The sequence below is a fragment of the Pleurodeles waltl genome, chromosome 2_2 (genome assembly GCF_031143425.1).
Source record: "Pleurodeles waltl isolate 20211129_DDA chromosome 2_2, aPleWal1.hap1.20221129, whole genome shotgun sequence".
Lineage (NCBI taxonomy): Eukaryota > Metazoa > Chordata > Amphibia > Caudata > Salamandridae > Pleurodeles > Pleurodeles waltl.
This window is the reverse complement of record NC_090439.1, coordinates 375445717-375517805: the sequence shown is the minus strand read 5'-3', so window position 1 is coordinate 375517805 and position 72089 is coordinate 375445717.

Genomic DNA, 72089 nt, shown 5'->3' with positions numbered 1-72089 from the left:
ACAAATTTCCTTCCACCCAGCGTTCCCCCAAGCCTCCCGATAAAAATGATACCTCACTTGTGTGGGTAGGCCTAGCGCCCGCGACAGGAAACGCCCCAAAGCGCAACGTGGACACATCCAAGTTTTTGAAAGAAAACAGAGGTGTTTTTTGCAACGTGCCTACCTGTTGATTTTGGCCTCTAGCTCAGCCGGCACCTCGTGAAACCTACCAAACCTGTACATTTCTGAAAACTAGAGACCTAGGGGAATCCAAGATGGGGTGACTTGTGTGGCTCGGACCAGGTTCTGTTACCCAGAATCCTTTGCAAACCTCAGAATTTGGCTAAAAAAACACATGTTCCTCACATTTCTGTGGCAGAAAGTTCTGGAATCTGAGAGGAGCCACCAATTTCCTTCCACCCAGCGTTCCCCCAAGTCTCTCGATAAAAATGATACCTCACTTGTGTGGGTAGGCCTACCGCCCGCTACAGGAAACGCCCCAAAGCGCAACGTGGACACATCCAAATTTTTGAATGAAAACAGAGGTGTTTTTTACAAAGTGCCTACCTGTAGATTTTGGCCTCTAGCTCAGCCGGCACCTAGAGAAACCTACCAAACCTGTGCATTACTGAAATCTAGAGACCTAGGGGAATCCAAGATGGGGTGACTTGTGTGGCTCGGACCAGGTTCTGTTACCCAGAATCCTTTGCAAACCTCAAATTTTGGCTAAAAAAACACATGTTCCTCACATTTCTGTGGCAGAAAGTTCTGGAATCTGAGAGGAGCCACAAATTTCCTTCCACTCAGCGTTCCCCCAAGTCTCCCGATAAAAATTATACCTCACTTGTGTGGGTAGGCCTACCGCCCGCGACAGGAAACGCCCCAAAGCGCAACGTGGACACATCCACATTTTTGAAAGAAAACAGAGGTGTTTTTTGCAAAGTGCCTACCTGTAGATTTTGGCCTCTAGCTCAGCCGGCACCTAGGGAAACCTACCAAACCTGTGCATTCCTGAAAACTAGAGACCTAGGGGAATCCAAGATGGGGTGACTTGTGTGGCTCGGACCAGGTTCTGTTACCCAGAATCCTTTTCAAACCTCAAAATTTGGCTAAAAAAACACATGTTCCTCACATTTCTGTGGCAGAAAGTTCAGGAATCTGAGAGGAGCCACCAATTTCCTTCCACCCAGCGTTCCCCCAAGTCTCCCGATAAAAATTATACCTCACTTGTGTGGGTAGGCCTAGCGCCCGCGACAGGAAACACCCCAAAGCGCAACGTGGACACATCCAAATTTTTGAAAGAAAACAGAGGTGTTTTTTGCAAAGTGCCTACCTGTAGATTTTGGCCTCTAGCTCAGCCGGCACCTCAGGAAACCTACCAAACCTGTGCATTTCTGAAAACTAGAGACCTAGGGGAATCCAAGATAGGGTGACTTGTGTGGCTCGGACCAGGTTCTGTTACCCAGAATCCTTTGCAAACCTCAAAATTTGGCAAAAAAAACACATGTTCCTCACATTTCTGTGGCAGAAAGTTCTGGAATCTGAGAGGAGCCTCAAATTTCCTTCCACCCAGCGTTCCCCCAAGTCTCCCGATAAAAATTATACATCACTTGTGTGGGTAGGCCTAGCGCCCGCAACAGGAAACGCCCCAAAGCGCAACGTGGACACATCCAAATTTTTGAATGAAAACAGAGGTGTTTTTTGCAAAGTGCCTACCTGTAGATTTTGGCCTCTAGCTCAGCCGGCACCTAGGGAAACCTACCAAACCTGTGCCTTTCTGAAAACTAGAGACCTAGGGGAATCCAAGATGGGGTGACTTGTGTGGCTCGGACCAGGTTCTGTTACCCAGAATCCTTTGCAAACCTCAAAATTTGGCTAAAAAAACACATGTTCCTCACATTTCTGTGGCAGAAAGTTCTGGAATCTGAGAGGAGCCACAAATTTCCTTCCACCCAGCGTTCCCCCAAGTCTCCCGATAAAAATGATACCTCACTTGTGTGGGTAGGCCTAGCGCCCGCTACAGGAACCGCCCCAAAGCGCAACGTGGACACATCCAACTATTTTAAAGAAAACAGAGGTGTTTTTTGCAAATTGCCTACCTGTAGATTTTGGCCTCTAGCTCAGCCGGCACCTAGGGAAACCTACCACACCTGTGCATTCCTGAAAACTAGAGACCTAGGGGAATCCAAGATGGGGTGACTTGTGTTGCTCGGAACAGGTTCTGTTACCCAGAATCCTTTGCAAACCTCAAAATTTGGCTACAAAAACACATGTTCCTCACATTTCTGTGGCAGAAAGTTCTGGAATCTGAGAGGAACCACAAATTTCCTTCCACCCAGCGTTCCCCCAAGTCTCCCGATAAAAATTATACCTCACTTGTGTGGGTAGGCCTAGCGCCCGCGTCAGGAAACGCCCCAAAGCGCAACGTGGACACATCCAAATTTTTGAATGAAAACAGAGGCTTTTTTTGCAAAGGGCCTACCTGTAGATTTTGCCTCTAGCTCAGCCGGCACCTAGGGAAACCTACCACACCTGTGCATTTCTGAAAACTAGAGACCTAGGGGAATCCAAGATGGGGTGACTTGTGTGGCTCAGACCAGGTTCTGTTACCCAGAATCCTTTGCAAACCTCAAAATTTCGCTAAAAAAACACATGTTCCTCACATTTCTGTGGCAGAAAGTTCTGGAATCTGAGAGGAGCCACAAATTTCCTTCCACCCAGCGTTCCCCCAAGTCTCCCGATAAAAATGATACCTCACTTGTGTGGGTAGGCCTAGCGCTCGCGACAGGAAACGCCCCAAAGCGCAACGTGGACACATCCAAATTTTTGAAAGAAAACAGAGGTGTTTTTTGCAAAGTGCCTACCTGTAGATTTTGGCCTCTAGCTCAGCCGGCACCTCGGGAAACCTACCAAACCTGTGCATTTCTGAAAACTAGAGACCTAGGGGAATCCAAGATGGGGTGACTTGTGTGGCTCGGACCAGGTTCTGTTACCCAGAATCCTTTGCAAACCTCAAAATTTGGCTAAAAAAACACATGTTCCTCACATTTCTGTGGCAGAAAGTTCTGGAATCTGAGAGGAGCCACCAATTTCCTTCCACCCAGCGTTCCCCCAAGTCTCCCGATAAAAATGATACCTCACTTGTGTGGGTAGGCCTAGCCCCCGCGACAGGAAACGCCCCAAAGCGCAACGTGGACACATCCAAATTTTTGAATGAAAACAGAGGTGTTTTTTGCAAAGTGCCTACCTGTAGATTTTGGCCTCTAGCTCAGCCGGCACCTAGGGAAACCTACCAAACCTGTGCATTCCTGAAAACTACAGACCTAGGGGAATCCAAGATGGGGGGACTTGTGTGGCTCGGACCAGGTTCTGTTACCCAGAATCCTTTGCAAACTTCAAAATTTGGCTATAAAAACACATGTTCCTCACATTTCTGTGGCAGAAAGTTCTGGAATCTGAGAGGAGCCACGAATTTCCTTCCACCCAGCGTTCCCCCAAGTCTCCCAATAAAAATGATACCTCACTTGTGTGGGTAGGCCTAGCGCCTGCGACAGGAAACACCCCAAAGCGCAACGTGGACACATCCAAATTTTTGAAAGAAAAAAGAGGTGTTTTTTGCAAATTGCCTACCTGTAGATTTTGGCCTCTAGCTCAGCCGGCACCTGGGAAACCTACCACACCTGTGCATTCCTGAAAACTAGAGACCTAGGGGAATCCAAGATGGGGTGACTTGTGTGGCTCGGACCAGTTTCTGTTACCTAGAATCCTTTGCAAACCTCAAAATTTGGCTAAAAAAACACATGTTCCTCACATTTCTGTGGCAGAAAGTTCTGGAATCTGAGAGGAGCCACAAATTTCCTTCCACCCAGCGTTCCCCCAAGTCTCCCGATAAAAATGATACCTCACTTGTGTGGGTAGGCCTAGCGCCCGCCACAGGAAACGCCCCAAAGCGCAACGTGGACACATCCAAATTTTTGAAAGAAAACAGAGGTGTTTTTTGCAAAGTGCCTACCTGTAGATTTTGGCCTCTAGCTCAGCCGGCACCTAGGGAAACCTACCAAACCTGTGCATTTCTGAAAACTAGAGACCTGGGGGAATCCAAGATGGGGTGACTTGTGTGGCTCGGACCAGGTTCTGTTACCCAGAATCCTTTGCAAACCTCAAATTTTGGCTAAAAAAACACATGTTCCTCACATTTCTGTGGCAGAAAGTTCTGGAATCTGAGAGGAGCCACAAATTTCCTTCCACTCAGCGTTCCCCCAAGTCTCCCGATAAAAATTATACCTCACTTGTGTGGGTAGGCCTACCGCCCGCGACAGGAAACGCCCCAAAGCGCAACGTGGACACATCCACATTTTTGAAAGAAAACAGAGGTGTTTTTTGCAAAGTGCCTACCTGTAGATTTTGGCCTCTAGCTCAGCCGGCACCTAGGGAAACCTACCAAACCTGTGCATTCCTGAAAACTAGAGACCTAGGGGAATCCAAGATGGGGTGACTTGTGTGGCTCGGACCAGGTTCTGTTACCCAGAATCCTTTTCAAACCTCAAAATTTGGCTAAAAAAACACATGTTCCTCACATTTCTGTGGCAGAAAGTTCAGGAATCTGAGAGGAGCCACCAATTTCCTTCCACCCAGCGTTCCCCCAAGTCTCCCGATAAAAATTATACCTCACTTGTGTGGGTAGGCCTAGCGCCCGCGACAGGAAACACCCCAAAGCGCAACGTGGACACATCCAAGTTTTTGAAAGAAAACAGAGGTGTTTTTTGCAACGTGCCTACCTGTAGATTTTGGCCTCTAGCTCAGCCGGCACCTCAGGAAACCTACCAAACCTGTGCATTTCTGAAAACTAGAGACCTAGGGGAATCCAAGATGGGGTGACTTGTGTGGCTCGGACCAGGTTCTGTTACCCAGAATCCTTTGCAAACCTCAAAATTTGGCTAAAAAACACATGTTCCTCACATTTCTGTGGCAGAAAGTTCTGGAATCTGAGAGGAGCCACAAATTTCCTTCCACCCAGCGTTCCCCCAAGTCTCCCGGTAAAAATGATACCTCACTTGTGTGGGTAGGCCTAGCGCCCGCGACAGGAAACGCCCCAAAGCGCAACGTGGACACATCCAAATTTTTGAAAGAAAACAGAGGTGTTTTTTGCAAAGTGCCTACCTGTAGATTTTGGCCTCTAGCTCAGCCGGCACCTCAGGAAACCTACCAAACCTGTGCATTTCTGAAAACTAGAGACCTAGGGGAATCCAAGATAGGGTGACTTGTGTGGCTCGGACCAGGTTCTGTTACCCAGAATCCTTTGCAAACCTCAAAATTTGGCAAAAAAAACACATGTTCCTCACATTTCTGTGGCAGAAAGTTCTGGAATCTGAGAGGAGCCTCAAATTTCCTTCCACCCAGCGTTCCCCCAAGTCTCCCGATAAAAATTATACATCACTTGTGTGGGTAGGCCTAGCGCCCGCAACAGGAAACGCCCCAAAGCGCAACGTGGACACATCCAAATTTTTGAATGAAAACAGAGGTGTTTTTTGCAAAGTGCCTACCTGTAGATTTTGGCCTCTAGCTCAGCCGGCACCTAGGGAAACCTACCAAACCTGTGCCTTTCTGAAAACTAGAGACCTAGGGGAATCCAAGATGGGGTGACTTGTGTGGCTCGGACCAGGTTCTGTTACCCAGAATCCTTTGCAAACCTCAAAATTTGGCTAAAAAAACACATGTTCCTCACATTTCTGTGGCAGAAAGTTCTGGAATCTGAGAGGAGCCACAAATTTCCTTCCACCCAGCGTTCCCCCAAGTCTCCCGATAAAAATGATACCTCACTTGTGTGGGTAGGCCTAGCGCCCGCTACAGGAACCGCCCCAAAGCGCAACGTGGACACATCCAACTATTTTAAAGAAAACAGAGGTGTTTTTTGCAAATTGCCTACCTGTAGATTTTGGCCTCTAGCTCAGCCGGCACCTAGGGAAACCTACCACACCTGTGCATTCCTGAAAACTAGAGACCTAGGGGAATCCAAGATGGGGTGACTTGTGTTGCTCGGAACAGGTTCTGTTACCCAGAATCCTTTGCAAACCTCAAAATTTGGCTAAAAAAACACATGTTCCTCACATTTCTGTGGCAGAAAGTTCTGGAATCTGAGAGGAACCACAAATTTCCTTCCACCCAGCGTTCCCCCAAGTCTCCCGATAAAAATTATACCTCACTTGTGTGGGTAGGCCTAGCGCCCGCGTCAGGAAACGCCCCAAAGCGCAACGTGGACACATCCAAATTTTTGAATGAAAACAGAGGCTTTTTTTGCAAAGGGCCTACCTGTAGATTTTGCCTCTAGCTCAGCCGGCACCTAGGGAAACCTACCACACCTGTGCATTTCTGAAAACTAGAGACCTAGGGGAATCCAAGATGGGGTGACTTGTGTGGCTCAGACCAGGTTCTGTTACCCAGAATCCTTTGCAAACCTCAAAATTTCGCTAAAAAAACACATGTTCCTCACATTTCTGTGGCAGAAAGTTCTGGAATCTGAGAGGAGCCACAAATTTCCTTCCACCCAGCGTTCCCCCAAGTCTCCCGATAAAAATGATACCTCACTTGTGTGGGTAGGCCTAGCGCTCGCGACAGGAAACGCCCCAAAGCGCAACGTGGACACATCCAAATTTTTGAAAGAAAACAGAGGTGTTTTTTGCAAAGTGCCTACCTGTAGATTTTGGCCTCTAGCTCAGCCGGCACCTCGGGAAACCTACCAAACCTGTGCATTTCTGAAAACTAGAGACCTAGGGGAATCCAAGATGGGGTGACTTGTGTGGCTCGGACCAGGTTCTGTTACCCAGAATCCTTTGCAAACCTCAAAATTTGGCTAAAAAAACACATGTTCCTCACATTTCTGTGGCAGAAAGTTCTGGAATCTGAGAGGAGCCACCAATTTCCTTCCACCCAGCGTTCCCCCAAGTCTCCCGATAAAAATGATACCTCACTTGTGTGGGTAGGCCTAGCCCCCGCGACAGGAAACGCCCCAAAGCGCAACGTGGACACATCCAAATTTTTGAATGAAAACAGAGGTGTTTTTTGCAAAGTGCCTACCTGTAGATTTTGGCCTCTAGCTCAGCCGGCACCTAGGGAAACCTACCAAACCTGTGCATTCCTGAAAACTACAGACCTAGGGGAATCCAAGATGGGGGGACTTGTGTGGCTCGGACCAGGTTCTGTTACCCAGAATCCTTTGCAAACTTCAAAATTTGGCTATAAAAACACATGTTCCTCACATTTCTGTGGCAGAAAGTTCTGGAATCTGAGAGGAGCCACGAATTTCCTTCCACCCAGCGTTCCCCCAAGTCTCCCAATAAAAATGATACCTCACTTGTGTGGGTAGGCCTAGCGCCCGCGACAGGAAACACCCCAAAGCGCAACGTGGACACATCCAAATTTTTGAAAGAAAAAAGAGGTGTTTTTTGCAAATTGCCTACCTGTAGATTTTGGCCTCTAGCTCAGCCGGCACCTGGGAAACCTACCACACCTGTGCATTCCTGAAAACTAGAGACCTAGGGGAATCCAAGATGGGGTGACTTGTGTGGCTCGGACCAGTTTCTGTTACCTAGAATCCTTTGCAAACCTCAAAATTTGGCTAAAAAAACACATGTTCCTCACATTTCTGTGGCAGAAAGTTCTGGAATCTGAGAGGAGCCACAAATTTCCTTCCACCCAGCGTTCCCCCAAGTCTCCCGATAAAAATGATACCTCACTTGTGTGGGTAGGCCTAGCGCCCGCCACAGGAAACGCCCCAAAGCGCAACGTGGACACATCCAAATTTTTGAAAGAAAACAGAGGTGTTTTTTGCAAAGTGCCTACCTGTAGATTTTGGCCTCTAGCTCAGCCGGCACCTCGGTAAACCTACCAAACCTGTGCATTTCTGAAAACTAGAGACCTGGGGGAATCCAAGATGGGGTGACTTGTGTGGCTCGGACCAGGTTCTGTTACCCAGAATCCTTTGCAAACCTCAAAATTTGGCAAAAAAAACACATGTTCCTCACATTTCTGTGGCAGAAAGTTCTGGAATCTGAGAGGAGCCACAAATTTCCTTCCACCCAGCGTTCCCCCAAGTCTCCCGATAAAAATTATACCTCACTTGTGTGGGTAGGCCTAGCGCCCGCAACAGGAAACGCCCCAAAGCGCAACGTGGACACATCCAAGTTTTTGAATGAAAACAGAGGTGTTTTTTGCAAAGTGCCTACCTGTAGATTTTGGCCTCTAGCTCAGCCGGCACCTAGGGAAACCTACCAAACCTGTGCCTTTCTGAAAACTAGAGACCTAGGGGAATCCAAGATGGGGTGACTTGTGTGGCTCGGACCAGGTTCTGTTACCCAGAATCCTTTGCAAACCTCAAAATTTGGCTAAAAAAACACATGTTCCTCACATTTCTGTGGCAGAAAGTTCTGGAATCTGAGAGGAGCCACAAATTTCCTTCCACCCAGCGTTCCCCCAAGTCTCCCGATAAAAATGATACCTCACTTGTGTGGGTAGGCCTAGCGCCCGCTACAGGAACCGCCCCAAAGCGCAACGTGGACACATCCAACTATTTTAAAGAAAACAGAGGTGTTTTTTGCAAATTGCCTACCTGTAGATTTTGGCCTCTAGCTCAGCCGGCACCTAGGGAAACCTACCACACCTGTGCATTCCTGAAAACTAGAGACCTAGGGGAATCCAAGATGGGGTGACTTGTGTGGCTCGGACCAGGTTCTGTTACCCAGAATCCTTTGCAAACCTCAAAATTTGGCTATAAAAACACATGTTCCTCACATTTCTGTGGCAGAAAGTTCTGGAATCTGAGAGGAGCCACAAATTTCCTTCCACCCAGCGTTCCCCCAAGTATCCCGATAAAAATTATACCTCACTTGTGTGGGTAGGCCTAGCGCCCGCGACAGGAAACGCCCCAAAGCGCAACGTGGACACATCCAAATTTTTGAATGAAAACAGAGGTGTTTTTTGCAAAGGGCCTACCTGTAGATTTTGCCTCTAGCTCAGCCGGCACCTAGGGAAACCTACCACACCTGTGCATTTCTGAAAACTAGAGACCTAGGGGAATCCAAGATGGGGTGACTTGTGTGGCTCAGACCAGGTTCTGTTACCCAGAATCCTTTGCAAACCTCAGAATTTGGCTAAATAAACACATGTTCCTCACATTTCTGTGGCAGAAAGTTCTGTAATCTGAGAGGAGCCACAAATTTCCTTCCACCCAGCGTTCCCCCAAGTCTCCCGATAAAAATGATACCTCACTTGTGTGGGTAGGCCTAGCGCTCGCGACAGGAAACGCCCCAAAGTGCAACGTGGACACATCCACATTTTTGAAAGAAAACAGAGGTGTTTTTTGCAAAGTGCCTACCTGTAGATTTTGGCCTCCAGCTCAGCCGGCACCTCGGGAAACCTACCAAACCTGTGCATTTCAGAAAACTAGAGACCTAGGGGAATCCAAGATGGGGTGACTTGTGTGGCTCGGACCAGGTTCTGTTACCCAGAATCCTTTGCAAACCTCAAAATTTGGCTAAAAAAACACATGTTCCTCACATTTCTGTGGCAGAAAGTTCTGGAATCTGAGAGGAGCCACCAATTTCCTTCCACCCAGCGTTCCCCCAAGTCTCCCGATAAAAATGATACCTCACTTGTGTGGGTAGGCCTAGCGCCCGCGACAGGAAACGCCCCAAAGCGCAACGTGGACACATCCACATTTTTGAATGAAAACAGAGGTGTTTTTTGCAAAGTGCCTACCTGTAGATTTTGGCCTCTAGCTCAGCCGGCACCTAGGGAAACCTACCAAACCTGTGCATTCCTGAAAACTACAGACCTAGGGAAATCCAAGATGGGGTGACTTGTGTGGCTCGGACCAGGTTCTGTTACCCAGAATCCTTTGCAAACCTCAAAATTTGGCTAAAAAAACACATGTTCCTCACATTTCTGTGGCAGAAAGTTCTGGAATCTGAGAGGAGCCACGAATTTCCTCCCACCCAGCGTTCCCCCAAGTCTCCCAATAAAAATGATACCTCACTTGTGTGGGTAGGCCTAGCGCCCGCTACAGGAAACGCCCCAAAGCGCAACGTGGACACATCCAAATTTTTGAAAGAAAACAGAGGTGTTTTTTGCAAAGTGCCTACCTGTAGATTTTGGCCTCTAGCTCAGCCGGCACCTAGGGAAACCTACCAAACCTGTGCATTCCTGAAAACTAGAGACCTAGGGGAATCCAAGATGGGGTGACTTGTGTGGCTCGGACCAGGTTCTGTTACCCAGAATCCTTTGCAAACCTCAAAATTTGGCTAAAAAAACACATGTTCCTCACATTTCTGTGGCAGAAAGTTCTGGAATCTGAGAGGAGCCACAAATTTCCTTCCACCCAGCGTTCCCCCAAGTCTCCCGATAAAAATGATACCTCACTTGTGTGGGTAGGCCTAGCGCCCGCTACAGGAAACGCCCCAAAGCGCAACGTGGACACATCCAACTATTTTAAAGAAAACAGAAGTGTTTTTTGCAAATTGCCTACCTGTAGATTTTGGCCTCTAGCTCAGCCGGCACCTAGGGAAACCTACCACACCTGTGCATTCCTGAAAACTAGAGACCTAGGGGAATCCAAGATGGGGTGACTTGTGTGGCTCGGACCAGTTTCTGTTACCTAGAATCCTTTGCAAACCTCAAAATTTGGCTAAAAAAACACATGTTCCTCACATTTCTGTGGCAGAAAGTTCTGGAATCTGAGAGGAGCCACAAATTTCCTTCCACCCAGCGTTCCCCCAAGTCTCCCGATAAAAATGATACCTCACTTGTGTGGGTAGGCCTAGCGCCCGCTACAGGAAACGCCCCAAAGCGCAACGTGGACACATCCAAATTTTTGAATGAAAACAGAGGTGTTTTTTGCAAAGTGCCTACCTGTAGATTTTGGCCTCTAGCTCAGCCGGCACCTAGGGAAACCTACCAAACCTGTGCATTCCTGAAAACTACAGACCTAGGGAAATCCAAGATGGGGTGACTTGTGTGGCTCGGACCAGGTTCTGTTACCCAGAATCCTTTGCAAACCTCAAAATTTGGCTAAAAAAACACATGTTCCTCACATTTCTGTGGCAGAAAGTTCTGGAATCTGAGAGGAGCCACGAATTTCCTTCCACCCAGCGTTCCCCCAAGTCTCCCAATAAAAATGATACCTCACTTGTGTGGGTAGGCCTAGCGCCCGCTACAGGAAACGCCCCAAAGCGCAACGTGGACACATCCAAATTTTTGAAAGAAAACAGAGGTGTTTTTTGCAAAGTGCCTACCTGTAGATTTTGGCCTCTAGCTCAGCCGGCACCTAGGGAAACCTACCAAACCTGTGCCTTCCTGAAAACTAGAGACCTAGGGGAATCCAAGATGGGGTGACTTGTGTGGCTCGGACCAGGTTCTGTTACCCAGAATCCTTTGCAAACCTCAAAATTTGGCTAAAAAAACACATGTTCCTCACATTTCTGTGGCAGAAAGTTCTGGAATCTGAGAGGAGCCACAAATTTCCTTCCACCCAGCGTTCCCCCAAGTCTCCCGATAAAAATGATACCTCACTTGTGTGGGTAGGCCTAGCGCCCGCTACAGGAAACGCCCCAAAGCGCAACGTGGACACATCCAACTATTTTAAAGAAAACAGAAGTGTTTTTTGCAAATTGCCTACCTGTAGATTTTGGCCTCTAGCTCAGCCGGCACCTAGGGAAACCTACCACACCTGTGCATTCCTGAAAACTAGAGACCTAGGGGAATCCAAGATGGGGTGACTTGTGTGGCTCGGACCAGTTTCTGTTACCTAGAATCCTTTGCAAACCTCAAAATTTGGCTAAAAAAACACATGTTCCTCACATTTCTGTGGCAGAAAGTTCTGGAATCTGAGAGGAGCCACAAATTTCCTTCCACCCAGCGTTCCCCCAAGTCTCCCGATAAAAATGATACCTCACTTGTGTGGGTAGGCCTAGCGCCCGCTACAGGAAACGCCCCAAAGCGCAACGTGGACACATCCAAATTTTTGAATGAAAACAGAGGTGTTTTTTGCAAAGTGCCTACCTGTAGATTTTGGCCTCTAGCTCAGCCGGCACCTAGGGAAACCTACCAAACCTGTGCATTCCTGAAAACTACAGACCTAGGGAAATCCAAGATGGGGTGACTTGTGTGGCTCGGACCAGGTTCTGTTACCCAGAATCCTTTGCAAACCTCAAAATTTGGCTAAAAAAACACATGTTCCTCACATTTCTGTGGCAGAAAGTTCTGGAATCTGAGAGGAGCCACGAATTTCCTTCCACCCAGCGTTCCCCCAAGTCTCCCAATAAAAATGATACCTCACTTGTGTGGGTAGGCCTAGCGCCCGCTACAGGAAACGCCCCAAAGCGCAACGTGGACACATCCAAATTTTTGAAAGAAAACAGAGGTGTTTTTTGCAAAGTGCCTACCTGTAGATTTTGGCCTCTAGCTCAGCCGGCACCTAGGGAAACCTACCAAACCTGTGCCTTCCTGAAAACTAGAGACCTAGGGGAATCCAAGATGGGGTGACTTGTGTGGCTCGGACCAGGTTCTGTTACCCAGAATCCTTTGCAAACCTCAAAATTTGGCTAAAAAAACACATGTTCCTCACATTTCTGTGGCAGAAAGTTCTGGAATCTGAGAGGAGCCACAAATTTCCTTCCACCCAGCGTTCCCCCAAGTCTCCCGATAAAAATGATACCTCACTTGTGTGGGTAGGCCTAGCGCCCGCTACAGGAAACGCCCCAAAGCGCAACGTGGACACATCCAACTATTTTAAAGAAAACAGAGGTGTTTTTTGCAAATTGCCTACCTGTAGATTTTGGCCTCTAGCTCAGCCGGCACCTAGGGAAACCTACCACACCTGTGCATTCCTGAAAAATAGAGACCTAGGGGAATCCAAGATGGGGTGACTTGTGTGGCTCGGACCAGTTTCTGTTACCTAGAATCCTTTGCAAACCTTAAAATTTGGCTAAAAAAACACATGTTCCTCACATTTCTGTGGCAGAAAGTTCTGGAATCTGAGAGGAGCCACAAATTTCCTTCCACCCAGCGTTCCCCCAAGTCTCCCGATAAAAATGATACCTCACTTGTGTGGGTAGGCCTAGCGCCCGCTACAGGAAACGCCCCAAAGCGCAACGTGGACACATCCACATTTTTGAAAGAAAACAGAGGTGTTTTTTGCAAAGTGCCTACCTGTAGATTGTGGCCTCTAGCTCAGCCGGCACCTAGGGAAACCTACCACACCTGTGCATTTCTGAAAACTAGAGACCTAGGGGAATCCAAGATGGGGTGACTTGTGTGGCTCGGACCAGGTTCTGTTACCCAGAATCCTTTGCAAACCTCAAAATTTGGCTACAAAAACACATGTTCCTCACATTTCTGTGGCAGAAAGTTCTGGAATCTGAGAGGAGCCACAAATTTCCTTCCACCCAGCGTTCCCCCAAGTCTCCCGATAAAAATGATACCTCACTTGTGTGGGTAGGCCTAGCTCCCGCGACAGGAAACGCCCCAAAGCGCAACGTGGACACATCCAAATTTTTTAAAGAAAACAGAGGTGTTTTTTGCAAAGTGCCTACCTGTAGATTTTGGCCTCTAGCTCAGCCGGCACCTCGGTAAACCTACCAAACCTGTGCATTTCTGAAAACTAGAGACCTAGGGGAATCCAAGATGGGGTGACTTGTGTGGCTCGGACCAGGTTCTGTTACCCAGAATCCTTTGCAAACCTCAAAATTTGGCAAAAAAAACACATGTTCCTCACATTTCTGTGGCAGAAAGTTCTGGAATCTGAGAGGAGCCACAAATTTCCTTCCACCCAGCGTTCCCCCAAGTCTCCCGATAAAAATTACACCTCACTTGTGTGGGTAGGCCTAGCGCCCGCAACAGGAAACGCCCCAAAGCGCAACGTGGACACATCCAAGTTTTTGAATGAAAACAGAGGTGTTTTTTGCAAAGTGCCTACCTGTAGATTTTGGCCTCTAGCTCAGCCGGCACCTAGGGAAACCTACCAAACCTGTGCCTTTCTGAAAACTAGAGACCTAGGGGAATCCAAGATGGGGTGACTTGTGTGGCTCGGACCAGGTTCTGTTACCCAGAATCCTTTGCAAACCTCAAAATTTGGCTAAAAAAACACATGTTCCTCACATTTCTGTGGCAGAAAGTTCTGGAATCTGAGAGGAGCCACAAATTTCCTTCCACCCAGCGTTCCCCCAAGTCTCCCGATAAAAATGATACCTCACTTGTGTGGGTAGGCCTAGCGCCCGCTACAGGAACCGCCCCAAAGCGCAACGTGGACACATCCAACTATTTTAAAGAAAACAGAGGTGTTTTTTGCAAATTGCCTACCTGTAGATTTTGGCCTCTAGCTCAGCCGGCACCTAGGGAAACCTACCACACCTGTGCATTCCTGAAAACTAGAGACCTAGGGGAATCCAAGATGGGGTGACTTGTGTGGCTCGGACCAGGTTCTGTTACCCAGAATCCTTTGCAAACCTCAAAATTTGGCTAAAAAAACACATGTTCCTCACATTTCTGTGGCAGAAAGTTCTGGAATCTGAGAGGAGCCCAAATTTCCTACCACCCAGCGTTCCCCCAAGTCTCCCGATAAAAATTATACCTCACTTGTGTGGGTAGGCCTAGCGCCCGCGACAGGAAACGCCCCAAAGCGCAACGTGGACACATCCAAATTTTTGAATGAAAACAGAGGTGTTTTTTGCAAAGTGCCTACCTGTAGATTTTGGCCTCTAGCTCAGCCGGCACCTAGGGAAACCTACCAAACCTGTGCCTTTCTGAAAACTAGAGACCTAGGGGAATCCAAGATGGGGTGACTTGTGTGGCTCGGACCAGGTTCTGTTACCCAGAATCCTTTGCAAACCTCAAAATTTGGCTAAAAAAACACATGTTCCTCACATTTCTGTGGCAGAAAGTACTGGAATCTGAGAGGAGCCACAAATTTCCTTCCACCCAGCGTTCCCCCAAGTCTCCCGATAAAAATTATACCTCACTTGTGTGGGTAGGCCTAGCGCCCGCGACATGAAACGCCCCAAAGCGCAACGTGGACACATCCAAATTTTTGAATGAAAACAGAGGTGTTTTTTGCAAAGTGCCTACCTGTAGATTTTGGCCTCTAGCTCAGCCGGCACCTAGGGAAACCTACCAAACCTGTGCATTTCTGAAAACTAGAGACCTAGGGGAATCCAAGATGGGGTGACTTGTGTGGCTCGGACCAGGTTCTGTTACCCAGAATCCTTTGCAAACCTCAAAATTTGGCTAAAAAAACACATGTTCCTCACATTTCTGAGGCAGAAAGTTCTGGAATCTGAGAGGAGCCACAAATTTCCTTCCACCCAGCGTTTCCCCAAGTCTCCCGATAAAAATTATACCTCACTTGTGTGGGTAGGCCTAGCGCCCGCGACAGGAAACACCCCAAAGCGCAACGTGGACACATCCAAGTTTTTGAAAGAAAACAGAGGTTTTTTTTGCAAAGTGCCTACCTGTAGATTTTGGCCTCTAGCTCAGCCGGCATCTCAGGAAACCTACCAAACCTGTGCATTTCTGAAAACTAGAGACCTAGGGGAATCCAAGATGGGGTGACTTGTGTGGCTCGGACCAGGTTCTGTTACCCAGAATCCTTTGCAAACCTCAGAATTTGGCTAAAAAAACACATGTTCCTCACATTTCTGTGGCAGAAAGTTCTGGAATCTGAGAGGAGCCACCAATTTCCTTCCACCCAGCGTTCCCCCAAGTCTCCCGATAAAAATGATACCTCACTTGTGTGGGTAGGCCTACCGCCCGCTACAGGAAATGCCCCAAAGCGCAACCTGGACACATCCAAATTTTTGAATGAAAACAGAGGTGTTTTTTACAAAGTGCCTACCTGTAGATTTTGGCCTCTAGCTCAGCCGGCACCTAGGGAAACCTACCAAACCTGTGCATTACTGAAATCTAGAGACCTAGGGGAATCCAAGATGGGGTGACTTGTGTGGTTCGGACCAGGTTCTGTTACCCAGAATCCTTTGCAAACCTCAAATTTTGGCTAAAAAATCACATGTTCCTCACATTTCTGTGGCAGAAAGTTCTGGAATCTGAGAGGAGCCACCAATTTCCTTCCACCAAGCATTCCTCCAAGTCTCCCGATAAAAATGATACCTCACTTGTGTGGGTAGGCCTAGCGCCCGCTACAGGAAACGCCCCAAAGCGCAACATAGACACATCAAAATTTTGAATGAAAACAGAGGTGTTTTTTGCAAAGTGCCTACCTGTAGATTGTGGCCTCTAGCTCAGCCGGCACCTAGGGAAACCTACCAAACCTGTGCATTCCTGAAAACTAGAGACCTAGGGGAATCCAAGATGGGTGACTTGTGTGGCTCGGACCAGGTTCTGTTACCCAGAATCCTTTGCAAACCTCAAAATTTGGCTAAAAAAACACATGTTCCTCACATTTCTGAGGCAGAAAGTTCGGGAATCTGAGAGGAGCCACAAATTTCCTTCCACCCAGCGTTCCCCCAAGTCTCCCGATAAAAATTATACCTCACTTGTGTGGGTAGGCCTAGCGCCCGCGACAGGAAACACCCCAAAGCGCAACGTGGACACATCCAAGTTTTTGAAAGAAAACAGAGGTTTTTTTTGCAAAGTGCCTACCTGTAGATTTTGGCCTCTAGCTCAGCCGGCTTCTCAGGAAACCTACCAAACCTGTGCATTTCTGAAAACTAGAGACCTAGGGGAATCCAAGATGGGGTGACTTGTGTGGCTCGGACCAGGTTCTGTTACCCAGAATCCTTTGCAAACCTCAGAATTTGGCTAAAAAAACACATGTTCCTCACATTTCTGTGGCAGAAAGTTCTGGAATCTGAGAGGAGCCACAAATTTCCTTCCACCCAGCGTTCCCCCAAGTCTCCCGATAAAAATGATACCTCACTTGTGTGGGTAGGCCTTCCGCCCGCTACAGGAAATGCCCCAAAGCGCAACGTGGACACATCCAAATTTTTGAATGAAAACAGAGGTGTTTTTTACAAAGTGCCTACCTGTAGATTTTGGCCTCTAGCTCAGCCGGCACCTAGGGAAACCTACCAAACCTGTGCATTACTGAAATCTAGAGACCTAGGGGAATCCAAGATGGGGTGACGTGTGGTTCGGACCAGGTTCTGTTACCCAGAATCCTTTGCAAACCTCAAATTTTGGCTAAAAAAACACATGTTCCTCACATTTCTGTGGCAGAAAGTTCTGGAATCTGAGAGGAGCCACAAATTTCCTTCCACCCAGCGTTCCCCCAAGTCTCCCGATAAAAATGATACCTCACTTGTGTGGGTAGGCCTAGCGCCCGCTACAGGAAACGCCCCAAAGCGCAACGTGGACACATCCAAATTTTTGAATGAAAACAGAGGTGTTTTTTGCAAAGTGCCTACCTGTAGATTTTGGCCTCTAGCTCAGCCGGCTCCTAGGGAAACCTACCAAACCTGTGCATTCCTGAAAACTAGAGACATAGGGGAATCCAAGATGGGGTGACTTGTGTGGCTCGGACCAGGTTCTGTTACCCAGAATCCTTTGCAAACCTCAAAATTTGGCTAAAAAAACACATGTTCCTCACATTTCTGTGGCAGAAAGTTCTGGAATCTGAGAGGAGCCACAAATTTCCTTCTACCCAGCGTTCCCCCAAGTCTCCCGATAAAAATGATACCTCACTTGTGTGGGTAGGCCTAGCGCCTGCTACAGGAAACGCCCCAAAGCGCAACGTGGACACATCCAAATTTTTGAAAGAAAACAGAGGTGTTTTTTGTAAAGTGCCTACCTGTAGATTTTGGCCTCTAGCTCAGCCGGCACCTAGGGAAACCTACCAAACCTGTGCATTCCTGAAAACTAGAGACCTAGGGGAATCCAAGATGGGGTGACTTGTGTGGCTCGGACCAGGTTCTGTTACCCAGAATCCTTTGCAAACCTCAAAATTTGGCTAAAAAAACACATGTTCCTCACATTTCTGAGGCAGAAAGTTCTGGAATCTGAGAGGAGCTACAAATTTCCTTCCACCCAGCGTTCCCCCAAGTCTCCCGATAAAAATTATACCTCACTTGTGTGGGTAGGCCTAGCGCCCGCGACAGGAAACACCCCAAAGCGCAACGTGGACACATCCAAGTTTTTGAAAGAAAACAGAGGTTTTTTTTGCAAAGTGCCTACCTGTAGATTTTGGCCTCTAGCTCAGCCGGCATCTCAGGAAACCTACCAAACCTGTGCATTTCTGAAAATTAGAGACCTAGGGGAATCCAAGAAGGGGTGACTTGTGTGGCTCGGACCAGGTTCTGTTACCCAGAATCCTTTGCAAACCTCAGAATTTGGCTAAAAAAACACATGTTCCTCACATTTCTGTGGCAGAAAGTTCTGGAATCTGAGAGGAGCCACAAATTTCCTTCCACCCAGCGTTCCCCCAAGTCTCCCGATAAAAATTATACCTCACTTGTGTGGGTAGGCCTAGCGCCCGCGACAGGAAACGCCCCAAAGCGCAACGTGGACACATCCAAATTTTTGAATGAAAACAGAGGTGTTTTTTGCAAAGTGCCTACCTGTAGATTTTGGCCTCTAGCTCAGCCGGCACCTAGGGAAACCTACCAAACCTGTGCCTTTCTGAAAACTAGAGACCTAGGGGAATCCAAGATGGGGTGACTTGTGTGGCTCGGACCAGGTTCTGTTACCCAGAATCCTTTGCAAACCTCAAAATTTGGCTAAAAAAACACATGTTCCTCACATTTCTGTGGCAGAAAGTACTGGAATCTGAGAGGAGCCACAAATTTCCTTCCACCCAGCGTTCCCCCAAGTCTCCCGATAAAAATTATACCTCACTTGTGTGGGTAGGCCTAGCGCCCGCGACAGGAAACACCCCAAAGCGCAACGTGGACACATTCAAGTTTTTGAAAGAAAACAGAGGTTTTTTTTGCAAAGTGCCTACCTGTAGATTTTGGCCTCTAGCTCAGCCGGCTTCTCAGGAAACCTACCAAACCTGTGCATTCCTGAAAACTAGAGACCTAGGGGAATCCAAGATGGGGTGACTTGTGTGGCTCGGACCAGGTTCTGTTACCCAGAATCCTTTGCAAACCTCAAAATTTGGCTAAAAAAACACATGTTCCTCACATTTCTGAGGCAGAAAGTTCTGGAATCTGAGAGGAGCTACAAATTTCCTTCCACCCAGCGTTCCCCCAAGTCTCCCGATAAAAATTATACCTCACTTGTGTGGGTAGGCCTAGCGCCCGCGACAGGAAACACCCCAAAGCGCAACGTGGACACATCCAAGTTTTTGAAAGAAAACAGAGGTTTTTTTTGCAAAGTGCCTACCTGTAGATTTTGGCCTCTAGCTCAGCCGGCATCTCAGGAAACCTACCAAACCTGTGCATTTCTGAAAACTAGAGACCTAGGGGAATCCAAGATGGGGTGACTTGTGTGGCTCGGACCAGGTTCTGTTACCCAGAATCCTTTGCAAACCTCAGAATTTGGCTAAAAAAACACATGTTCCTCACATTTCTGTGGCAGAAAGTTCTGGAATCTGAGAGGAGCCACAAATTTCCTTCCACCCAGCGTTCCCCCAAGTCTCCCGATAAAAATTATACCTCACTTGTGTGGGTAGGCCTAGCGCCCGCGACAGGAAACGCCCCAAAGCGCAACGTGGACACATCCAAATTTTTGAATGAAAACAGAGGTGTTTTTTGCAAAGTGCCTACCTGTAGATTTTGGCCTCTAGCTCAGCCGGCACCTAGGGAAACCTACCAAACCTGTGCCTTTCTGAAAACTAGAGACCTAGGGGAATCCAAGATGGGGTGACTTGTGTGGCTCGGACCAGGTTCTGTTACCCAGAATCCTTTGCAAACCTCAAAATTTGGCTAAAAAAACACATGTTCCTCACATTTCTGTGGCAGAAAGTTCTGGAATCTGAGAGGAGCCACAAATTTCCTTCCACCCAGCGTTCCCCCAAGTCTCCCGATAAAAATGATACCTCACTTGTGTGGGTAGGCCTAGCGCCCGCTACAGGAACCGCCCCAAAGCGCAACGTGGACACATCCAACTATTTTAAAGAAAACAGAGGTGTTTTTTGCAAATTGCCTACCTGGAGATTTTGGCCTCTAGCTCAGCCGGCACCTAGGGAAACCTACCACACCTGTGCATTCCTGAAAACTAGAGACCTAGGGGAATCCAAGATGGGGTGACTTGTGTGGCTCGGACCAGGTTCTGTTACCCAGAATCCTTTGCAAACCTCAAAATTTGGCTAAAAAAACACATGTTCCTCACATTTCTGTGGCAGAAAGTTCTGGAATCTGAGAGGAGCCACAAATTTCCTTCCACCCAGCGTTCCCCCAAGTCTCCCGATAAAAATTATACCTCACTTGTGTGGGTAGGCCTAGCGCCCGCGACAGGAAACGCCCCAAAGCGCAACGTGGACACATCCAAATTTTTGAATGAAAACAGAGGTGTTTTTTGCAAAGGGCCTACCTGTAGATTTTGGCCTCTAGCTCAACCGGCACCTAGGGAAACCTACCACACCTGTGCATTTCTGAAAACTAGAGACCTAGGGGAATCCAAGATGGGGTGACTTGTGTGGCTCCGACCAGGTTCTGTTTCCCAGAATCCTTTGCAAACCTCAAAATTTGGCTAAAAAAACACATGTTCCTCACATTTCTGTGGCAGAAAGTTCTGTAATCTGAGAGGAGCCACAAATTTCCTTCCACCCAGCGTTCCCCCAAGTCTCCCGATAAAAATTATACCTCACTTGTGTGGGTATGCCTAGCGCTCGCGACAGGAAACGCCCCAAAGCGCAACGTGGACACATCCAAATTTTTGAAAGAAAACAGAGGTGTTTTTTGCAAAGTGCCTACCTGTAGATTTTGGCCTCTCGCTCAGCCGGCACCTTGGGAAACCTACCAAACCTGTGCATTTCTGAAAACTAGAGACCTAGGGGAATCCAAGATGGGGTGACTTGTGTGGCTCGGACCAGGTTCTGTTACCCAGAATCCTTTGCAAACCTCAAAATTTGGCTAAAAAAACACATGTTCCTCACATTTCTGTGGCAGAAAGTTCTGGAATCTGAGAGGAGCCACCAATTTCCTTCCACCCAGCGTTCCCCCAAGTCTCCCGATAAAAATGATACCTCACTTATGTGGGTAGGCCTAGCGCCCGCGACAGGAAACGCCCCAAAGCGCAACGTGGACACATCCAAATTTTTGAATGAAAACAGAGGTGTTTTTTGCAAAGTGCCTACCTGTAGATTTTGGCCTCTAGCTCACCCTGCACCTAGGGAAACCTACCAAACCTGTGCATTCCTGAAAACTAGAGACCTAGGGGAATCCAAGATGGGTTGACTTGTGTGGCTCGGACCAGGTTCTGTTACCCAGAATCCTTTGCAAACCTCAAAATTTGGCTAAAAAAACACATGTTCCTCACATTTCTGTGGCAGAAAGTTCTGGAATCTGAGAGGAGCCACAAATTTCCTTCCACCCAGCGTTCCCCCAAGTCTCCCAATAAAAATGATACCTTACTTGTGTGGGTAGGCCTAGCGCCCGCTACAGGAAACGCCCCAAAGCGCAACGTGGACACATCCAAATTTTTGAAAGAAAACAGAGGTGTTTTTTGCAAAGTGCCTACCTGTAGATTTTGGCCTCTAGCTCAGCCGGCACCTAGGGAAACCTACCAAACCTGTGCATTCCTGAAAACTAGAGACCTAGGGGAATCCAAGATGGGGTGACTTGTGTGGCTCGGACCAGGTTCTGTTACCCAGAATCCTTTGCAAACCTCAAAATTTGGCTAAAAAAACACATGTTCCTCACATTTCTGTGGCAGAAAGTTCTGGAATCTGAGAGGAGCCACAAATTTCCTTCCACCCAGCGTTCCCCCAAGTCTCCCGATAAAAATGATACCTCACTTGTGTGGGTAGGCCTAGCGCCCGCTACAGGAAACGCCCCAAAGCGCAACGTGGACACATCCAACTATTTTAAAGAAAACAGAGGTGTTTTTTGCAAATTGCCTACCTGTAGATTTTGGCCTCTAGCTCAGCCGGCACCTAGAGAAACCTACCACACCTGTGCATTCCTGAAAACTAGAGACCTAGGGGATTCCAAGATGGGGTGACTTGTGTGGCTCGGACCAGTTTCTGTTACCCAGAATCCTTTGCAAACCTCAAAATTTGGCTAAAAAAACACATGTTCCTCACATTTCTGTGGCAGAAAGTTCTGGAATCTGAGAGGAGCCACAAATTTCCTTCCACCCAGCGTTCCCCCAAGTCTCCCGATAAAAATGATACCTCACTTGTGTGGGTAGGCCTAGCGCCCGCGACAGGAAACGCCCCAAAGCGCAACGTGGACACATCCAAATTTTTGAATGAAAACAGAGGTGTTTTTTGCAAAGTGCCTACCTGTAGATTTTGGCCTCTAGCTCAGCCGGCACCTAGGGAAACCTACCTCACCTGTGCATTTCTGAAAACTAGAGACCTAGGGGAATCCAAGATGGGGTGACTTGTGTGGCTCCGACCAGGTTCTGTTTCCCAGAATCCTTTGCAAACCTCAAAATTTGGCAAAAAAAAACACATGTTCCTCACATTTCTGTGGCAGAAAGTTCTGTAATCTGAGAGGAGCCACAAATTTCCTTCCACCCAGCGTTCCCCCAAGTCTCCCGATAAAAATTATACCTCACTTGTGTGGGTATGCCTAGCGCTCGCGACAGGAAACGCCCCAAAGCGCAACGTGGACACATCCAAATTTTTGAAAGAAAACAGAGGTGTTTTTTGCAAAGTGCCTACCTGTAGATTTTGGCCTCTAGCTCAGCCGGCACCTTGGGAAACCTACCAAACCTGTGCATTTCTGAAAACTAGAGACCTAGGGGAATCCAAGATGGGGTGACTTGTGTGGCTCGGACCAGGTTCTGTTACCCAGAATCCTTTGCAAAACTCAAAATTTGGCTAAAAAAACACATGTTCCTCACATTTCTGTGGCAGAAAGTTCTGGAATCTGAGAGGAGCCACCAATTTCCTTCCACCCAGCGTTCCCCCAAGTCTCCCGATAAAAATGATACCTCACTTATGTGGGTAGGCCTAGCGCCCGCGACAGGAAACGCCCCAAAGCGCAACGTGGACACATCCAAATTTTTGAATGAAAACTGAGGTGTTTTTTGCAAAGTGCCTACCTGTAGATTTTGGCCTCTAGCTCAGCCGGCACCTAGGGAAACCTACCAAACCTGTGCATTCCTGAAAACTAGAGACCTAGGGGAATCCAAGATGGGGTGACTTGTGTGGCTCGGACCAGGTTCTGTTACCCAGAATCCTTTGCAAACCTCAAAATTTGGCTAAAAAAACACATGTTCCTCACATTTCTGTGGCAGAAAGTTCTGGAATCTGAGAGGAGCCACAAATTTCCTTCCACCCAGCGTTCCCCCAAGTCTCCCGATAAAAATGATACCTCACTTGTGTGGGTAGGCCTAGCGCCCGCTACAGGAAACGCCCCAAAGCGCAACGTGGACACATCCAACTATTTTAAAGAAAACAGAGGTGTTTTTTGCAAATTGCCTAACTGTAGATTTTGGCCTCTAGCTCAGCCGGCACCTAGAGAAACATACCACACCTGTGCATTCCTGAAAACTAGAGACCTAGGGGAATCCAAGATGGGGTGACTTGTGTGGGTCGGACCAGTTTCTGTTACCCAGAATCCTTTGCAAACCTCAAAATTTGGCTAAAAAAACACATGTTCCTCACATTTCTGTGGCAGAAAGTTCTGGAATCTGAGAGGAGCCACAAATTTCCTTCCACCCAGCGTTCCCCCAAGTCTCCCGATAAAAATGATACCTCACTTGTGTGGGTAGCCCTAGCGCCCGCGACAGGAAACGCCCCAAAGCGCAACGTGGACACATCCAAATTTTTCAATGAAAACAGAGGTGTTTTTTGCAAAGTGCCTACCTGTAGATTTTGGCCTCTAGCTCAGCCGGCACCTAGGGAAACCTACCTCACCTGTGCATTTCTGAAAACTAGAGACCTAGGGGAATCCAAGATGGGGTGACTTGTGTGGCTCAGACCAGGTTCTGTTACCCAGAATCCTTTGCAAACATCAAAATTTGGCTAAACAAACACATGTTCCTCACATTTCTGTGGCAGAAAGTTCTGTAATCTGAGAGGAGCCACAAATTTCCTTCCACCCAGCGTTCCCCCAAGTCTCCCGATAAAAATTATACCTCACTTGTGTGGGTAGGCCTAGCGCCCGCGACAGGAAACGCCCCAAAGCGCAACGTGGACACATCCAAATTTTTGAAAGAAAACAGAGGTGTTTTTTGCAAAGTGCCTACCTGTAGATTTTGACCTCTAGCTCAGCCGGCACCTAGGGAAACCTACCAAACCTGTGCATTCCTGAAAACTAGAGACCTAGGGGAATCCAAGATGGGGTGACTTGTGTGGCTCGGACCAGGTTCTGTTACCCAGAATCCTTTGCAAACCTCAAAATTTGGCTAAAAAAACACATGTTCCTCACATTTCTGTGGCAGAAAGTTCTTGAATCTGAGAGGAGCCACAAATTTCCTTCCACCCAGCGTTCCCCCAAGTCTCCCAATAAAAATGATACCTTACTTGTGTGGGTAGGCCTAGCGCCCGCTACAGGAAACGCCCCAAAGCGCAACGTGGACACATCCAAATTTTTGAAAGAAAACAGAGGTGTTTTTTGCAAAGTGCCTACCTGTAGATTTTGGTCTCTAGCTCAGCCGGCACCTAGGGAAACCTACCAAACCTGTGCATTCCTGAAAACTAGAGACCTAGGGGAATCCAAGATGGGGTGACTTGTGTGGCTCGGACCAGGTTCTGTTACCCAGAATCCTTTGCAAACCTCAAAATTTGGCTAAAAAAACACATGTTCCTCACATTTCTGTGGCAGAAAGTTCTGGAATCTGAGAGGAGCCACAAATTTCCTTCCACCCAGCGTTCCCCCAAGTCTCCCGATAAAAATGATACCTCACTTGTGTGGGTAGGCCTAGCGCCCGCTACAGGAAACGCCCCAAAGCGCAACGTGGACACATCCAACTATTTTAAAGAAAACAGAGGTGTTTTTTGCAAATTGCCTACCTGTAGATTTTGGCCTCTAGCTCAGCCGGCACCTAGAGAAACCTACCACACCTGTGCATTCCTGAAAACTAGAGACCTAGTGGAATCCAAGATGGGGTGACTTGTGTGGCTCGGACCAGTTTCTGTTACCCAGAATCCTTTGCAAACCTCAAAATTTGGCTAAAAAAACACATGTTCCTCATATTTCTGTGGCAGAAAGTTCTGGAATCTGAGAGGAGCCACAAATTTCCTTCCACCCAGCGTTCCCCCAAGTCTCCCGATAAAAATGATACCTCACTTGTGTGGGTAGGCCTAGCGCCCGCTACAGGAAACGCCCCAAAGCGCAACGTGGACACATCCAACTATTTTAAAGAAAACAGAGGTGTTTTTTGCAAATTGCCTACCTGTAGATTTTGGCCTCTAGCTCAGCCGGCACCTAGAGAAACCTACCACACCTGTGCATTCCTGAAAACTAGAGACCTAGGGGAATCCAAGATGGGGTGACTTGTGTGGCTCGGACCAGTTTCTGTTACCCAGAATCCTTTGCAAACCTCAAAATTTGGCTAAAAAAACACATGTTCCTCACATTTCTGTGGCAGAAAGTTCTGGAATCTGAGAGGAGCCACAAATTTCCTTCCACCCAGCGTTCCCCCAAGTCTCCCGATAAAAATGATACCTCACTTGTGTGGGTAGGCCTAGCGCCCGCGACAGGAAACGCCCCAAAGCGCAACGTGGACACATCCAACTATTTTAAAGAAAACAGAGGTGTTTTTTGCAAATTGCCTACCTGTAGATTTTGGCCTCTAGCTCAGCCGGCACCTAGAGAAACCTACCACACCTGTGCATTCCTGAAAACTAGAGACCTAGGGGAATCCAAGATGGGGTGACTTGTGTGGCTCGGACCAGGTTCTGTTACCCAGAATCCTTTGCAAACCTCAAAATTTGGCAAAAAAAAACACATGTTCCTCACATTTCTGTGGCAGAAAGTTCTGTAATCTGAGAGGAGCCACAAATTTCCTTCCACCCAGCGTTCCCCCAAGTCTCCCGATAAAAATTATACCTCACTTGTGTGGGTATGCCTAGCGCTCGCGACAGGAAACGCCCCAAAGCGCAACGTGGACACATCCAAATTTTTGAAAGAAAACAGAGGTGTTTTTTGCAAAGTGCCTACCTGTAGATTTTGGCCTCTAGCTTAGCCGGCACCTTGGGAAACCTACCAAACCTGTGCATTTCTGAAAACTAGAGACCTAGGGGAATCCAAGATGGGGTGACTTGTGTGGCTCGGACCAGGTTCTGTTACCCAGAATCCTTTGCAAACCTCAAAATTTGGCTAAAAAAACACATGTTCCTCACATTTCTGTGGCAGAAAGTTCTGGAATCTGAGAGGAGCCACCAATTTCCTTCCACCCAGCGTTCCCCCAAGTCTCCCGATAAAAATGATACCTCACTTATGTGGGTAGGCCTAGCGCCCGCGACAGGAAACGCCCCAAAGCGCAACGTGGACACATCCAAATTTTTGAATGAAAACTGAGGTGTTTTTTGCAAAGTGCCTACCTGTAGATTTTGGCCTCTAGCTCAGCCGGCACCTAGGGAAACCTACCAAACCTGTGCATTCCTGAAAACTAGAGACCTAGGGGAATCCAAGATGGGGTGACTTGTGTGGCTCGGACCAGGTTCTGTTACCCAGAATCCTTTGCAAACCTCAAAATTTGGCTAAAAAAACACATGTTCCTCACATTTCTGTGGCAGAAAGTTCTGGAATCTGAGAGGAGCCACAAATTTCCTTCCACCCAGCGTTCCCCCAAGTCTCCAGATAAAAATGATACCTCACTTGTGTGGGTAGGCCTAGCACCTGCTACAGGAAACGCCCCAAAGCGCAACGTGGACACATCCAACTATTTTAAAGAAAACAGAGGTGTTTTTTGCAAATTGCCTACCTGTAGATTTTGGCCTCTAGCTCAGCCGGCACCTAGAGAAACATACCACACCTGTGCATTCCTGAAAACTAGAGACCTAGGGGAATCCAAGATGGGGTGACTTGTGTGGGTCGGACCAGTTTCTGTTACCCAGAATCCTTTGCAAACCTCAAAATTTGGCTAAAAAAACACATGTTCCTCACATTTCTGTGGCAGAAAGTTCTGGAATCTGAGAGGAGCCACAAATTTCCTTCCACCCAGCGTTCCCCCAAGTCTCCCGATAAAAATGATACCTCACTTGTGTGGGTAGCCCTAGCGCCCGCGACAGGAAACGCCCCAAAGCACAACGTGGACACATCCAAATTTTTCAATGCAAACAGAGGTGTTTTTTGCAAAGTGCCTACCTGTAGATTTTGGCCTCTAGCTCAGCCGGCACCTAGGGAAACCTACCTCACCTGTGCATTTCTGAAAACTAGAGACCTAGGGGAATCCAAGATGGGGTGACTTGTGTGGCTCAGACCAGGTTCTGTTACCCAGAATCCTTTGCAAACATCAAAATTTGGCTAAACAAACACATGTTCCTCACATTTCTGTGGCAGAAAGTTCTGGAATCTGAGAGGAGCCACAAATTTCCTTCCACCCAGCGTTCCCCCAAGTCTCCCGATAAAAATTATACCTCACTTGTGTGGGTAGGCCTAGCGCCCGCGACAGGAAACGCCCCAAAGCGCAACGTGGACACATCCAAATTTTTGAAAGAAAACAGAGGTGTTTTTTGCAAAGTGCCTACCTGTAGATTTTGACCTCTAGCTCAGCCGGCACCTAGGGAAACCTACCAAACCTGTGCATTCCTGAAAACTAGAGACCTAGGGGAATCCAAGATGGGGTGACTTGTGTGGCTCCGACCAGGTTCTGTTACCCAGAATCCTTTGCAAACCTCAAAAAATTTGGCTAAAAAAACACATGTTCCTCACATTTCTGTGGCAGAAAGTTCTTGAATCTGAGAGGAGCCACAAATTTCCTTCCACCCAGCGTTCCCCCAAGTCTCCCAATAAAAATGATACCTTACTTGTGTGGGTAGGCCTAGCGCCCGCTACAGGAAACGCCCCAAAGCGCAACGTGGACACATCCAAATTTTTGAAAGAAAACAGAGGTGTTTTTTGCAAAGTGCCTACCTGTAGATTTTGGTCTCTAGCTCAGCCGGCACCTAGGGAAACCTACCAAACCTGTGCATTCCTGAAAACTAGAGACCTAGGGGAATCCAAGATGGGGTGACTTGTGTGGCTCGGACCAGGTTCTGTTACCCAGAATCCTTTGCAAACCTCAAAATTTGGCTAAAAAAACACATGTTCCTCACATTTCTGTGGCAGAAAGTTCTGGAATCTGAGAGGAGCCACAAATTTCCTTCCACCCAGCATTCCCCCAAGTCTCCCGATAAAAATGATACCTCACTTGTGTGGGTAGGCCTAGCGCCCGCTACAGGAAACGCCCCAAAGCGCAACGTGGACACATCCAACTATTTTAAAGAAAACAGAGGTGTTTTTTGCAAATTGCCTACCTGTAGATTTTGGCCTCTAGCTCAGCCGGCACCTAGAGAAACCTACCACACCTGTGCATTCCTGAAAACTAGAGACCTAGGGGAATCCAAGATGGGGTGACTTGTGTGGCTCGGACCAGTTTCTGTTACCCAGAATCCTTTGCAAACCTCAAAATTTGGCTAAAAAAACACATGTTCCTCACATTTCTGTGGCAGAAAGTTCTGGAATCTGAGAGGAGCCACAAATTTCCTTCCACCCAGCGTTCCCCCAAGTCTCCCGATAAAAATGATACCTCACTTGTGTGGGTAGGCCTAGCGCCCGCTACAGGAAACGCCCCAAAGCGCAACGTGGACACATCCAACTATTTTAAAGAAAACAGAGGTGTTTTTTGCAAATTGCCTACCTGTAGATTTTGGCCTCTAGCTCAGCCGGCACCTAGAGAAACCTACCACACCTGTGCATTCCTGAAAACTAGAGACCTAGGGGAATCCAAGATGGGGTGACTTGTGTGGCTCGGACCAGTTTCTGTTACCCAGAATCCTTTGCAAACCTCAAAATTTGGCTAAAAAAACACATGTTCCTCACATTTCTGTGGCAGAAAGTTCTGGAATCTGAGAGGAGCCACAAATTTCCTTCCACCCAGCGTTCCCCCAAGTCTCCCGATAAAAATGATACCTCACTTGTGTGGGTAGGCCTAGCGCCCGCGACAGGAAACGCCCCAAAGCGCAACTGGACACATCCAACTATTTTAAAGAAAACAGAGGTGTTTTTTGCAAATTGCCTACCTGTAGATTTTGGCCTCTAGCTCAGCCGGCACCTAGAGAAACCTACCACACCTGTGCATTCCTGAAAACTAGAGACCTAGGGGAATCCAAGATGGGGTGACTTGTGTGGCTCGGACCAGTTTCTGTTACCCAGAATCCTTTGCAAACCTCAAAATTTGGCTAAAAAAACACATGTTCCTCACATTTCTGTGGCAGAAAGTTCTGGAATCTGAGAGGAGCCACAAATTTCCTTCCACCCAGCGTTCCCCCAAGTCTCCCGATAAAAATGATACCTCACTTGTGTGGGTAGGCCTAGCGCCCGCGACAGGAAACGCCCCAAAGCGCAACGTGGACACATCCAAATTTTTGAATGAAAACAGAGGTGTTTTTTGCAAAGTGCCTACCTGTAGATTTTGGCCTCTAGCTCAGCCGGCACCTAGGGAAACCTACCTCACCTGTGCATTTCTGAAAACTAGAGACCTAGGGGAATCCAAGATGGGGTGACTTGTGTGGCTCAGACCAGGTTCTGTTACCCAGAATCCTTTGCAAACATAAAAATTTGGCTAAACAAACACATGTTCCTCACATTTCTGTGGCAGAAAGTTCTGTAATCTGAGAGGAGCCACAAATTTCCTTCCACACAGCGTTCCCCCAAGTCTCCCGATAAAAATTATACCTCACTTGTGTGGGTAGGCCTAGCGCCCGCGACAGGAAACGCCCCAAAGCGCAACGTGGACACATCCACATTTTTGAAAGAAAACAGAGGTGTTTTTTGCAAAGTGCCTACCTGTAGATTTTGGCCTCTAGCTCAGCCGGCACCTCGGGAAACCTACCAAACCTGTGCATTTCTGAAAACTAGAGACCTAGGGGAATCCAGGATGGGGTGACTTGTGTGGCTCGGACCAGGTTCTGTTACCCAGAATCCTTTGCAAACCTCAAAATTTGGCTAAAAAAACACATGTTCCTCACATTTCTGTGGCAGAAAGTTCTGGAATCTGAGAAGAGCCACCAATTTCCTTCCACCCAGCGTTCCCCCAAGTCTCCCGATAAAAATGATACCTCACTTGTGTGGTTAGGCCTAGCGCCCGCTACAGGAAACGCCCCAAAGCGCAACGTGGACACATCCAAATTTTTGAATGAAAACTGAGGTGTTTTTTGCAAAGTGCCTACCTGTAGATTTTGACCTCTAGCTCAGCCGGCACCTAGGGAAACCTACCAAACCTGTGCATTCCTGAAAACTAGAGACCTAGGGGAATCCAAGATGGGGTGACTTGTGTGGCTCGGACCAGGTTCTGTTACCCAGAATCCTTTGCAAACCTCAAAATTTGGCTAAAAAAACACATGTTCCTCACATTTCTGTGGCAGAAAGTTCTGGAATCTGAGAGGAGCCACAAATTTCCTTCTACCCAGCGTTCCCCCAAGTCTCCCGATAAAAATGATACCTCACTTGTGTGGATAGCCTAGCGCCCGCTACAGGAAACGCCCCAAAGCGCAACGTGGACACATCCAAATTTTTGAAAGAAAACAGAGGTGTTTTTTGTAAAGTGCCTACCTGTAGATTTTGGCCTCTAGCTCAGCCGGCACCTAGGGAAACCTACCAAACCTGTGCATTTCTGAAAACTAGAGACCTAGGGGAATCCAAGATGGGGTGACTTGTGTGGCTCAGACCAGGTTCTGTTACCCAGAATCCTTTGCAAACATCAAAATTTGGCTAAACAAACACATGTTCCTCACATTTCTGTGGCAGAAAGTTCTGGAATCTGAGAGGAGCCACCAATTTCCTTCCACCCAGCGTTCCCCCAAGTCTCCCGATAAAAATTATACCTCACTTGTGTGGGTAGGCCTAGCGCCCGCGACAGGAAACGCCCCAAAGTGCAACGTGGACACATCCAAGTTTTTGAAAGAAAACTGAGGTGTTTTTTGCAAAGTGCCTACCTGTAGATTTTGGCCTCTAGCTCAGCCGGCATCTCGGGAAACCTACCAAACCTGTGCCTTTCTGAAAACTAGAGACCTAGGGGAATCCAAGATGGGATGACTTGTGTTTCTCGGACCAGGTTCTGTTACCCAGAATCCTTTGCAAACCTCAGAATTTGGCTAAAAAAACACATGTTCCTCACATTTCTGTGGCAGAAAGTTCTGGAATCTGAGAGGAGCCACAAATTTCCTTCCACCCAGCGTTCCCCCAAGTCTCCCGATAAAAATTATACCTCACTTGTGTGGGTAGGCCTACCGCCCGCTACAGGAAACGCCCCAAAGCGCAACGTGGACACATCCAAATTTTTGAATGAAAACAGAGGTGTTTTTTGCAAAGTGCCTACCTGTAGATTTTGGCCTCTAGCTCAGCCGGCACCGCGGGAAACCTACCAAACCTGAGCATTACTGAAATCTAGAGACCTAGGGGAATCCAAGATGGGGTGACTTGTGTGGCTCGGACCAGGATCTGTTACCCAGAATCCTTTGCAAACCTCAAAATTTGGCTAAAAAAACACATGTTCCTCACATTTCTGTGGCAGAAAGTTCTGGAATCTGAGAGGAGCCACAAATTTCCTTCCACCCAGCGTTCCCCCAAGTCTCCCGATAAAAATTATACCTCACTTGTGTGGGTAGGCCTAGCGCCCGCGACAGGAAACACCCCAAAGCGCAATGTGGACACATCCAAATTTTTGAATGAAAACAGAGGTGTTTTTTGCAAAGTGCCTACCTGTAGATTTTGGCCTCTAGCTCAGCCGGCACCTAGGGAAACCTACCTCACCTGTGCATTTCTGAAAACTAGAGACCTAGGGGAATCCAAGATGGGGTGACTTGTGTGGCTCAGACCAGGTTCTGTTACCCAGAATCCTTTGCAAACATAAAAATTTGGCTAAACAAACACATGTTCCTCACATTTCTGTGGCAGAAAGTTCTGTAATCTGAGAGGAGCCACAAATTTCCTTCCACACAGCGTTCCCCCAAGTCTCCCGATAAAAATTATACCTCACTTGTGTGGGTAGGCCTAGCGCCCGCGACAGGAAACGCCCCAAAGCGCAACGTGGACACATCCACATTTTTGAAAGAAAACAGAGGTGTTTTTTGCAAAGTGCCTACCTGTAGATTTTGGCCTCTAGCTCAGCCGGCACCTCGGGAAACCTACCAAACCTGTGCATTTCTGAAAACTAGAGACCTAGGGGAATCCAGGATGGGGTGACTTGTGTGGCTCGGACCAGGTTCTGTTACCCAGAATCCTTTGCAAACCTCAAAATTTGGCTAAAAAAACACATGTTCCTCACATTTCTGTGGCAGAAAGTTCTGGAATCTGAGAAGAGCCACCAATTTCCTTCCACCCAGCGTTCCCCCAAGTCTCCCGATAAAAATGATACCTCACTTGTGTGGTTAGGCCTAGCGCCCGCTACAGGAAACGCCCCAAAGCGCAACGTGGACACATCCAAATTTTTGAATGAAAACTGAGGTGTTTTTTGCAAAGTGCCTACCTGTAGATTTTGACCTCTAGCTCAGCCGGCACCTAGGGAAACCTACCAAACCTGTGCATTCCTGAAAACTAGAGACCTAGGGGAATCCAAGATGGGGTGACTTGTGTGGCTCGGACCAGGTTCTGTTACCCAGAATCCTTTGCAAACCTCAAAATTTGGCTAAAAAAACACATGTTCCTCACATTTCTGTGGCAGAAAGTTCTGGAATCTGAGAGGAGCCACAAATTTCCTTCTACCCAGCGTTCCCCCAAGTCTCCCGATAAAAATGATACCTCACTTGTGTGGATAGCCTAGCGCCCGCTACAGGAAACGCCCCAAAGCGCAACGTGGACACATCCAAATTTTTGAAAGAAAACAGAGGTGTTTTTTGTAAAGTGCCTACCTGTAGATTTTGGCCTCTAGCTCAGCCGGCACCTAGGGAAACCTACCAAACCTGTGCATTTCTGAAAACTAGAGACCTAGGGGAATCCAAGATGGGGTGACTTGTGTGGCTCAGACCAGGTTCTGTTACCCAGAATCCTTTGCAAACATCAAAATTTGGCTAAACAAACACATGTTCCTCACATTTCTGTGGCAGAAAGTTCTGGAATCTGAGAGGAGCCACCAATTTCCTTCCACCCAGCGTTCCCCCAAGTCTCCCGATAAAAATTATACCTCACTTGTGTGGGTAGGCCTAGCGCCCGCGACAGGAAACGCCCCAAAGTGCAACGTGGACACATCCAAGTTTTTGAAAGAAAACTGAGGTGTTTTTTGCAAAGTGCCTACCTGTAGATTTTGGCCTCTAGCTCAGCCGGCATCTCGGGAAACCTACCAAACCTGTGCCTTTCTGAAAACTAGAGACCTAGGGGAATCCAAGATGGGATGACTTGTGTTTCTCGGACCAGGTTCTGTTACCCAGAATCCTTTGCAAACCTCAGAATTTGGCTAAAAAAACACATGTTCCTCACATTTCTGTGGCAGAAAGTTCTGGAATCTGAGAGGAGCCACAAATTTCCTTCCACCCAGCGTTCCCCCAAGTCTCCCGATAAAAATTATACCTCACTTGTGTGGGTAGGCCTACCGCCCGCTACAGGAAACGCCCCAAAGCGCAACGTGGACACATCCAAATTTTTGAATGAAAACAGAGGTGTTTTTTGCAAAGTGCCTACCTGTAGATTTTGGCCTCTAGCTCAGCCGGCACCGCGGGAAACCTACCAAACCTGAGCATTACTGAAATCTAGAGACCTAGGGGAATCCAAGATGGGGTGACTTGTGTGGCTCGGACCAGGATCTGTTACCCAGAATCCTTTGCAAACCTCAAAATTTGGCTAAAAAAACACATGTTCCTCACATTTCTGTGGCAGAAAGTTCTGGAATCTGAGAGGAGCCACAAATTTCCTTCCACCCAGCGTTCCCCCAAGTCTCCCGATAAAAATTATACCTCACTTGTGTGGGTAGGCCTAGCGCCCGCGACAGGAAACACCCCAAAGCGCAATGTGGACACATCCAAATTTTTTAAAGAAAACAGAGGTGTTTTTTGCAAAGTGCCTACCTGTAGATTTTGGCCTCTAGCTCAGCCGGCACCTAGGGAAACCTACCAAACCTGTGCATTCCTGAAATCTAGAGACCTAGGGGAATCCAAGATGGGGTGACTTTTGTGGCTCGGACCAGATTCTGTTACCCAGAATCCTTTGCAAACCTCAAAATTTGGCTAAAAAAACACATGTTCCTCACATTTCTGTGGCAGAAAGTTCTGGAATCTGAGAGGAGCCACAAATTTCCTTCCACCCAGCGTTCCCCCAAGTCTCCCGCTAAAAATTATACCTCACTTGTGTGGGTAGGCCTAGCGCCCGCGACAGGAAACGCCCCAAAGCGCAACGTGGACACATCCAAATTTTTTAAAGAAAACAGAGGTGTTTTTTGCAAAGTGCCTACCTGTAGATTTTGGCCTCTAGCTCAGCCGGCACCTAGGGAAACCTACCAAACCTGTGCATTCCTGAAAACTAGAGACCTAGGGGAATCCAAGATGGGGTGACTTGTGTGGCTCGGACCAGGTTCTGTTACCCAGAATCCTTTTCAAACCTCAAAATTTGGCTAAAAAAACACATGTTCCTCACATTTCTGTGGCAGAAAGTTCTGGAATCTGAGAGGAGCCACAAATTTCCTTCCACCCAGCGTTCCCCCAAGTCTCCCGATAAAAATTATACCTCACTTGTGTGGGTAGGCCTAGCGCCCGCTACAGGAAACACCCCAAAGCGCAACGTGGACACATCCAAGTTTTTGAAAGAAAACAGAGGTGTTTTTTGCAACGTGCCTACCTGTAGATTTTGGCCTCTAGCTCAGCCGCCACCTCGGGAAACCTACCAAACCTGTGCATTTCTGAAAACTAGAGACCTAGGGGAATCCAAGATGGGGTGACTTGTGTGGCTCGGACCAGGTTCTGTTACCCAGAATCCTTTGCAAACCTCAAAATTTGGCTAAAAAAACACATGTTCCTCACATTTCTGTGGCAGAAAGTTCTGGAATCTGAGAGGAGCCACAAATTTCCTTCCACCCAGCGTTCCCCCAAGTCTCCCGATAAAAATGATACCTCACTTGTGTGGGTAGGCCTACCGCCCACCACAGGAAACGCCCCAAAGCGCAACGTGGACACATCCAAATTTTTGAATGAAAACAGAGGTGTTTTTGGCAAAGTGCCTACCTGTAGATTTTGGCCTCTAGCTCAGCCGGCACCTAGGGAAACCTACCAAACCTGTGCATTCCTGAAATCTAGAGACCTAGGGGAATCCAAGATGGGGTGACTTGTGTGGCTCGGACCAGGTTCTGTTACCCAGAATCCTTTGCAAACCTCAAAATTTGGCTAAAAAAACACATGTTCCTCACATTTCTGTGGCAGAAAGTTCTGGAATCTGAGAAGAGCCACAAATTTCCTTCCACCCAGCGTTCCCCCAAGTCTCCCGATAAAAATTATACCTCACTTGTGTGGGTAGGCCTAGCGCCCGCGACAGGAAACGCCCCAAAGCGCAACGTGGACACATCCAAATTTTTGAAAGAAAACAGAGGTGTTTTTTGCAAAGTGCCTACCTGTAGATTTTGGCCTCTAGCTCAGCCGGCACCTAGGGAAACCTACCAAACCTGTGCATTCCTGAAAACTAGAGACCTAGGGGAATCCAAGATGGGGTGACTTGTGTGGCTCGGACCAGGTTCTGTTACCCAGAATCCTTTTCAAACCTCAAAATTTGGCTAAAAAAACACATGTTCCTCACATTTCTGTGGCAGAAAGTTCTGGAATCTGAGAGGAGCCACAAATTTCCTTCCACCCAGCGTTCCCCCAAGTCTCCCGATAAAAATTATACCTCACTTGTGTGGGTAGGCCTAGCGCCCGCGACAGGAAACACCCCAAAGCGCAACGTGGACACATCCAAGTTTTTGAAAGAAAACAGAGGTGTTTTTTGCAACGTGCCTACCTGTAGATTTTGGCCTCTAGCTCAGCCGCCACCTCGGGAAACCTACCAAACCTGTGCATTTCTGAAAACTAGAGACCTAGGGGAATCCAAGATGGGGTGACTTGTGTGGCTCGGACCAGGTTCTGTTACCCAGAATTCTTTGCAAACCTCAAAATTTGGCTAAAAAAACACATGTTCCTCACATTTCTGTGGCAGAAAGTTCTGGAATCTGAGAGGAGCCACAAATTTCCTTCCACCCAGCGTTCCCCCAAGTCTCCCGATAAAAATGATACCTCACTTGTGTGGGTAGGCCTAGCGCCCGCGACAGGAAACGCCCCAAAGCGCAACGTGGACACATCCAAATTTTTGAAAGAAAACAGAGGTGTTTTTTGCAAAGTGCCTACCTGTAGATTTTGGCCTCTAGCTCAGCCGGCACCTAGGGAAACCTACCAAACCTGTGCATTCCTGAAATCTAGAGACCTAGGGGAATCCAAGATGGGGTGACTTTTGTGGCTCGGACCAGGTTCTGTTACCCAGAATCCTTTGCAAACCTCAAAATTTGGCTAAAAAAACACATGTTCCTCACATTTCTGTGGCAGAAAGTTCTGGAATCTGAGAGGAGCCACAAATTTCCTTCCACCCAGCGTTCCCCCAAGTCTCCCGATAAAAATGATACCTCACTTGTGTGGGTAGGCCTAGCGCCCGCGACAGGAAACGCCCCAAAGCGCAACTGGACACATCCAACTATTTTAAAGAAAACAGAGGTGTTTTTTGCAAATTGCCTACCTGTAGATTTTGGCCTCTAGCTCAGCCGGCACCTAGAGAAACCTACCACACCTGTGCATTCCTGAAAACTAGAGACCTAGGGGAATCCAAGATGGGGTGACTTGTGTGGCTCGGACCAGTTTCTGTTACCCAGAATCCTTTGCAAACCTCAAAATTTGGCTAAAAAAACACATGTTCCTCACATTTCTGTGGCAGAAAGTTCTGGAATCTGAGAGGAGCCACAAATTTCCTTCCACCCAGCGTTCCCCCAAGTCTCCCGATAAAAATGATACCTCACTTGTGTGGGTAGGCCTAGCGCCCGCGACAGGAAACGCCCCAAAGCGCAACGTGGACACATCCAAATTTTTGAATGAAAACAGAGGTGTTTTTTGCAAAGTGCCTACCTGTAGATTTTGGCCTCTAGCTCAGCCGGCACCTAGGGAAACCTACCTCACCTGTGCATTTCTGAAAACTAGAGACCTAGGGGAATCCAAGATGGGGTGACTTGTGTGGCTCAGACCAGGTTCTGTTACCCAGAATCCTTTGCAAACATAAAAATTTGGCTAAACAAACACATGTTCCTCACATTTCTGTGGCAGAAAGTTCTGTAATCTGAGAGGAGCCACAAATTTCCTTCCACACAGCGTTCCCCCAAGTCTCCCGATAAAAATTATACCTCACTTGTGTGGGTAGGCCTAGCGCCCGCGACAGGAAACGCCCCAAAGCGCAACGTGGACACATCCACATTTTTGAAAGAAAACAGAGGTGTTTTTTGCAAAGTGCCTACCTGTAGATTTTGGCCTCTAGCTCAGCCGGCACCTCGGGAAACCTACCAAACCTGTGCATTTCTGAAAACTAGAGACCTAGGGGAATCCAGGATGGGGTGACTTGTGTGGCTCGGACCAGGTTCTGTTACCCAGAATCCTTTGCAAACCTCAAAATTTGGCTAAAAAAACACATGTTCCTCACATTTCTGTGGCAGAAAGTTCTGGAATCTGAGAAGAGCCACCAATTTCCTTCCACCCAGCGTTCCCCCAAGTCTCCCGATAAAAATGATACCTCACTTGTGTGGTTAGGCCTAGCGCCCGCTACAGGAAACGCCCCAAAGCGCAACGTGGACACATCCAAATTTTTGAATGAAAACTGAGGTGTTTTTTGCAAAGTGCCTACCTGTAGATTTTGACCTCTAGCTCAGCCGGCACCTAGGGAAACCTACCAAACCTGTGCATTCCTGAAAACTAGAGACCTAGGGGAATCCAAGATGGGGTGACTTGTGTGGCTCGGACCAGGTTCTGTTACCCAGAATCCTTTGCAAACCTCAAAATTTGGCTAAAAAAACACATGTTCCTCACATTTCTGTGGCAGAAAGTTCTGGAATCTGAGAGGAGCCACAAATTTCCTTCTACCCAGCGTTCCCCCAAGTCTCCCGATAAAAATGATACCTCACTTGTGTGGATAGCCTAGCGCCCGCTACAGGAAACGCCCCAAAGCGCAACGTGGACACATCCAAATTTTTGAAAGAAAACAGAGGTGTTTTTTGTAAAGTGCCTACCTGTAGATTTTGGCCTCTAGCTCAGCCGGCACCTAGGGAAACCTACCAAACCTGTGCATTTCTGAAAACTAGAGACCTAGGGGAATCCAAGATGGGGTGACTTGTGTGGCTCAGACCAGGTTCTGTTACCCAGAATCCTTTGCAAACATCAAAATTTGGCTAAACAAACACATGTTCCTCACATTTCTGTGGCAGAAAGTTCTGGAATCTGAGAGGAGCCACCAATTTCCTTCCACCCAGCGTTCCCCCAAGTCTCCCGATAAAAATTATACCTCACTTGTGTGGGTAGGCCTAGCGCCCGCGACAGGAAACGCCCCAAAGTGCAACGTGGACACATCCAAGTTTTTGAAAGAAAACTGAGGTGTTTTTTGCAAAGTGCCTACCTGTAGATTTTGGCCTCTAGCTCAGCCGGCATCTCGGGAAACCTACCAAACCTGTGCCTTTCTGAAAACTAGAGACCTAGGGGAATCCAAGATGGGGTGACTTGTGTTTCTCGGACCAGGTTCTGTTACCCAGAATCCTTTGCAAACCTCAGAATTTGGCTAAAAAAACACATGTTCCTCACATTTCTGTGGCAGAAAGTTCTGGAATCTGAGAGGAGCCACAAATTTCCTTCCACCCAGCGTTCCCCCAAGTCTCCCGATAAAAATGATACCTCACTTGTGTGGGTAGGCCTACCGCCCGCTACAGGAAACGCCCCAAAGCGCAACGTGGACACATCCAAATTTTTGAATGAAAACAGAGGTGTTTTTTGCAAAGTGCCTACCTGTAGATTTTGGCCTCTAGCTCAGCCGGCACCGCGGGAAACCTACCAAACCTGAGCATTACTGAAATCTAGAGACCTAGGGGAATCCAAGATGGGGTGACTTGTGTGGCTCGGACCAGGATCTGTTACCCAGAATCCTTTGCAAACCTCAAAATTTGGCTAAAAAAACACATGTTCCTCACATTTCTGTGGCAGAAAGTTCTGGAATCTGAGAGGAGCCACAAATTTCCTTCCACCCAGCGTTCCCCCAAGTCTCCCGATAAAAATTATACCTCACTTGTGTGGGTAGGCCTAGCGCCCGCGACAGGAAACACCCCAAAGCGCAATGTGGACACATCCAAATTTTTTAAAGAAAACAGAGGTGTTTTTTGCAAAGTGCCTACCTGTAGATTTTGGCCTCTAGCTCAGCCGGCACCTAGGGAAACCTACCAAACCTGTGCATTCCTGAAATCTAGAGACCTAGGGGAATCCAAGATGGGGTGACTTTTGTGGCTCGGACCAGATTCTGTTACCCAGAATCCTTTGCAAACCTCAAAATTTGGCTAAAAAAACACATGTTCCTCACATTTCTGTGGCAGAAAGTTCTGGAATCTGAGAGGAGCCACAAATTTCCTTCCACCCAGCGTTCCCCCAAGTCTCCCGCTAAAAATTATACCTCACTTGTGTGGGTAGGCCTAGCGCCCGCGACAGGAAACGCCCCAAAGCGCAACGTGGACACATCCAAATTTTTTAAAGAAAACAGAGGTGTTTTTTGCAAAGTGCCTACCTGTAGATTTTGGCCTCTAGCTCAGCCGGCACCTAGGGAAACCTACCAAACCTGTGCATTCCTGAAAACTAGAGACCTAGGGGAATCCAAGATGGGGTGACTTGTGTGGCTCGGACCAGGTTCTGTTACCCAGAATCCTTTTCAAACCTCAAAATTTGGCTAAAAAAACACATGTTCCTCACATTTCTGTGGCAGAAAGTTCTGGAATCTGAGAGGAGCCACAAATTTCCTTCCACCCAGCGTTCCCCCAAGTCTCCCGATAAAAATTATACCTCACTTGTGTGGGTAGGCCTAGCGCCCGCTACAGGAAACACCCCAAAGCGCAACGTGGACACATCCAAGTTTTTGAAAGAAAACAGAGGTGTTTTTTGCAACGTGCCTACCTGTAGATTTTGGCCTCTAGCTCAGCCGCCACCTCGGGAAACCTACCAAACCTGTGCATTTCTGAAAACTAGAGACCTAGGGGAATCCAAGATGGGGTGACTTGTGTGGCTCGGACCAGGTTCTGTTACCCAGAATCCTTTGCAAACCTCAAAATTTGGCTAAAAAAACACATGTTCCTCACATTTCTGTGGCAGAAAGTTCTGGAATCTGAGAGGAGCCACAAATTTCCTTCCACCCAGCGTTCCCCCAAGTCTCCCGATAAAAATGATACCTCACTTGTGTGGGTAGGCCTACCGCCCACCACAGGAAACGCCCCAAAGCGCAACGTGGACACATCCAAATTTTTGAATGAAAACAGAGGTGTTTTTGGCAAAGTGCCTACCTGTAGATTTTGGCCTCTAGCTCAGCCGGCACCTAGGGGAAACCTACCAAACCTGTGCATTCCTGAAATCTAGAGACCTAGGGGAATCCAAGATGGGGTGACTTGTGTGGCTCGGACCAGGTTCTGTTACCCAGAATCCTTTGCAAACCTCAAAATTTGGCTAAAAAAACACATGTTCCTCACATTTCTGTGGCAGAAAGTTCTGGAATCTGAGAAGAGCCACAAATTTCCTTCCACCCAGCGTTCCCCAAGTCTCCCGATAAAAATTATACCTCACTTGTGTGGGTAGGCCTAGCGCCCGCGACAGGAAACGCCCCAAAGCGCAACGTGGACACATCCAAATTTTTGAAAGAAAACAGAGGTGTTTTTTGCAAAGTGCCTACCTGTAGATTTTGGCCTCTAGCTCAGCCGGCACCTAGGGAAACCTACCAAACCTGTGCATTCCTGAAAACTAGAGACCTAGGGGAATCCAAGATGGGGTGACTTGTGTGGCTCGGACCAGGTTCTGTTACCCAGAATCCTTTTCAAACCTCAAAATTTGGCTAAAAAAACACATGTTCCTCACATTTCTGTGGCAGAAAGTTCTGGAATCTGAGAGGAGCCACAAATTTCCTTCCACCCAGCGTTCCCCCAAGTCTCCCGATAAAAATTATACCTCACTTGTGTGGGTAGGCCTAGCGCCCGCTACAGGAAACACCCCAAAGCGCAACGTGGACACATCCAAGTTTTTGAAAGAAAACAGAGGTGTTTTTTGCAACGTGCCTACCTGTAGATTTTGGCCTCTAGCTCAGCCGCCACCTCGGGAAACCTACCAAACCTGTGCATTTCTGAAAACTAGAGACCTAGGGGAATCCAAGATGGGGTGACTTGTGTGGCTCGGACCAGGTTCTGTTACCCAGAATCCTTTGCAAACCTCAAAATTTGGCTAAAAAAACACATGTTCCTCACATTTCTGTGGCAGAAAGTTCTGGAATCTGAGAGGAGCCACAAATTTCCTTCCACCCAGCGTTCCCCAAGTCTCCCGATAAAAATGATACCTCACTTGTGTGGGTAGGCCTACCGCCCACCACAGGAAACGCCCCAAAGCGCAACGTGGACACATCCAAATTTTTGAATGAAAACAGAGGTGTTTTTGGCAAAGTGCCTACCTGTAGATTTTGGCCTCTAGCTCAGCCGGCACCTAGGGAAACCTACCAAACCTGTGCATTCCTGAAATCTAGAGACCTAGGGGAATCCAAGATGGGGTGACTTGTGTGGCTCGGACCAGGTTCTGTTACCCAGAATCCTTTGCAAACCTCAAAATTTGGCTAAAAAAACACATGTTCCTCACATTTCTGTGGCAGAAAGTTCTGGAATCTGAGAAGAGCCACAAATTTCCTTCCACCCAGCGTTCCCCCAAGTCTCCCGATAAAAATTATACCTCACTTGTGTGGGTAGGCCTAGCGCCCGCGACAGGAAACGCCCCAAAGCGCAACGTGGACACATCCAAATTTTTGAAAGAAAACAGAGGTGTTTTTTGCAAAGTGCCTACCTGTAGATTTTGGCCTCTAGCTCAGCCGGCACCTAGGGAAACCTACCAAACCTGTGCATTCCTGAAAACTAGAGACCTAGGGGAATCCAAGATGGGGTGACTTGTGTGGCTCGGACCAGGTTCTGTTACCCAGAATCCTTTTCAAACCTCAAAATTTGGCTAAAAAAACACATGTTCCTCACATTTCTGTGGCAGAAAGTTCTGGAATCTGAGAGGAGCCACAAATTTCCTTCCACCCAGCGTTCCCCCAAGTCTCCCGATAAAAATTATACCTCACTTGTGTGGGTAGGCCTAGCGCCCGCTACAGGAAACACCCCAAAGCGCAACGTGGACACATCCAAGTTTTTGAAAGAAAACAGAGGTGTTTTTTGCAACGTGCCTACCTGTAGATTTTGGCCTCTAGCTCAGCCGCCACCTCGGGAAACCTACCAAACCTGTGCATTTCTGAAAACTAGAGACCTAGGGGAATCCAAGATGGGGTGACTTGTGTGGCTCGGACCAGGTTCTGTTACCCAGAATCCTTTGCAAACCTCAAAATTTGGCTAAAAAAACACATGTTCCTCACATTTCTGTGGCAGAAAGTTCTGGAATCTGAGAGGAGCCACAAATTTCCTTCCACCCAGCGTTCCCCCAAGTCTCCCGATAAAAATGATACCTCACTTGTGTGGGTAGGCCTACCGCCCACCACAGGAAACGCCCCAAAGCGCAACGTGGACACATCCAAATTTTTGAATGAAAACAGAGGTGTTTTTGGCAAAGTGCCTACCTGTAGATTTTGGCCTCTAGCTCAGCCGGCACCTAGGGAAACCTACCAAACCTGTGCATTCCTGAAATCTAGAGACCTAGGGGAATCCAAGATGGGGTGACTTGTGTGGCTCGGACCAGGTTCTGTTACCCAGAATCCTTTGCAAACCTCAAAATTTGGCTAAAAAAACACATGTTCCTCACATTTCTGTGGCAGAAAGTTCTGGAATCTGAGAAGAGCCACAAATTTCCTTCCACCCAGCGTTCCCCCAAGTCTCCCGATAAAAATTATACCTCACTTGTGTGGGTAGGCCTAGCGCCCGCGACAGGAAACGCCCCAAAGCGCAACGTGGACACATCCAAATTTTTGAAAGAAAACAGAGGTGTTTTTTGCAAAGTGCCTACCTGTAGATTTTGGCCTCTAGCTCAGCCGGCACCTAGGGAAACCTACCAAACCTGTGCATTCCTGAAAACTAGAGACCTAGGGGAATCCAAGATGGGGTGACTTGTGTGGCTCGGACCAGGTTCTGTTACCCAGAATCCTTTTCAAACCTCAAAATTTGGCTAAAAAAACACATGTTCCTCACATTTCTGTGGCAGAAAGTTCTGGAATCTGAGAGGAGCCACAAATTTCCTTCCACCCAGCGTTCCCCCAAGTCTCCCGATAAAAATTATACCTCACTTGTGTGGGTAGGCCTAGCGCCCGCTACAGGAAACACCCCAAAGCGCAACGTGGACACATCCAAGTTTTTGAAAGAAAACAGAGGTGTTTTTTGCAACGTGCCTACCTGTAGATTTTGGCCTCTAGCTCAGCCGCCACCTCGGGAAACCTACCAAACCTGTGCATTTCTGAAAACTAGAGACCTAGGGGAATCCAAGATGGGGTGACTTGTGTGGCTCGGACCAGGTTCTGTTACCCAGAATCCTTTGCAAACCTCAAAATTTGGCTAAAAAAACACATGTTCCTCACATTTCTGTGGCAGAAAGTTCTGGAATCTGAGAGGAGCCACAAATTTCCTTCCACCCAGCGTTCCCCCAAGTCTCCCGATAAAAAATGATACCTCACTTGTGTGGGTAGGCCTACCGCCCACCACAGGAAACGCCCCAAAGCGCAACGTGGACACATCCAAATTTTTTAATGAAAACAGAGGTGTTTTTGGCAAAGTGCCTACCTGTAGATTTTGGCCTCTAGCTCAGCCGGCACCTAGGGAAACCTACCAAACCTGTGCATTCCTGAAATCTAGAGACCTAGGGGAATCCAAGATGGGGTGACTTGTGTGGCTCGGACCAGGTTCTGTTACCCAGAATCCTTTGCAAACCTCAAAATTTGGCTAAAAAAACACATGTTCCTCACATTTCTGTGGCAGAAAGTTCTGGAATCTGAGAAGAGCCACAAATTTCCTTCCACCCAGCGTTCCCCCAAGTCTCCGATAAAAATTATACCTCACTTGTGTGGGTAGGCCTAGCGCCCGCGACAGGAAACGCCCCAAAGCGCAACGTGGACACATCCAAATTTTTGAAAGAAAACAGAGGTGTTTTTTGCAAAGTGCCTACCTGTAGATTTTGGCCTCTAGCTCAGCCGGCACCTAGGGAAACCTACCAAACCTGTGCATTCCTGAAAACTAGAGACCTAGGGGAATCCAAGATGGGGTGACTTGTGTGGCTCGGACCAGGTTCTGTTACCCAGAATCCTTTTCAAACCTCAAAATTTGGCTAAAAAAACACATGTTCCTCACATTTCTGTGGCAGAAAGTTCTGGAATCTGAGAGGAGCCACAAATTTCCTTCCACCCAGCGTTCCCCCAAGTCTCCCGATAAAAATTATACCTCACTTGTGTGGGTAGGCCTAGCGCCCGCGACAGGAAACACCCCAAAGCGCAACGTGGACACATCCAAGTTTTTGAAAGAAAACAGAGGTGTTTTTTTGCAACGTGCCTACCTGTAGATTTTGGCCTCTAGCTCAGCCGCCACCTCGGGAAACCTACCAAACCTGTGCATTTCTGAAAACTAGAGACCTAGGGGAATCCAAGATGGGGTGACTTGTGTGGCTCGGACCAGGTTCTGTTACCCAGAATTCTTTGCAAACCTCAAAATTTGGCTAAAAAAACACATGTTCCTCACATTTCTGTGGCAGAAAGTTCTGGAATCTGAGAGGAGCCACAAATTTCCTTCCACCCAGCGTTCCCCCAAGTCTCCCGATAAAAATGATACCTCACTTGTGTGGGTAGGCCTAGCGCCCGCGACAGGAAACGCCCCAAAGCGCAACGTGGACACATCCAAATTTTTGAAAGAAAACAGAGGTGTTTTTTGCAAAGTGCCTACCTGTAGATTTTGGCCTCTAGCTCAGCCGGCACCTAGGGAAACCTACTAAACCTGTGCATTCCTGAAATCTAGAGACCTAGGGGAATCCAAGATGGGGTGACTTTTGTGGCTCGGACCAGGTTCTGTTACCCAGAATCCTTTGCAAACCTCAAAATTTGGCTAAAAAAACACATGTTCCTCACATTTCTGTGGCAGAAAGTTCTGGAATCTGAGAGGAGCCACAAATTTCCTTCCACCCAGCGTTCCCCCAAGTCTCCCGATAAAAATGATACCTCACTTGTGTGGGTAGGCCTAGCGCCCGCGACAGGAAACGCCCCAAAGCGCAACTGGACACATCCAACTATTTTAAAGAAAACAGAGGTGTTTTTTGCAAATTGCCTACCTGTAGATTTTGGCCTCTAGCTCAGCCGGCACCTAGAGAAACCTACCACACCTGTGCATTCCTGAAAACTAGAGACCTAGGGGAATCCAAGATGGGGTGACTTGTGTGGCTCGGACCAGTTTCTGTTACCCAGAATCCTTTGCAAACCTCAAAATTTGGCTAAAAAAACACATGTTCCTCACATTTCTGTGGCAGAAAGTTCTGGAATCTGAGAGGAGCCACAAATTTCCTTCCACCCAGCGTTCCCCCAAGTCTCCCGATAAAAATGATACCTCACTTGTGTGGGTAGGCCTAGCGCCCGCGACAGGAAACGCCCCAAAGCGCAACGTGGACACATCCAAATTTTTGAATGAAAACAGAGGTGTTTTTTGCAAAGTGCCTACCTGTAGATTTTGGCCTCTAGCTCAGCCGGCACCTAGGGAAACCTACCTCACCTGTGCATTTCTGAAAACTAGAGACCTAGGGGAATCCAAGATGGGGTGACTTGTGTGGCTCAGACCAGGTTCTGTTACCCAGAATCCTTTGCAAACATAAAAATTTGGCTAAACAAACACATGTTCCTCACATTTCTGTGGCAGAAAGTTCTGTAATCTGAGAGGAGCCACAAATTTCCTTCCACACAGCGTTCCCCCAAGTCTCCCGATAAAAATTATACCTCACTTGTGTGGGTAGGCCTAGCGCCCGCGACAGGAAACGCCCCAAAGCGCAACGTGGACACATCCACATTTTTGAAAGAAAACAGAGGTGTTTTTTGCAAAGTGCCTACCTGTAGATTTTGGCCTCTAGCTCAGCCGGCACCTCGGGAAACCTACCAAACCTGTGCATTTCTGAAAACTAGAGACCTAGGGGAATCCAGGATGGGGTGACTTGTGTGGCTCGGACCAGGTTCTGTTACCCAGAATCCTTTGCAAACCTCAAAATTTGGCTAAAAAAACACATGTTCCTCACATTTCTGTGGCAGAAAGTTCTGGAATCTGAGAAGAGCCACCAATTTCCTTCCACCCAGCGTTCCCCCAAGTCTCCCGATAAAAATGATACCTCACTTGTGTGGTTAGGCCTAGCGCCCGCTACAGGAAACGCCCCAAAGCGCAACGTGGACACATCCAAATTTTTGAATGAAAACTGAGGTGTTTTTTGCAAAGTGCCTACCTGTAGATTTTGACCTCTAGCTCAGCCGGCACCTAGGGAAACCTACCAAACCTGTGCATTCCTGAAAACTAGAGACCTAGGGGAATCCAAGATGGGGTGACTTGTGTGGCTCGGACCAGGTTCTGTTACCCAGAATCCTTTGCAAACCTCAAAATTTGGCTAAAAAAAACACATGTTCCTCACATTTCTGTGGCAGAAAGTTCTGGAATCTGAGAGGAGCCACAAATTTCCTTCTACCCAGCGTTCCCCCAAGTCTCCCGATAAAAATGATACCTCACTTGTGTGGATAGCCTAGCGCCCGCTACAGGAAACGCCCCAAAGCGCAACGTGGACACATCCAAATTTTTGAAAGAAAACAGAGGTGTTTTTTGTAAAGTGCCTACCTGTAGATTTTGGCCTCTAGCTCAGCCGGCACCTAGGGAAACCTACCAAACCTGTGCATTTCTGAAAACTAGAGACCTAGGGGAATCCAAGATGGGGTGACTTGTGTGGCTCAGACCAGGTTCTGTTACCCAGAATCCTTTGCAAACATCAAAATTTGGCTAAACAAACACATGTTCCTCACATTTCTGTGGCAGAAAGTTCTGGAATCTGAGAGGAGCCACCAATTTCCTTCCACCCAGCGTTCCCCCAAGTCTCCCGATAAAAATTATACCTCACTTGTGTGGGTAGGCCTAGCGCCCGCGACAGGAAACGCCCCAAAGTGCAACGTGGACACATCCAAGTTTTTGAAAGAAAACTGAGGTGTTTTTTGCAAAGTGCCTACCTGTAGATTTTGGCCTCTAGCTCAGCCGGCATCTCGGGAAACCTACCAAACCTGTGCCTTTCTGAAAACTAGAGACCTAGGGGAATCCAAGATGGGGTGACTTGTGTGGCTCAGACCAGGTTCTGTTACCCAGAATCCTTTGCAAACATCAAAATTTGGCTAAAAAAACACATGTTCCTCACATTTCTGTGGCAGAAAGTTCTGGAATCTGAGAGGAGCCACAAATTTCCTTCCACCCAGCGTTCCCCCAAGTCTCCCGATAAAAATGATACCTCACTTGTGTGGGTAGGCCTACCGCCCGCTACAGGAAACGCCCCAAAGCGCAACGTGGACACATCCAAATTTTTGAATGAAAACAGAGGTGTTTTTTGCAAAGTGCCTACCTGTAGATTTTGGCCTCTAGCTCAGCCGGCACCGCGGGAAACCTACCAAACCTGAGCATTACTGAAATCTAGAGACCTAGGGGAATCCAAGATGGGGTGACTTGTGTGGCTCGGACCAGGATCTGTTACCCAGAATCCTTTGCAAACCTCAAAATTTGGCTAAAAAAACACATGTTCCTCACATTTCTGTGGCAGAAAGTTCTGGAATCTGAGAGGAGCCACAAATTTCCTTCCACCCAGCGTTCCCCCAAGTCTCCCGATAAAAATTATACCTCACTTGTGTGGGTAGGCCTAGCGCCCGCGACAGGAAACACCCCAAAGCGCAATGTGGACACATCCAAATTTTTTAAAGAAAACAGAGGTGTTTTTTGCAAAGTGCCTACCTGTAGATTTTGGCCTCTAGCTCAGCCGGCACCTAGGGAAACCTACCAAACCTGTGCATTCCTGAAATCTAGAGACCTAGGGGAATCCAAGATGGGGTGACTTTTGTGGCTCGGACCAGATTCTGTTACCCAGAATCCTTTGCAAACCTCAAAATTTGGCTAAAAAAACACATGTTCCTCACATTTCTGTGGCAGAAAGTTCTGGAATCTGAGAGGAGCCACAAATTTCCTTCCACCCAGCGTTCCCCCAAGTCTCCCGCTAAAAATTATACCTCACTTGTGTGGGTAGGCCTAGCGCCCGCGACAGGAAACGCCCCAAAGCGCAACGTGGACACATCCAAATTTTTTAAAGAAAACAGAGGTGTTTTTTGCAAAGTGCCTACCTGTAGATTTTGGCCTCTAGCTCAGCCGGCACCTAGGGAAACCTACCAAACCTGTGCATTCCTGAAAACTAGAGACCTAGGGGAATCCAAGATGGGGTGACTTGTGTGGCTCGGACCAGGTTCTGTTACCCAGAATCCTTTTCAAACCTCAAAATTTGGCTAAAAAAACACATGTTCCTCACATTTCTGTGGCAGAAAGTTCTGGAATCTGAGAGGAGCCACAAATTTCCTTCCACCCAGCGTTCCCCCAAGTCTCCCGATAAAAATTATACCTCACTTGTGTGGGTAGGCCTAGCGCCCGCTACAGGAAACACCCCAAAGCGCAACGTGGACACATCCAAGTTTTTGAAAGAAAACAGAGGTGTTTTTTGCAACGTGCCTACCTGTAGATTTTGGCCTCTAGCTCAGCCGCCACCTCGGGAAACCTACCAAACCTGTGCATTTCTGAAAACTAGAGACCTAGGGGAATCCAAGATGGGGTGACTTGTGTGGCTCGGACCAGGTTCTGTTACCCAGAATCCTTTGCAAACCTCAAAATTTGGCTAAAAAAACACATGTTCCTCACATTTCTGTGGCAGAAAGTTCTGGAATCTGAGAGGAGCCACAAATTTCCTTCCACCCAGCGTTCCCCCAAGTCTCCCGATAAAAATGATACCTCACTTGTGTGGGTAGGCCTACCGCCCACCACAGGAAACGCCCCAAAGCGCAACGTGGACACATCCAAATTTTTGAATGAAAACAGAGGTGTTTTTGGCAAAGTGCCTACCTGTAGATTTTGGCCTCTAGCTCAGCCGGCACCTAGGGAAACCTACCAAACCTGTGCATTCCTGAAATCTAGAGACCTAGGGGAATCCAAGATGGGGTGACTTGTGTGGCTCGGACCAGGTTCTGTTACCCAGAATCCTTTGCAAACCTCAAAATTTGGCTAAAAAAACACATGTTCCTCACATTTCTGTGGCAGAAAGTTCTGGAATCTGAGAAGAGCCACAAATTTCCTTTCACCCAGCGTTCCCCCAAGTCTCCCGATAAAAATTATACCTCACTTGTGTGGGTAGGCCTAGCGCCCGCGACAGGAAACGCCCCAAAGCGCAACGTGGACACATCCAAATTTTTGAAAGAAAACAGAGGTGTTTTTTGCAAAGTGCCTACCTGTAGATTTTGGCCTCTAGCTCAGCCGGCACCTAGGGAAACCTACCAAACCTGTGCATTCCTGAAAACTAGAGACCTAGGGGAATCCAAGATGGGGTGACTTGTGTGGCTCGGACCAGGTTCTGTTACCCAGAATCCTTTTCAAACCTCAAAATTTGGCTAAAAAAACACATGTTCCTCACATTTCTGTGGCAGAAAGTTCTGGAATCTGAGAGGAGCCACAAATTTCCTTCCACCCAGCGTTCCCCCAAGTCTCCCGATAAAAATTATACCTCACTTGTGTGGGTAGGCCTAGCGCCCGCGACAGGAAACACCCCAAAGCGCAACGTGGACACATCCAAGTTTTTGAAAGAAAACAGAGGTGTTTTTTGCAACGTGCCTACCTGTAGATTTTGGCCTCTAGCTCAGCCGCCACCTCGGGAAACCTACCAAACCTGTGCATTTCTGAAAACTAGAGACCTAGGGGAATCCAAGATGGGGTGACTTGTGTGGCTCGGACCAGGTTCTGTTACCCAGAATTCTTTGCAAACCTCAAAATTTGGCTAAAAAAACACATGTTCCTCACATTTCTGTGGCAGAAAGTTCTGGAATCTGAGAGGAGCCACAAATTTCCTTCCACCCAGCGTTCCCCCAAGTCTCCCGATAAAAATGATACCTCACTTGTGTGGGTAGGCCTAGCGCCCGCGACAGGAAACGCCCCAAAGCGCAACGTGGACACATCCAAATTTTTGAAAGAAAACAGAGGTGTTTTTTGCAAAGTGCCTACCTGTAGATTTTGGCCTCTAGCTCAGCCGGCACCTAGGGAAACCTACCAAACCTGTGCATTCCTGAAATCTAGAGACCTAGGGGAATCCAAGATGGGGTGACTTTTGTGGCTCGGACCAGGTTCTGTTACCAGAATCCTTTGCAAACCTCAAAATTGGCTAAAAAAACCACATGTTCCTCACATTTCTGTGGCAGAAAGTTCTGGAATCTGAGAGGAGCCACAAATTTCCTTCCACCCAGCGTTCCCCCAAGTCTCCCGATAAAAATTATACCTCACTTGTGTGGGTAGGCCTAGCGCCACGACAGGAAACGCCCCAAAGCGCAACGTGGACACATCCAAATTTTTGAAAGATAACAGAGGTGTTTTTTGCAAAGTGCCTACCTGTAGATTTTGGCCTCTAGCTCAGCCGGCACCGAGGGAAACCTACCAAACCTGTGCATTCCTGAAAACTAGAGACCTAGGGGAATCCAAGATGGGGTGACTTGTGTGGCTCGGACCAGGTTCTGTTACCCAGAATCCTTTTCAAACCTCAAAATTTGGCTAAAAAAATACATGTTCCTCACATTTCTGTGGCAGAAAGTTCTGGAATCTGAGAGGAGCCACAAATTTCCTTCCACCCAGCGTTCCCCCAAGTCTCCCGATAAAAATTATACCTCACTTTTCTGGGTAGGCCTAGCGCCCGCGACAGGAAACACCCCAAAGCGCAACGTGGACACATCCAAGTTTTTGAAAGAAAACAGAGGTGTTTTTTGCAACGTGCCTACCTGTAGATTTTGGCCTCTAGCTCAGCCGCCACCTCGGGAAACCTACCAAACCTGTGCATTTCTGAAAACTAGAGACCTAGGGGAATCCAAGATGGGGTGACTTGTGTGGCTCGGACCAGGTTCTGTTACCCAGAATCCTTTGCAAACCTCAAAATTTGGCTAAAAAAACACATGTTCCTCACATTTCTGTGGCAGAAAGTTCTGGAATCTGAGAGGAGCCACAAATTTCCTTCCACCCAGCGTTCCCCCAAGTCTCCCGATAAAAATGATACCTCACTTGTGTGGGTAGGCCTACCGCCCACTACAGGAAACGCCCCAAAGCGCAACGTGGACACATCCAAATTTTTGAATGAAAACAGAGGTGTTTTTGGCAAAGTGCCTACCTGTAGATTTTGGCCTCTAGCTCAGCCGGCACCTAGGGAAATCTACCAAACCTGTGCATTCCTGAAATCTAGAGACCTAGGGGAATCCAAGATGGGGTGACTTGTGTGGCTCGGACCAGGTTCTGTTACCCAGAATCCTTTGCAAACCTCAAAATTTGGCTAAAAAAACACATGTTCCTCACATTTCTGTGGCAGAAAGTTCTGGAATCTGAGAGGAGCCACAAAATTTCCTTCCACCCAGCGTTCCCCCAAGTCTCCCGATAAAAATTATACCTCACTTGTGTGGGTAGGCCTAGCGCCCGCGACAGGAAACGCCCCAAAGCGCAACGTGGACACATCCAAATTTTTGAAAGAAAACAGAGGTGTTTTTTGCAAAGTGCCTACCTGTAGATTTTGGCCTCTAGCTCAGCCGGCACCTAGGGAAACCTACCAAACCTGTGCATTCCTGAAAACTAGAGACCTAGGGGAATCCAAGATAGGGTGACTTGTGTGGCTCGGACCAGGTTCTGTTACCCAGAATCCTTTTCAAACCTCAAAATTTGGCTAAAAAAACACATGTTCCTCACATTTCTGTGGCAGAAAGTTCTGGAATCTGAGAGGAGCCACAAATTTCCTTCCACCCAGCGTTCCCCAAGTCTCCCGATAAAAATTATACCTCACTTGTGTGGGTAGGCCTAGCGCCCGCGACAGGAAACACCCCAAAGCGCAACGTGGACACATCCAAGTTTTTGAAAGAAAACAGAGGTGTTTTTTGCAACGTGCCTACCTGTAGATTTTGGCCTCTAGCTCAGCCGCCACCTCGGGAAACCTACCAAACCTGTGCATTTCTGAAAACTAGAGACCTAGGGGAATCCAAGATGGGGTGACTTGTGTGGCTCGGACCAGGTTCTGTTACCCAGAATCCTTTGCAAACCTCAAAATTTGGCTAAAAAAACACATGTTCCTCACATTTCTGTGGCAGAAAGTTCTGGAATCTGAGAGGAGCCACAAATTTCCTTCCACCCAGCGTTCCCCCAAGTCTCCCGATAAAAATGATACCTCACTTGTGTGGGTAGGCCTAGCGCCCGCTACAGGAAACGCCCCAAAGCGCAACGTGGACACATCCAAATTTTTGAATGAAAACAGAGGTGTTTTTTGCAAAGTGCCTACCTGTAGATTGTGGCCTCTAGCTCAGCCGGCACCTAGGGAAACCTACCACACCTGTGCATTTGTGAAAACTAGAGACCTAGGGGAATCCAAGATGGGGTGACTTGTGTGGCTCGGACCAGGTTCTGTTACCCAGAATCCTTTGCAAATCTCAAAATTTGGCTACAAAAACACATGTTCCTCACATTTCCGTGGCAGAAAGTTCTGGAATCTGAGAGGAGCCACAAATTTCCTTCCACCCAGCGTTCCCCCAAGTCTCCCGATAAAAATGATACCTCACTTGTGTGGGTAGGCCTAGCGCCCGCGACAGGAAATGCCCCAAAGCGCAACGTGGACACATCCAAATTTTTGAAAGAAAACAGAGGTGTTTTTTGCAAAGTGCCTACCTGTAGATTTTGGCCTCTAGCTCAGCCGGCACCTCGGGAAACCTACCAAACCCGTGCATTTCTGAAAACTAGAGACCTAGGGGAATCCAGGATGGGGTGACTTGTGTGGCTCGGACCAGGTTCTGTTACCCAGAATCCTTTGCAAACCTCAAAATTTGGCTAAAAAAACACATGTTCCTCACATTTCTGTGGCAGAAAGTTCTGGAATCTGAGAAGAGCCACCAATTTCCTTCCACCCAGCGTTCCCCCAAGTCTCCCGATAAAAATGATACCTCACTTGTGTGGGTAGGCCTAGCGCCCGCGACAGGAAATGCCCCAAAGCGCAACGTGGACACATCCAAATTTTTGAATGAAAACTGAGGTGTTTTTTGCAAAGTGCCTACCTGTAGATTTTGGCCTCTAGCTCAGCCGGCACCTCGGGAAACCTACAAACCCGTGCATTTCTGAAAACTAGAGACCTAGGGGAATCCAGGATGGGGTGACTTGTGTGGCTCGGACCAGGTTCTGTTACCCAGAATCCTTTGCAAACCTCAAAATTTGGCTAAAAAAACACATGTTCCTCACATTTCTGTGGCAGAAAGTTCTGGAATCTGAGAAGAGCCACCAATTTCCTTCCACCCAGCGTTCCCCCAAGTCTCCCGATAAAAATGATACCTCACTTGTGTGGTTAGGCCTAGCGCCCGCTACAGGAAACGCCCCAAAGCGCAACGTGGACACATCCAAATTTTTGAATGAAAACTGAGGTGTTTTTTGCAAAGTGCCTACCTGTAGATTTTGACCTCTAGCTCAGCCGGCACCTAGGAAACCTACCAAACCTGTGCATTCCTGAAAACTAGAGACCTAGGGGAATCCAAGATGGGGTGACTTGTGTGGCTCGGACCAGGTTCTGTTACCCAGAATCCTTTGCAAACCTCAAAATTTGGCTAAAAAAACACATGTTCCTCACATTTCTGTGGCAGAAAGTTCTGGAATCTGAGAGGAGCCACAATTTCCTTCTACCCAGCGTTCCCCCAAGTCTCCCGATAAAAATGATACCTCACTTGTGTGGATAGCCTAGCGCCCGCTACAGGAAACGCCCCAAAGCGCAACGTGGACACATCCAAATTTTTGAAAGAAAACAGAGGTGTTTTTGTAAAGTGCCTACCTGTAGATTTTGGCCTCTAGCTCAGCCGGCACCTAGGGAAACCTACCAAACCTGTGCATTTCTGAAAACTAGAGACCTAGGGGAATCCAAGATGGGGTGACTTGTGTGGCTCAGACCAGGTTCTGTTACCCAGAATCCTTTGCAAACATCAAAATTTGGCTAAACAAACACATGTTCCTCACATTTCTGTGGCAGAAAGTTCTGTAATCTGAGAGGAGCCACAAATTTCCTTCCACACAGCGTTCCCCCAAGTCTCCCGATAAAAATTATACCTCACTTGTGTGGGTAGGCCTAGCGCCCGCGACAGGAAGCGCCCCAAAGCGCAACGTGGACACATCCACATTTTTGAAAGAAAACAGAGGTGTTTTTTGCAAAGTGCCTACCTGTAGATTTTGGCCTCTAGCTCAGCCGGCACCTCGGGAAACCTACCAAACCTGTGCATTTCTGAAAACTAGAGACCTAGGGGAATCCAAGATGGGGTGACTTGTGTGGCTCGGACCAGGTTCTGTTACCCAGAATCCTTTGCAAACCTCAAAATTTGGCTAAAAAAACACATGTTCCTCACATTTCTGTGGCAGAAAGTTCTGGAATCTGAGAAGAGCCACCAATTTCCTTCCACCCAGCGTTCCCCCAAGTCTCCCGATAAAAATGATACCTCACTTGTGTGGTTAGGCCTAGCGCCCGCTACAGGAAACGCCCCAAAGCGCAACGTGGACACATCCAAATTTTTGAATGAAAACTGAGGTGTTTTTTGCAAAGTGCCTACCTGTAGATTTTGACCTCTAGCTCAGCCGGCACCTAGGGAAACCTACCAAACCTGTGCATTCCTGAAAACTAGAGACCTAGGGGAATCCAAGATGGGGTGACTTGTGTGGCTCGGACCAGGTTCTGTTACCCAGAATCCTTTGCAAACCTCAAAATTTGGCTAAAAAAACACATGTTCCTCACATTTCTGTGGCAGAAAGTTCTGGAATCTGAGAGGAGCCACAAATTTCCTTCTACCCAGCGTTCCCCCAAGTCTCCCGATAAAAATGATACCTCACTTGTGTGGATAGGCCTAGCGCCCGCTACAGGAAACGCCCCAAAGCGCAACGTGGACACATCCAAATTTTTGAAAGAAAACAGAGGTGTTTTTTGTAAAGTGCCTACCTGTAGATTTTGGCCTCTAGCTCAGCCGGCACCTAGGGAAACCTACCAAACCTGTGCATTCCTGAAAACTAGAGACCTAGGGGAATCCAAGATGGGGTGACTTGTGTGGCTCGGACCAGGTTCTGTTACCCAGAATCCTTTGCAAACCTCAAAATTTGGCTAAAGAAACACATGTTCCTCACATTTCTGTGGCAGAAAGTTCTGGAATCTGAGAGGAGCCACCAATTTCCTTCCACCCAGCGTTCCCCCAAGTCTCCCGATAAAAATTATACCTCACTTGTGTGGGTAGGCCTAGCGCCCGCGACAGGAAACGCCCCAAAGTGCAACGTGGACACATCCAAGTTTTTGAAAGAAAACTGAGGTGTTTTTTGCAAAGTGCCTACCTGTAGATTTTGGCCTCTAGCTCAGCCGGCATCTCGGGAAACCTACCAAACCTGTGCCTTTCTGAAAACTAGAGACCTAGGGGAATCCAAGATGGGGTGACTTGTGTTTCTCGGACCAGGTTCTGTTACCCAGAATCCTTTGCAAACCTCAGAATTTGGCTAAAAAAACACATGTTCCTCACATTTCTGTGGCAGAAAGTTCTGGAATCTGAGAGGAGCCACAAATTTCCTTCCACCCAGCGTTCCCCCAAGTCTCCCGATAAAAATGATACCTCACTTGTGTGGGTAGGCCTACCGCCCGCTACAGGAAACGCCCCAAAGCGCAACGTGGACACATCCAAATTTTTGAATGAAAACAGAGGTGTTTTTTGCAAAGTGCCTACCTGTAGATTTTGGCCTCTAGCTCAGCCGGCACCTAGGGAAACCTACCAAACCTGAGCATTACTGAAATCTAGAGACCTAGGGGAATCCAAGATAGGGTGACTTGTGTGGCTCGGACCAGGATCTGTTACCCAGAATCCTTTGCAAACCTCAAAATTTGGCTAAAAAAACACATGTTCCTCACATTTCTGTGGCAGAAAGTTCTGGAATCTGAGAGGAGCCACAAATTTCCTTCCACCCAGCGTTCCCCCAAGTCTCCCGATAAAAATTATACCTCACTTGTGTGGGTAGGCCTAGCGCCCGCGACAGGAAACACCCCAAAGCGCAATGTGGACACATCCAAATTTTTTAAAGAAAACAGAGGTGTTTTTTGCAAAGTGCCTACCTGTAGATTTTGGCCTCTAGCTCAGCCGGCACCTAGGGAAACCTACCAAACCTGTGCATTCCTGAAATCTAGAGACCTAGGGGAATCCAAGATGGGGTGACTTTTGTGGCTCGGACCAGATTCTGTTACCCAGAATCCTTTGCAAACCTCAAAATTTGGCTAAAAAAACACATGTTCCTCACATTTCTGTGGCAGAAAGTTCTGGAATCTGAGAGGAGCCACAAATTTCCTTCCACCCAGCGTTCCCCCAAGTCTCCCGCTAAAAATTATACCTCACTTGTGTGGGTAGGCCTAGCGCCCGTGACAGGAAACCCCCAAAGCGCAACGTGGACACATCCAAATTTTTTAAAGAAAACAGAGGTGTTTTTTGCAAAGTGCCTACCTGTAGATTTTGGCCTCTAGCTCAGCCGGCACCTAGGGAAACCTACCAAACCTGTGCATTCCTGAAAACTAGAGACCTAGGGGAATCCAAGATGGGGTGACTTGTGTGGCTCGGACCAGGTTCTGTTACCCAGAATCCTTTTCAAACCTCAAAATTTGGCTAAAAAAACACATGTTCCTCACATTTCTGTGGCAGAAAGTTCTGGAATCTGAGAGGAGCCACAAATTTCCTTCCACCCAGCGTTCCCCCAAGTCTCCCGATAAAAATTATACCTCACTTGTGTGGGTAGGCCTAGCGCCCGCTACAGGAAACACCCCAAAGCGCAACGTGGACACATCCAAGTTTTTGAAAGAAAACAGAGGTGTTTTTTGCAACGTGCCTACCTGTAGATTTTGGCCTCTAGCTCAGCCGCCACCTCGGGAAACCTACCAAACCTGTGCATTTCTGAAAACTAGAGACCTAGGGGAATCCAAGATGGGGTGACTTGTGTGGCTCGGACCAGGTTCTGTTACCCAGAATCCTTTGCAAACCTCAAAATTTGGCTAAAAAAACACATGTTCCTCACATTTCTGTGGCAGAAAGTTCTGGAATCTGAGAGGAGCCACAAATTTCCTTCCACCCAGCGTTCCCCCAAGTCTCCCGATAAAAATGATACCTCACTTGTGTGGGTAGGCCTACCGCCCACCACAGGAAACGCCCCAAAGCGCAACGTGGACACATCCAAATTTTTGAATGAAAACAGAGGTGTTTTTGGCAAAGTGCCTACCTGTAGATTTTGGCCTCTAGCTCAGCCGGCACCTAGGGAAACCTACCAAACCTGTGCATTCCTGAAATCTAGAGACCTAGGGGAATCCAAGATGGGGTGACTTGTGTGGCTCGGACCAGGTTCTGTTACCCAGAATCCTTTGCAAACCTCAAAATTTGGCTAAAAAAACACATGTTCCTCACATTTCTGTGGCAGAAAGTTCTGGAATCTGAGAAGAGCCACAAATTTCCTTCCACCCAGCGTTCCCCCAAGTCTCCCGATAAAAATTATACCTCACTTGTGTGGGTAGGCCTAGCGCCCGCGACAGGAAACGCCCCAAAGCGCAACGTGGACACATCCAAATTTTTGAAAGAAAACAGAGGTGTTTTTTGCAAAGTGCCTACCTGTAGATTTTGGCCTCTAGCTCAGCCGGCACCTAGGGAAACCTACCAAACCTGTGCATTCCTGAAAACTAGAGACCTAGGGGAATCCAAGATGGGGTGACTTGTGTGGCTCGGACCAGGTTCTGTTACCCAGAATCCTTTTCAAACCTCAAAATTTGGCTAAAAAAACACATGTTCCTCACATTTCTGTGGCAGAAAGTTCTGGAATCTGAGAGGAGCCACAAATTTCCTTCCACCCAGCGTTCCCCCAAGTCTCCCGATAAAAATTATACCTCACTTGTGTGGGTAGGCCTAGCGCCCGCAACAGGAAACACCCCAAAGCGCAACGTGGACACATCCAAGTTTTTGAAAGAAAACAGAGGTGTTTTTTGCAACGTGCCTACCTGTAGATTTTGGCCTCTAGCTCAGCCGCCACCTCGGGAAACCTACCAAACCTGTGCATTTCTGAAAACTAGAGACCTAGGGGAATCCAAGATGGGGTGACTTGTGTGGCTCGGACCAGGTTCTGTTACCCAGAATTCTTTGCAAACCTCAAAATTTGGCTAAAAAAACACATGTTCCTCACATTTCTGTGGCAGAAAGTTCTGGAATCTGAGAGGAGCCACAAATTTCCTTCCACCCAGCGTTCCCCCAAGTCTCCCGATAAAAATGATACCTCACTTGTGTGGGTAGGCCTAGCGCCCGCGACAGGAAACGCCCCAAAGCGCAACGTAGACACATCCAAATTTTTGAAAGAAAACAGAGGTGTTTTTTGCAAAGTGCCTACCTGTAGATTTTGGCCTCTAGCTCAGCCGGCACCTAGGGAAACCTACCAAACCTGTGCATTCCTGAAATCTAGAGACCTAGGGGAATCCAAGATGGGGTGACTTTTGTGGCTCGGACCAGGTTCTGTTACCCAGAATCCTTTGCAAACCTCAAAATTTGGCTAAAAAAACACATGTTCCTCACATTTCTGTGGCAGAAAGTTCTGGAATCTGAGAGGAGCCACAAATTTCCTTCCACCCAGCGTTCCCCCAAGTCTCCCGATAAAAATTATACCTCACTTGTGTGGGTAGGCCTAGCGCCCACGACAGGAAACGCCCCAAAGCGCAACGTGGACACATCCAAATTTTTGAAAGATAACAGAGGTGTTTTTTGCAAAGTGCCTACCTGTAGATTTTGGCCTCTAGCTCAGCCGGCACCGAGGGAAACCTACCAAACCTGTGCATTCCTGAAAACTAGAGACCTAGGGGAATCCAAGATGGGGTGACTTGTGTGGCTCGGACCAGGTTCTGTTACCCAGAATCCTTTTCAAACCTCAAAATTTGGCTAAAAAAATACATGTTCCTCACATTTCTGTGGCAGAAAGTTCTGGAATCTGAGAGGAGCCACAAATTTCCTTCCACCCAGCGTTCCCCCAAGTCTCCCGATAAAAATTATACCTCACTTTTCTGGGTAGGCCTAGCGCCCGCGACAGGAAACACCCCAAAGCGCAACGTGGACACATCCAAGTTTTTGAAAGAAAACAGAGGTGTTTTTTGCAACGTGCCTACCTGTAGATTTTGGCCTCTAGCTCAGCCGCCACCTCGGGAAACCTACCAAACCTGTGCATTTCTGAAAACTAGAGACCTAGGGGAAAGCAAGATGGGGTGACTTGTGTGGCTCGGACCAGGTTCTGTTACCCAGAATCCTTTGCAAACCTCAAAATTTGGCTAAAAAAACACATGTTCCTCACATTTCTGTGGCAGAAAGTTCTGGAATCTGAGAGGAGCCACAAATTTCCTTCCACCCAGCGTTCCCCCAAGTCTCCCGATAAAAATGATACCTCACTTGTGTGGGTAGGCCTACCGCCCACTACAGGAAACGCCCCAAAGCGCAACGTGGACACATCCAAATTTTTGAATGAAAACAGAGGTGTTTTTGGCAAAGTGCCTACCTGTAGATTTTGGCCTCTAGCTCAGCCGGCACCTAGGGAAACCTACCAAACCTGTGCATTCCTGAAATCTAGAGACCTAGGGGAATCCAAGATGGGGTGACTTGTGTGGCTCGGACCAGGTTCTGTTACCCAGAATCCTTTGCAAACCTCAAAATTTGGCTAAAAAAACACATGTTCCTCACATTTCTGTGGCAGAAAGTTCTGGAATCTGAGAGGAGCCACAAATTTCCTTCCACCCAGCGTTCCCCCAAGCCTCCCGATAAAAATTATACCTCACTTGTGTGGGTAGGCCTAGCGCCCGCGACAGGAAACGCCCCAAAGCGCAACGTGGACACATCCAAATTTTTGAAAGAAAACAGAGGTGTTTTTTGCAAAGTGCCTACCTGTAGATATTGGCCTCTAGCTCAGCCGGCACCTAGGGAAACCTACCAAACCTGTGCATTCCTGAAAACTAGAGACCTAGGGGAATCCAAGATGGGGTGACTTGTGTGGCTCGGACCAGGTTCTGTTACCCAGAATCCTTTTCAAACCTCAAAATTTGGCTAAAAAAACACATGTTCCTCACATTTCTGTGGCAGAAAGTTCTGGAATCTGAGAGGAGCCACAAATTTCCTTCCACCCAGCGTTCCCCCAAGTCTCCCGATAAAAATTATACCTCACTTGTGTGGGTAGGCCTAGCGCCCGCGACAGGAAACACCCCAAAGCGCAACGTGGACACATCCAAGTTTTTGAAAGAAAACAGAGGTGTTTTTTGCAACGTGCCTACCTGTAGATTTTGGCCTCTAGCTCAGCCGCCACCTCGGGAAACCTACCAAACCTGTGCATTTCTGAAAACTAGAGACCTAGGGGAATCCAAGATGGGGTGACTTGTGTGGCTCGGACCAGGTTCTGTTACCCAGAATCCTTTGCAAACCTCAAAATTTGGCAAAAAAACACATGTTCCTCACATTTCTGTGGCAGAAAGTTCTGGAATCTGAGAGGAGCCACAAATTTCCTTCCACCCAGCGTTCCCCCAAGTCTCCCGATAAAAATGATACCTCACTTGTGTGGGTAGGCCTAGCGCCCGCTACAGGAAACGCCCCAAAGCGCAACGTGGACACATCCAAATTTTTGAATGAAAACAGAGGTGTTTTTTGCAAAGTGCCTACCTGTAGATTGTGGCCTCTAGCTCAGCCGGCACCTAGGGAAACCTACCACACCTGTGCATTTGTGAAAACTAGAGACCTAGGGGAATCCAAGATGGGGTGACTTGTGTGGCTCGGACCAGGTTCTGTTACCCAGAATCCTTTGCAAATCTCAAAATTTGGCTACAAAAACACATGTTCCTCACATTTCCGTGGCAGAAAGTTCTGGAATCTGAGAGGAGCCACAAATTTCCTTCCACCCAGCGTTCCCCCAAGTCTCCCGATAAAAATGATACCTCACTTGTGTGGGTAGGCCTAGCGCCCGCGACAGGAAATGCCCCAAAGCGCAACGTGGACACATCCAAATTTTTGAAAGAAAACAGAGGTGTTTTTTGCAAAGTGCCTACCTGTAGATTTTGGCCTCTAGCTCAGCCGGCACCTCGGGAAACCTACCAAACCCGTGCATTTCTGAAAACTAGAGACCTAGGGGAATCCAAGATGGGGTGACTTGTGTGGCTCGGACCAGGTTCTGTTACCCAGAATCCTTTGCAAACCTCAAAATTTGGCTAAAAAAACACATGTTCCTCACATTTCTGTGGCAGAAAGTTCTGGAATCTGAGAGGAGCCACCAATTTCCTTCCACCCAGCGTTCCCCCAAGTCTCCCGATAAAAATTATACCTCACTTGTGTGGGTAGGCCTAGCGCCCGCGACAGGAAACGCCCCAAAGCGCAACGTGGACACATCCAAATTTTTGAATGAAAACAGAGGTGTTTTTTGCAAATTGCCTACCTGTAGATTTTGGCCTCTAGCTCAGCCGGCACCTAGGGAAACCTACCACACCTGTGCATTCCTGAAAACTAGAGACCTAGGGGAATCCAGGATGGGGTGACTTGTGTGGCTCGGACCAGGTTCTGTTACCCAGAATCCTTTGCAAACCTCAAAATTTGGCTAAAAAAACACATGTTCCTCACATTTCTGTTGCAGAAAGTTCTGGAATCTGAGAGGAGCCACCAATTTCCTTCCACCCAGCGTTCCCCCAAGACTCCCGATGAAAATGGTCCCTCCCTTGTGTGGGTAGGCCTAGCGCCCGCGACAGGAAACGCCCCAAAGCGCAACGTGGACACATCCACATTTTTGAATGAAAACAGAGGTGTTTTTTGCAAAGTGCCTACCTGTAGATTTTGGCCTCTAGCTCAGCCGGCACCTAGGGAAACCTACCAAACCTGTGCATTCCTGAAAACTAGAGACCTAGGGGAATCCAAGATGGGGTGACTTGTGTGGCTCGGACCAGGTTCTGTTACCCAGAATCCTTTGCAAACCTCAAAATTTGGCTAAAAAAACACATGTTCCTCACATTTCTGTGGCAGAAAGTTCTGGAATCTGAGAGGAGCCACAAATTTCCTTCCACCCAGCGTTCCCCCAAGTCTCCCAATAAAAATGATACCTCACTTGTGTGGGTAGGCCTAGCGCCCGCTACAGGAAACGTCCCAAAGCGCAACGTTGACACATCCAACTATTTTAAAGAAAACAGAGGTGTTTTTTGCAAATTGCCTACCTGTAGATTTTGGCCTCTAGCTCAGCCGGCACCTAGGGAAACCTACCACACCTGTGCATTCCTGAAAACTAGAGACCTAGGGGAATCCAAGATGGGGTCACTTGTGTGGCTCGGACCAGTTTCTGTTACCCAGAATCCTTTGCAAACCTCAAAATTTGGCTAAAAAAACACATGTTCCTCACATTTCTGTGGCAGAAAGTTCTGGAATCTGAGAGGAGCCACAAATTTCCTTCCACCCAGCGTTCCCCCAAGTCTCCCGATAAAAATGATACCTCACTTGTGTGGGTAGGCCTAGCGCCCGCGACAGGAAACGCCCCAAAGCGCAACGTGGACACATCCAAATTTTTGAAAGAAAACAGAGGTGTTTTTTGCAAAGTGCCTACCTGTAGATTTTGGCCTCTAGCTCAGCCGGCACCTAGGGAAACCTACCAAACCTGTGCATTCCTAAAAACTAGAGACCTAGTGGAATCCAAGATGGGGTGACTTGTGTGGCTCGGACCAGGTTCTGTTACCCAGAATCCATTGCAAACCTCAAAATTTGGCTAAAAAAACATATGTTCCTCACATTTCTGAGGCAGAAAGTTCTGGAATCTGAGAGGAGCCACAAATTTCCTTCCACCCAGCGTTCCCCCAAGTCTCCCGATAAAAATTATACCTCACTTGTGTGGGTAGGCCTAGCGCCCGCGACAGGAAACGCCCCAAAGCGCAACGTGGACACATCCAAGTTTTTGAAAGAAAACAGAGGTTTTTTTTGCAAAGTGCCTACCTGTAGATTTTGGCCTCTAGCTCAGCCGGCATCTCGGGAAACCTATCAAGCCTGTGCATTTCTGAAAACTAGAGACCTAGGGGAATCCAAGATGGGGTGACTTGTGTGGCTCGGACCAGGTTCTGTTACCCAGAATCCTTTGCAAACCTCAGAATTTGGCTAAAAAAACACATGTTCCTCACATTTCTGTGGCAGAAAGTTCTGGAATCTGAGAGGAGCCACCAATTTCCTTCCACCCAGCGTTCCCCCAAGTCTCCCGATAAAAATGATACCTCACTTGTGTGGGTAGGCCTACCGCCCGCTACAGGAAACGCCCCAAAGCGCAACGTGGACACATCCAAATTTTTGAATGAAAACAGAGGTGTTTTTTGCAAAGTGCCTACCTATAGATTTTGGCCTCTAGCTCAGCCGGCACCTAGGGAAACCTACCAAACCTGTGCATTCCTGAAATCTAGAGACCTAGGGGAATCCAAGATGGGGTGACTTGTGTGGCTCCGACCAGGTTCTGTTACCCAGAATCCTTTGCAAACCTCAAAATTTGGCTAAAAAAAACACATGTTCCTCACATTTCTGTGGCAGAAAGTTCTGGAATCTGAGAGGAGCCACCAATTTCCTTCCACCCAGCGTTCCCCCAAGTCTCCCGATAAAAATGATACCTCACTTGTGTGGGTAGGCCTAGCGCCCGCTATAGGAAACGCCCCAAAGCGCAACGTGTACACATCCAAATTTTGAATGAAAACAGAGGTGTTTTTTGCAAAGTGCCTACCTGTAGATTTTGGCCTCTAGCTCAGCCGGCACCTAGGGAAACCTACCAAACCTGTGCATTCCTGAAATCTAGAGACCTAGGGGAATCCAAGATGGGGTGACTTTTGTGGCTCGGACCAGGTTCTGTTACCCAGAATCCTTTGCAAACCTCAAAATTTGGCTAAAAAAACACATGTTCCTCACATTTCTGTGGCAGAAAGTTCTGGAATCTGAGAGGAGCCACAAATTTCCTTCCACCCAGCGTTCCCCCAAGTCTCCCGATAAAAATGATACCTCACTTGTGTGGGTAGGCCTACCGCCCACTACAGGAAACGCCCCAAAGCGCAACGTGGACACATCCAAATTTTTGAAAGAAAACAGAGGTGTTTTTTGCAAAGTGCCTACCTGTAGATTTTGGCCTCTAGCTCAGCCGGCACCTAGGGAAACCTACCAAACCTGTGCATTCCTGAAAACTAGAGACCTAGGGGAATCCAAGATGGGGTGACTTGTGTGGCTCGGACCAGGTTCTGTTACCCAGAATCCTTTTCAAACCTCAAAATTTGGCTAAAAAAACACATGTTCCTCACATTTCTGTGGCAGAAAGTTCTGGAATCTGAGAGGAGCCACAAATTTCCTTCCACCCAGCGTTCCCCCAAGTCTCCCGATAAAAATTATACCTCACTTGTGTGGGTAGGCCTAGCGCCCGCGACAGGAAACGCCCCAAAGCGCAACGTGGACACATCCAAGTTTTTGAAAGAAAACAGAGGTGTTTTTTGCAACGTGCCTACCTGTAGATTTTGGCCTCTAGCTCAGCCGGCACCTCGGGAAACCTACCAAACCTGTGCATTTCTGAAAACTAGAGACCTAGGGGAATCCAAGATGGGGTGACTTGTGTGGCTCGGACCAGGTTCTGTTACCCAGAATCCTTTGCAAACCTCAAAATTTGGCTAAAAAAACACATGTTCCTCACATTTCTGTGGCAGAAAGTTCTGGAATCTGAGAGGAGCCACCAATTTCCTTACACCCAGCGTTCCCCCAAGTCTCCCGATGAAAATGATACCTCACTTGTGTGGGTAGGCCTAGTGCCCGCTACAGGAAACGCCCCAAAGCGCAACGTGGACACATCCAAATTTTAAAAGAAAACAGAGGTGTTTTTTGCAAAGTGCCTACCTGTAGATTTTGGCCTCTAGCTCAGCCGGCACCTAGGGAAACCTACCAAACCTGTGCATTCCTGAAATCTAGAGACCTAGGGGAATCCAAGATGGGGTGACTTGTGTGGCTCGGACCAGGTTCTGTTACCCAGAATCCTTTGCAAACCTCAAAATTTGGCTAAAAAAACACATGTTCCTCACATTTCTGTGGCAGAAAGTTCTGGAATCTGAGAGGAGCCACAAATTTCCTTCCACCCAGCGTTCCCCCAAGCCTCCCGATAAAAATTATACCTCACTTGTGTGGGTAGGCCTAGCGCCCGCGACAGGAAACGCCCCAAAGCGCAACGTGGACACATCCAAATTTTTGAAAGAAAACAGAGGTGTTTTTTGCAAAGTGCCTACCTGTAGATATTGGCCTCTAGCTCAGCCGGCACCTAGGGAAACCTACCAAACCTGTGCATTCCTGAAAACTAGAGACCTAGGGGAATCCAAGATGGGGTGACTTGTGTGGCTCGGACCAGGTTCTGTTACCCAGAATCCTTTTCAAACCTCAAAATTTGGCTAAAAAAACACATGTTCCTCACATTTCTGTGGCAGAAAGTTCTGGAATCTGAGAGGAGCCACAAATTTCCTTCCACCCAGCGTTCCCCCAAGTCTCCCGATAAAAATTATACCTCACTTGTGTGGGTAGGCCTAGCGCCCGCGACAGGAAACACCCCAAAGCGCAACGTGGACACATCCAAGTTTTTGAAAGAAAACAGAGGTGTTTTTTGCAACGTGCCTACCTGTAGATTTTGGCCTCTAGCTCAGCCGCCACCTCGGGAAACCTACCAAACCTGTGCATTTCTGAAAACTAGAGACCTAGGGGAATCCAAGATGGGGTGACTTGTGTGGCTCGGACCAGGTTCTGTTACCCAGAATCCTTTGCAAACCTCAAAATTTGGCTAAAAAAACACATGTTCCTCACATTTCTGTGGCAGAAAGTTCTGGAATCTGAGAGGAGCCACAAATTTCCTTCCACCCAGCGTTCCCCCAAGTCTCCCGATAAAAATGATACCTCACTTGTGTGGGTAGGCCTACCGCCCACTACAGGAAACGCCCCAAAGCGCAACGTGGACACATCCAAATTTTTGAATGAAAACAGAGGTGTTTTTGGCAAAGTGCCTACCTGTAGATTTTGGCCTCTAGCTCAGCCGGCACCTAGGGAAACCTACCAAACCTGTGCATTCCTGAAATCTAGAGACCTAGGGGAATCCAAGATGGGGTGACTTGTGTGGCTCGGACCAGGTTCTGTTACCCAGAATCCTTTGCAAACCTCAAAATTTGGCTAAAAAAACACATGTTCCTCACATTTCTGTGGCAGAAAGTTCTGGAATCTGAGAGGAGCCACAAATTTCCTTCCACCCAGCGTTCCCCCAAGCCTCCCGATAAAAATTATACCTCACTTGTGTGGGTAGGCCTAGCGCCCGCTACAGGAAACGCCCCAAAGCGCAACGTGGACACATCCAAATTTTTGAATGAAAACAGAGGTGTTTTTTGCAAAGTGCCTACCTGTAGATTGTGGCCTCTAGCTCAGCCGGCACCTAGGGAAACCTACCACACCTGTGCATTTGTGAAAACTAGAGACCTAGGGGAATCCAAGATGGGGTGACTTGTGTGGCTCGGACCAGGTTCTGTTACCCAGAATCCTTTGCAAATCTCAAAATTTGGCTACAAAAACACATGTTCCTCACATTTCCGTGGCAGAAAGTTCTGGAATCTGAGAGGAGCCACAAATTTCCTTCCACCCAGCGTTCCCCCAAGTCTCCCGATAAAAATGATACCTCACTTGTGTGGGTAGGCCTAGCGCCCGCGACAGGAAATGCCCCAAAGCGCAACGTGGACACATCCAAATTTTTGAAAGAAAACAGAGGTGTTTTTTGCAAAGTGCCTACCTGTAGATTTTGCCTCTAGCTCAGCCGGCACCTCGGGAAACCTACCAAACCCGTGCATTTCTGAAAACTAGAGACCTAGGGGAATCCAAGATGGGGTGACTTGTGTGGCTCGGACCAGGTTCTGTTACCCAGAATCCTTTGCAAACCTCAAAATTTGGCTAAAAAAACACATGTTCCTCACATTTCTGTGGCAGAAAGTTCTGGAATCTGAGAGGAGCCACCAATTTCCTTCCACCCAGCGTTCCCCCAAGTCTCCCGATAAAAATTATACCTCACTTGTGTGGGTAGGCCTAGCGCCCGCGACAGGAAACGCCCCAAAGCGCAACGTGGACACATCCAAATTTTTGAATGAAAACAGAGGTGTTTTTTGCAAATTGCCTACCTGTAGATTTTGGCCTCTAGCTCAGCCGGCACCTAGGGAAACCTACCACACCTGTGCATTCCTGAAAACTAGAGACCTAGGGGAATCCAGGATGGGGTGACTTGTGTGGCTCGGACCAGGTTCTGTTACCCAGAATCCTTTGCAAACCTCAAAATTTGGCTAAAAAAACACATGTTCCTCACATTTCTGTTGCAGAAAGTTCTGGAATCTGAGAGGAGCCACCAATTTCCTTCCACCCAGCGTTCCCCCAAGACTCCCGATGAAAATGGTCCCTCCCTTGTGTGGGTAGGCCTAGCGCCCGCGACAGGAAACGCCCCAAAGCGCAACGTGGACACATCCACATTTTTGAATGAAAACAGAGGTGTTTTTTGCAAAGTGCCTACCTGTAGATTTTGGCCTCTAGCTCAGCCGGCACCTAGGGAAACCTACCAAACCTGTGCATTCCTGAAAACTAGAGACCTAGGGGAATCCAAGATGGGGTGACTTGTGTGGCTCGGACCAGGTTCTGTTACCCAGAATCCTTTGCAAACCTCAAAATTTGGCTAAAAAAACACATGTTCCTCACATTTCTGTGGCAGAAAGTTCTGGAATCTGAGAGGAGCCACAAATTTCCTTCCACCCAGCGTTCCCCCAAGTCTCCCAATAAAAATGATACCTCACTTGTGTGGGTAGGCCTAGCGCCCGCTACAGGAAACGTCCCAAAGCGCAACGTTGACACATCCAACTATTTTAAAGAAAACAGAGGTGTTTTTTGCAAATTGCCTACTTGTAGATTTTGGCCTCTAGCTCAGCCGGCACCTAGGGAAACCTACCACACCTGTGCATTCCTGAAAACTAGAGACCTAGGGGAATCCAAGATGGGGTCACTTGTGTGGCTCGGACCAGTTTCTGTTACCCAGAATCCTTTGCAAACCTCAAAATTTGGCTAAAAAAACACATGTTCCTCACATTTCTGTGGCAGAAAGTTCTGGAATCTGAGAGGAGCCACAAATTTCCTTCCACCCAGCGTTCCCCCAAGTCTCCCGATAAAAATGATACCTCACTTGTGTGGGTAGGCCTAGCGCCCGCGACAGGAAACGCCCCAAAGCGCAACGTGGACACATCCAAATTTTTGAAAGAAAACAGAGGTGTTTTTTGCAAAGTGCCTACCTGTAGATTTTGGCCTCTAGCTCAGCCGGCACCTAGGGAAACCTACCAAACCTGTGCATTCCTAAAAACTAGAGACCTAGTGGAATCCAAGATGGGGTGACTTGTGTGGCTCGGACCAGGTTCTGTTACCCAGAATCCATTGCAAACCTCAAAATTTGGCTAAAAAAACATATGTTCCTCACATTTCTGAGGCAGAAAGTTCTGGAATCTGAGAGGAGCCACAAATTTCCTTCCACCCAGCGTTCCCCCAAGTCTCCCGATAAAAATTATACCTCACTTGTGTGGGTAGGCCTAGCGCCCGCGACAGGAAACGCCCCAAAGCGCAACGTGGACACATCCAAGTTTTTGAAAGAAAACAGAGGTTTTTTTTGCAAAGTGCCTACCTGTAGATTTTGGCCTCTAGCTCAGCCGGCATCTCGGGAAACCTATCAAGCCTGTGCATTTCTGAAAACTAGAGACCTAGGGGAATCCAAGATGGGGTGACTTGTGTGGCTCGGACCAGGTTCTGTTACCCAGAATCCTTTGCAAACCTCAGAATTTGGCTAAAAAAACACATGTTCCTCACATTTCTGTGGCAGAAAGTTCTGGAATCTGAGAGGAGCCACCAATTTCCTTCCACCCAGCGTTCCCCCAAGTCTCCCGATAAAAATGATACCTCACTTGTGTGGGTAGGCCTACCGCCCGCTACAGGAAACGCCCCAAAGCGCAACGTGGACACATCCAAATTTTTGAATGAAAACAGAGGTGTTTTTTGCAAAGTGCCTACCTATAGATTTTGGCCTCTAGCTCAGCCGGCACCTAGGGAAACCTACCAAACCTGTGCATTTCTGAAAACTAGAGACCTAGGGGAATCTAAGATGGGGTGACTTGTGTGGCTCGGACCAGGTTCTGTTAGCCAGAATCCTTTGCAAACCTCAAAATTTGGCTAAAAAAACACATGTTCCTCACATTTCTGTGGCAGAAAGTTCTGGAATCTGAGAGGAGCCACAAATTTCCTTCCACCCAGCGTTCCCCCAAGTCTCCCGATAAAAATTATACCTCACTTGTGTGGGTAGGCCTAGCGCCCGCGACAGGAAACACCCCAAAGCGCAACGTGGACACATCCAAGTTTTTGAAAGAAAACAGAGGTGTTTTTTGCAACGTGCCTACCTGTAGATTTTGGCCTCTAGCTCAGCCGCCACCTCGGGAAACCTACCAAACCTGTGCATTTCTGAAAACTAGAGACCTAGGGGAATCCAAGATGGGGTGACTTGTGTGGCTCGGACCAGGTTCTGTTACCCAGAATCCTTTGCAAACCTCAAAATTTGGCAAAAAAACACATGTTCCTCACATTTCTGTGGCAGAAAGTTCTGGAATCTGAGAGGAGCCACAAATTTCCTTCCACCCAGCGTTCCCCCAAGTCTCCCGATAAAAATGATACCTCACTTGTGTGGGTAGGCCTAGCGCCCGCTACAGGAAACGCCCCAAAGCGCAACGTGGACACATCCAAATTTTTGAATGAAAACAGAGGTGTTTTTTGCAAAGTGCCTACCTGTAGATTGTGGCCTCTAGCTCAGCCGGCACCTAGGGAAACCTACCACACCTGTGCATTTGTGAAAACTAGAGACCTAGGGGAATCCAAGATGGGGTGACTTGTGTGGCTCGGACCAGGTTCTGTTACCCAGAATCCTTTGCAAATCTCAAAATTTGGCTACAAAAACACATGTTCCTCACATTTCCGTGGCAGAAAGTTCTGGAATCTGAGAGGAGCCACAAATTTCCTTCCACCCAGCGTTCCCCCAAGTCTCCCGATAAAAATGATACCTCACTTGTGTGGGTAGGCCTAGCGCCCGCGACAGGAAATGCCCCAAAGCGCAACGTGGACACATCCAAATTTTTGAAAGAAAACAGAGGTGTTTTTTGCAAATTGCCTACTTGTAGATTTTGGCCTCTAGCTCAGCCGGCACCTAGGGAAACCTACCACACCTGTGCATTCCTGAAAACTAGAGACCTAGGGGAATCCAAGATGGGGTCACTTGTGTGGCTCGGACCAGTTTCTGTTACCCAGAATCCTTTGCAAACCTCAAAATTTGGCTAAAAAAACACATGTTCCTCACATTTCTGTGGCAGAAAGTTCTGGAATCTGAGAGGAGCCACAAATTTCCTTCCACCCAGCGTTCCCCCAAGTCTCCCGATAAAAATGATACCTCACTTGTGTGGGTAGGCCTAGCGCCCGCGACAGGAAACGCCCCAAAGCGCAACGTGGACACATCCAAATTTTTGAAAGAAAACAGAGGTGTTTTTTGCAAAGTGCCTACCTGTAGATTTTGGCCTCTAGCTCAGCCGGCACCTAGGGAAACCTACCAAACCTGTGCATTCCTAAAAACTAGAGACCTAGTGGAATCCAAGATGGGGTGACTTGTGTGGCTCGGACCAGGTTCTGTTACCCAGAATCCATTGCAAACCTCAAAATTTGGCTAAAAAAACATATGTTCCTCACATTTCTGAGGCAGAAAGTTCTGGAATCTGAGAGGAGCCACAAATTTCCTTCCACCCAGCGTTCCCCCAAGTCTCCCGATAAAAATTATACCTCACTTGTGTGGGTAGGCCTAGCGCCCGCGACAGGAAACGCCCCAAAGCGCAACGTGGACACATCCAAGTTTTTGAAAGAAAACAGAGGTTTTTTTTGCAAAGTGCCTACCTGTAGATTTTGGCCTCTAGCTCAGCCGGCATCTCGGGAAACCTATCAAGCCTGTGCATTTCTGAAAACTAGAGACCTAGGGGAATCCAAGATGGGGTGACTTGTGTGGCTCGGACCAGGTTCTGTTACCCAGAATCCTTTGCAAACCTCAGAATTTGGCTAAAAAAACACATGTTCCTCACATTTCTGTGGCAGAAAGTTCTGGAATCTGAGAGGAGCCACCAATTTCCTTCCACCCAGCGTTCCCCCAAGTCTCCCGATAAAAATGATACCTCACTTGTGTGGGTAGGCCTACCGCCCGCTACAGGAAACGCCCCAAAGCGCAACGTG